Below are 72,089 nucleotides of genomic sequence, written 5' to 3' on the forward strand. Positions count from 1 at the left end.
AAACAAACTAAGTACATCGACGTGAACACATATATTGTTTTAACTACAGATTTGTTATTCTTTATAAAATACTCGCGGCTTTCGGACCTCCTACAAATAATGGAAGCATAGAAAAGAAACAGTCACGTAGAAAGCATAAATTAGGAAGTTGAAAACAAAGTTCAAGTATTTTCTCACTGAAAATTCGGGCATCTTCACTGTAGAGTCTACATTTGTGTTTGTGAGTAAAGAAACGTAATGTAAATCCAAACTACATTTACTATTAATATGACTCATGGCAGGATGGTGAAATTACACTTATACTAAATCATACATGAATCACCATATTGTGAAGTAAATCCAATTAGAAATTCGTTTACTCTGTTCCTGATATGGACCGAAGGTGCTAAATGTTAAGACTCTAAATGTGACGATACTAAATGATGAGATTCTTTTCAGTCTGTGTCCAACGAATGGCTTTTGATTTATTGTTCTTTACTATCGTTTTTTTCTTTGTTCATTTTCTTCATCTTCATCCTTCGGTTCTGGAACCAGATTTTGACTTGTCGCTCCGTTAGGTTCAGGACCCTTGCTACCTCATATCTCCTGTCCCTTGTGAGGTACATATTGAATAAAAATTCCTTTTCGAGTTCGAGTGTTTGATACTTGGTGTATGGACAACGCTTCTTTCGGGTTGAGCGCGCGTGGATCCAGTTTGCCACGGGATTGTCTGAAAAACAACATTTAAAAACATGTAATTAGGGGATGGTGTAAGCAAACATGCTATCCAAAACAGATGAATGCCCCATTTAACCGGATTATAGACAATCATTTTCTTTCTTGATTATATATTTGAATATTTATGAACTGAAGCGCCAAACCAGTTCTCATTTAGGCAACATTTTTCAACAATAGCACTTTAAGATTAATACTAATAAATATCAGGTCATTTCATAGGTAGTCCCCCTCAGCTCTATTTGAAATGGCTTTGCCAACTCTTTGAGAGAAGAGGCGCAGTGAATGTACCTATTTGCTTTATAGGCCCATAAAAAGAAGGCTTGTGACTCAAGCCTTCACAAGTCTACGCTCAAAGTTCTGCTATGCAATGTATGCACTGTGAACATTCCACGTGTTGTTTCTCGACGTAAATGTTACATGTTAAATTTATATGTTAATTAATAGAATGGTTCAAAACACCAGTTCGAAGTTTTCACATTTGTAATTTATTTGACACTTTAATAAATATGTTGGCTGTAGCCAACAACGTGTATAATTCAAAACAAGTAATATTAGTATTCGTATATAATTACATTTGTTAGACTACACATACAAAATCGCATCTTCTTCACCAATTGTAAATGTTAAGGATTACTACGCATCTTCCCGTATTAAACAGTGTGCAAATAAAATATAGAGAAAATATCGAAAATATAAAATCCTATACCAAAAAAGCATATAAATATAACGGGATAGTAATATAATAATAGTTATTATTACGATAAGTCTGTTTATTAAAATCACATGCAACAACCTTTGCCAGACTTGTCTTTGAAGGAGACCATTTTTATTGCCCACTGCCCGCTTTACAACCCAATCCTATGGCGTTTGTCATCAGTGGCTAGCCCCAAAGCCGACTAGAGTTGGCCGAGTACAGCACAGAGGATGAAAGAGTATAGAACTTGGTTTTATGACGGACAACAGCCAACCACCAAGAGAATGCAATAAACTGAGAGGCATCCCGTACCCGGTTGTAAACAAGAATGGCTTTAACTTACTTGGGTCTAATTCAGCCTTGTCGTCTTTGTGCTTCCCGGAAGAAAGGCTCTCCGTCTCCGGCGATGGTGTGTTCTGTTGTTTTTCTCTAATGTCGACAGCGGAGCAGTAAAGATAATCTGTGTAAGTGCGTCCGTTCGAGCCCAGACAGTCTCCAGCACGAGGATCCTGGAAGGTATCGGGCTTTAGCCCATAGTGCCTGCTGTTCCCTGCATATCCTGGAAAAGACACGGTACCGGGAATAGGCTCCAGCCAAGAGCGAACGTACCTTGTGTCTGTGCCTAGGTGAGGTTGATGAGTATATGGATGGTAAACCACGGACGATTGAGTATGAACAGGGGCCCAAGAGGTAGTAAAGACTGGTGGTTTCGGGGCAAAGCTGCAGGACGGGAAATCCGCGCAGTCCGGTACCAGGGGCGTCGGGCGTGAGCTGGAGGATATCGGACCAGTGGCTGAGAAACGACTCGCCAGAACATCCTCGCTCTCATGGTTGATCAAGGAATCCACATAATAATTACTTATGGGACCCGTAGCCGACATAGCGATGTCTCCCTTCCCTTTTACATGCATCCGATTATTATATGGAGTGTATGTGTACTTTTTTATCTGACCGTAGAACAATCAAGACAGGTAATTATTTCAGAAAGCTTCCCCAGCTGGGATTGGACGCCTATGGAACACGTGATAACATTTACCCCCTGAAAAACTGCACAGCAGATCAATGCGCGTTCTCTTGGAACAGCAATGCAATTCGTGCTTCGAGTAGGTTGCTTAATTCTAATGTTGTGTTTTACATAGCCTAAAATACACGAACATTAATTTGTTTTAATGTAATATGATGCAACTGATTAACGCGATGTGTTATTTGTAGCCTTAAAGAGCACGTTTTATGTTAATAGCCTTACAAAGGCACTATTTGTTGGTGTAATTCATCTCTGTCGAGTGTATGCTACTGTGCTCTAGCTCCCTTGTTCACGTCCCTGCTTGAACAATATGAATTATTAAAAGCGACTAGAAAAATACAATTATTTTGTATATTCTTTCTCAGTTTCACAATTTCTCTCTCTCTCTATATATAAAAACACTTATTCCTATACATTTGACTAATAAACTGCTCTTACGCAGTCCAGAGAGTTCCCTTTATGCATGGGAATTGTATTTTACACTAGTTTTAAATGAATGCAATTGGGATATCCCTCATAAAACGGAGTAAAAAAAATAAATAAATGGCGATGGTATAGTACGACGCATGAAAACGCACCGCAACTGCGGCTATATTTGTCAAGTGGTCGTGCATGCTTTTATGTCCTTCAGTAAATTTTTACGAGGACCATTTGATTGTTCATAAACGTGTCGTTAATAAAACTGCAGTTGAGTTCCTAGTATAGGCCTAACATAAAAGCAACACTTGTGAAAGAAGTCTAATCAAACCTCTGTCAAATACACTGAAAAGAAAGAGTGACTCTACAAATCTACAAGCTCTTAAAATAGTAACAGAGATAAAGGTTTTAAACATAATAAACATTTGTTCTTTTTCGTCTTTTATCAGCGCGATTTTTGAAAATGATGCTGCACCATAATCTGGATACATTTAGCCATTTCGTTATAATTCCCTCTCTCTTTTTGTGTCCTTTTTGTGTGTATTTCTGTATTTAATACATTTATCCAGTTCAATCAAACTTAATTGTAGTTATTGTAATGAAACAGTTTGGTTACCCGTAAAATAATATTATGGTTTTAAGGTTATTTCATTTGCTTTGACATTGCTGATATTTGACATTGCTGACATTGCATTATTCACACATTAAATATACTCTATATGTAATCTGATATAATTTATTTGTGCAATAGTTTAATGCCATACCCCATTTGACGCGTAAATAATTACACATTTCAAATACGTTACAGTGAACATGTGAATCTTTACATTTAATATTTTGTGTTTGGTTTAAGCGTATTCCTACACTTGGAAATATTTATTTTTTTGGTCTGCAGTCATGTCAGTGTTAGGCCCAGTATGAAATCAGCCACATGAGGTCAGGCTTTTTTTCCCCACCCTGTTTTGAGGGAAAGTCAGATATTTCTAAAATAAAAACCATATATCAATACGTGCTTTAATATTCAAACTGTTATTAGCTAATAGTACAAAAAAAAAAAAAAAAAAAATAGCTATTGAATCAATCAACATTTTTAATGTTATATAAATAGTTTTAATATTATGTAAATTGACCCGAACCAAAGCAGGCTAATTAGTGCCAATATGCTCCACTCTTTCAGTTTTAAAACATCTAACTAAAGCTTACAACTCTCGCTTCAGCAAAACAACGGAAAGCAAAAGAAATCTGTTGACTAAACGGTTTTTTTTACAGGAAGACGTTGCCGCTTGTTGATAATAGCGTTAATCTGATTTCCACCTCATATTTATATATATAATATTTAATATATTCTGAAAACAAAGTAAGATCTAATGCCAGATCATTAATAAAATAACACATTGTTTTAGCGTTTTGTGGGTTTCAATGCATGCAATCAAATTGTTAGAAAGATTTAATTCAACATATTGAACAAGCAACCCCGTAGGTTATGTTAAACATTTAACTACTGGAAAAAACGTTATGCTGTTCTTATAAAAACAGTGGGACTGTGCAGTGATTTAGCCTTTTTTATGAATTTCTTAATATTCTGTACTTAACATTTTCCATGATAGTAATGTTAGCACTGACATTCACATTTGATGTTTAGTAATGTAATATTGTTATCAATAAAGGATGAATAATTTAAATACATGTTTCCCCTTGTATATCTCATGAATGTCTTTAACATTTCGAACCATAATTGCAATATTTTATTTCTCATTTAAAATATATATCCCTTCAGTCAGTGAAGGTGCTGTAAAAAATGTATTTCACAGAGATGAATTCGCTTACTAACAGGGATGTTTCCCCACACTCAATTCCAACATTCAATATATTATGGATTTTCAAACCATTTTTATTTTCTGGTTTGCTCTCTCCCTATAGTCGCCTCGACTATGTGTTTTAAAAGGGGACAACTGGCTCTCAGTAGACCTTGCTCCAAGTGTACAAACTAGTGGAATATAATGTTGACTAGTGTCCTGGCACTGAAGCTGAGAAGGGTGACTTAGGATAAAACTGAACCATGCATTGCACACGGCACAAGCGGAAGCGATAGTCTGAGCTCATTGACTGTTCTATCTGTCCAAACATTTAGCTTCAAGAACATCGTACATTTTATACACATTTTCCTAAAACAAACCTGCTGATCAGCTATTGTGATTTCCAAATACTTAGCAATCACATGCACACATAAAATTATACTTTCCACAGTGTATAGATAAACACAGCAACATTTATGTTTATGTGGTAACAACCAAAGAGGAGTGACAACCACAAATGCATTTCGCAGTCTCATGTGATTATAAAAAAGAATAGCTTTATAATATACGCATACATTTCTCTTGTATTAACATAATGTAAGCCTTCAAATTGATTGTTATGTTGTTGTTATTACGACATTACGTGCAGCAGGCTATAATAGCTAATGCACTTTAATTTACGTGATATCTCAACATTAATCTCCAACTTTGTCTATAAAATGGTGAAATGAGACTGAAAATGACGCAACTACTGACTTCACTAAGATGGACTGCAATAGTTTACTGTTAGATCGCACGATAACAGCTTACACGAGTGCACTTCAAAGTCAGGAGCAGGTTAAAACGCATTTTCTTAAAGAGGCCTATATTGTCTTGTATTATCCTCAGAAAAGACATGTTTTTATCTGGATCTGAAGAATGTCACGCGTTGTCTTAATGTTGCAATATACCCATACACACATTTTCCAGCGCCAATGAGACTGAAATACCTAGTTGTGTACACTACGACGACATAGGGGTGTTATTGATATTCCCACAGAAATGTCGTGTTTTAGAGATTTTCCTCTAGATTATTCAACATTATTTCACTGTGTTATCTTTTTAACAAATAGATTTGATTTAATCCTATCCGCAAGGCAAAAATCATGTAGGGCTTCGCGACTTTATGTGCGATGAAGAACGAGCGGGATCGCTAAGGTTGTTTTTTTTAAACAGTTGGATATTCAATGCATAATGCTTTAAAGTGTTTTGCTATTTTTCTTCCAAATGAAGTGGAAAGAAAAATGTAGCAACCAAAAATGTCTTACATGGACCTTCACATTGTCTTACATTATCCCCATACACAATTGCTCCTTATTGTATATGAATAATATATGTACTATATTTGTAAATGTTGTACTTCATCTAATGGGGGGGGGGTCCGCATCTACAATACCATATTGTTGTGTGTGGCCGTAGTAAAAAATAGATAAATATGGTTGGTCTGTTAACTAAACAACTAAGATAAATTAATATATCATCAAATCAAGTCATTTTTTATTGTATAGCGTACACACATCTTTTCAGTTCTCATTGAGCAGTTAAAATGAAAAAAATTGAAAATCATACTTTAGAATTGTTTTGTCTTTAGGCACCCAGTGAGCAAGCCAAAGCAAATATAATGCAGCTTTTGTCCGTCCCAGGTAATAAGAACAGCTTATGTATCAATACATTACTTGTTAGGTTGTACATTGCATTTATATGTTTTGTTATAAACGCAGTATTGATCACCCGCCCCAGTAAATAAAAATCCTTTAGTTAGCATAGTGACTTATTTATCTGCAATCAGACTTTGATCCAGACATACTCACGTAAACTGAATGCAATGCAATGTTAGCTAAATATAATATTCTGTTTCAAAACTAAATACAAATCCACTTTTCAATATGTAATGAAACCCAAATAGAACATTCGTTCAAAATGTCATTGTGTTCCCTGGCCGGCCTTTATGTTTATTTGATGAAATAAAGGCTACTAACTTAAATCGCGTAAGATAAAAGTTGGAATCAATTGACAACGTAAAAAAACATGTCATTGCAAATTAAATAATTCTCATTCTCCCTGGATGCCCCCGATAAACTCGCTGAAAACTGACCAGCTTTAATAATTCATATTTAATTCCCGTCAAATACTAAATTGGCGTTAGTCCATTTCGAACTAGGAAAAGGCGATTGCTAATGCTACCACAGTCTGCTACAAATAATGCTTCACACGTTTGATATTAGTCCTATGCTTGTGAAATCCAAGCAATTAAATTCACTATTAAACATTTCAACATACAGTTTATATATTGAGTAGGAGTTGATGTTTTGATGTCGACCAATCCTTAGGCTATTTGAAGACATTGCAGCTATATTGCTGCTATATCCGCATGCTAGGCGGCAGTGTCCTGTGGGGCCATTACGCGTGCTGTAAACTCTTTGTTGGTGACGCATTCCAGAGGAAAACCCCATTCACTCAACTGAATGAAAATGACTTTGGATTCCAGACTGTCTCCTCCCGTCGCAGAACAGCTGAAGGCAGGGGAGGGGGTTAAGAAAACAAGCAGATATGGTGAAATCCCAACTCTCCAACAAGAAAGAGGACCATTCGTTGATGAGCAAAAAACAACTGTCCATAAAAATATGCTTGATTACAGTAGCCCATGAGACATACAATACAAACTTATTTTCTGTTTTAGAAGGCATTGCGCTTTATTACTGTATAGTGTAACCAAAGACTGAGATTTTCCCACACAGCAATCTGGTTGTAACCATTACATTATAAAAAATGTAATGTATGTTTACAGTAAATACCTGGCTACTAGTTGTATGACTTTAACAGTGTATTTTACAGTAGTATTTCTACAATTAAAAGACAAATTTATACTGTGACTTCACAGTGACCAGGACTAATAAATTACTGTAATGTGGCAGTGTTGTGCTGTAGAATCACAATGTTGATTTTTGTATGCTGAGTGTTGATATCTTGCGTACTTGACTGACAACTCGTGATAAAAGTACATGTGCGATAAAACCAACCATATTAGCTTTGCAAAAATCTCTTCCTCATTGTTAATTTAATTTGATAATTTCTTTACTTTCAAATGCATAATCAGATGTAGTTTCTACATCACGGGCCAACATAAAGTCAACCACTAAATTTACTAGATTTTTCCACATACATTACAGTATAATAAATTGTGTTTTTAAACACAATTGCACCATCTGGGCAAAAAATTTATTAGTAATAAATTAGAGAAGGTCCCATCCATAGGGAACACTAAACACCATAATGGTGACTTAAAACAAACCACATGTTTCCCATAATGCACTGCGATAGTCAAATAAAGAAATTTCGCGATAATTTGTTGTGACAGTAAAATATTTTTACAAAAATATTGTAAGAATTTACTGTTAAATCTTGTAAAATCCTGGCATTTTTTTTACAATGTATGTAACTTAGTATCCAAGCCTTTATTCAGATAGTTTTTTTTTATATTCAGTACCCGTATAGTGTAAATAAAGACTGACATTTACCACGCAGCAATGTGGAGTGGCTCACATTTTCATGTGGTTGTTATGTAATGTAGTACCCAAGCATTTATTGTGAAAATATTGTTTTAATATTTAGCACTGACTGCAGTACTTTTGTTTTTGTCCTGTGGGTCTTAAAGACATAAAGGCAAAACATTTTTTTAAACTCTTTCGAAAATATATGTATTGCGAAAAGCGCTATACCAATACAAATAATTGACTTGAATTGTTTTTGCGTATTCTAATTTTGTTCCAGACCTGTCTGTCGTTTTGCAAGCATACGTTAAACCAAATAGTTTCCTGCAACACACGGTGAAATTGTCAGGACTTTTATAAATTTTGCTAAGTCTTATAATAACTGTAGCGAGATTCGCAAAGGAAAGAATGAAAGAAAGAAAGAAAGGCATGCACTATAAATAAAATGGAACTAAATGTGGTGATAAATAGCTAATTTACACTGGTGTTATTTAAGTTGGAAAATTCAAGTTATATTTTATTCAAGTTATCCAATATTTATTTGACAAAACTTAATCAACCTGACAAGTTTGCACCAACAAAAATTTTACATTTTAATGGTCAGCTATGGTAGCAATAGCTCCTTGTGTAAGTTTCATTTTTTGCAGTTTCTGAGCATTGTTTGCCTTAGAGACAGCCGCAGCAAGTGAAGTAGGCCTAGGTATTGGCAACAATTCAAGCAAGTACAATGTCAAAACCAAACAATGACATTTGTCGTAAGATGTATACACATTTGCAAATGTGTTTAATGTTTGACTTGGCCAATTGTACGTATAGGCCTATGCACACACATGTATAATTTAATATGTGGAGAGAATAATCATTTATTCACATGAACCCAAAGCGAAACACCACCCGAAAACAGAGTATTATATATATATATAAAATAAAAGATGGCGTTGTTATTATGATTTATGTTGTTGAATAATATTTGAGGGGGCAAAAAAATAATGTTCAGTTTTGAATGACATTCGGATTTGTGTCCATTCTGATAGTTCCATCCATCAATCCATCAACTCTCTTTTGTGCTTCCTTTGTCTCTTCACTCTTTCTATGACTAAATTCTCTCTATATCAATCACTACAAACATAGTGTTGACAATGTGGGTAAAACTTTTGAGAACAGTTTGCAATTAAAGAATGAGCTATATTTGGAACAGACCAGTTTGGCCCCATGATGTTTACAGTCCTTTCTCCCTCTGAGAGTCTAAATTCTTCGCTTTTACAGCCCGACACATAAAGGCGAGCAAAGGAGAAAAAGAGCCCGCTGTGGCTATAATCGTTCAGTTCATTTACAATGCCATTTGCGAAGACTTCATTGCACAGGGTGTAATTTAACGGCAATTGTCGCCCTTGATGAAGACGAACTGACGTAATCAAGGCAGTTTCTTGTTGTCGAGCCAGGAAGCCAATCCCAACAACATGAAACTACCTAAACCACGGATCAGCTGCGCGTTACGGCGTTATCCACAGGACACGAGAAGACAAGCAACAGACTCTGCACATTTAAGTAAGAATTTGATAACATTCCTCAATGCCTGAAGGTCAATTTTTATGTAATCTTGCCTGTGATGATTCTAGCTTGCCAGACCGTCCATCGCTTTAGGTAGTTTTAATAATGAGCACAAAAGCTTTTCGTCAATCCTAGCAACCCGCATTAAAATGTCTGACACGAAAGTGTCTAAAAATCAACAGAACAAGTGAGTGACACTGACATCACTAGGATGCAAATATAAGTATATCTGCAACAAGAGGACATTGCTAAAAGAGATTCCTGTGGCTTCTGCCAAAAGAAATTATAATCTTACAAATTCCAGTAAGGAGTGAAATGGTCATTCAGAAGCATTACAGATAACCAAATATTAAAATGATAACACATTATGCTATTATAGGTCGACATCCACAACAACTTGTATTTGGAGGTGCATTACCAACAACTGTTAGACGTACCTAAAGCAAAGTGCACACCTAACGTCCTCAAATAAGCAACTTTCGTTCAAATCAAAACTGTTATCCAGTATCAGCCATTTAAACGCAGGAGGTATCAGGAATAGTCTCCGTCGAGCTAAATGGAAAAATATGGAAAATGTTTTCCTACCTTGAGTTTTCTTTACAGGGTCTGATAAACGTAGCTCATAGGATCCACTCATTCATTCAATGTTGTTGTAGTTCTTATCATTTATCCGTGTTCGGTCCATCGCATCATAGCATTCCATTACTCCATATTGAAAGTTCCGGGTTCCAAAACAGCCAGGCAGACCGCAGAGCGCGTCAGTGAGGCCAGCACATTGCAGTGTCGAGTATGTGAATTAGCCCTCCTCCACTCACCTTTTAATGCATCTTTACTGCAGCAGCACATTATATTTGCAGATCATAAAATCCACCCCCAGCGCTTTCCAGGACCGTCATGACATTACAATTTTATGACCTTGACTTACTGTGGTCACCTGGATAATATTTAAATCAACGTTATGAGTCTCCCACTCATATTGGAAGTGCTATGCACGTTCTCTATCTTTTCTGTCTTTACCAAAGTTTCTCTTTGTCAACAGAATACAGGAGAACATAGGCAAGGGGAAGGACATACCAGGACATTAGATTTTCCCATCCCCTGTTTTATTTTTCAGCCTCTTGTGTTAAACATCAAAATGGCAAGTACACTTAAAAACAAAGCATGCAAAATACAGAGCACGCATTGTGTAGGACAAGCGCACTGACGGCAAACAAGCTAATCTAAGACATCATAGTCTTTTTCTAAGTATATTCCGAGTTGAGGTATTCAGTAATACAAATATATCACTAATATTTCCATCAAGCGTCCTTTTAATCCTCTACTGGCATATTTACAATGCTATTCTTGTCTGTTCCTCAATGATAGGTTAGGTTCAAGTGCTGACTACATTTAAAATTGTTTGCAAGAGATTTCCAGTTCTTTAGCAATAAACGGGACGGGCCTGCGTTTTACCCCAAAAGTGCTTTGATGTTTTACATTTTGCGTATATGTGTCAGTCTGTGAATTAAAGAGGAGAACTATGAGGAAAAAAGGAGAAATTGGCAAAACGGTGGAGACCAGAGACAGTATGTATTTGCTTAATTTTTGTGTGTGTGTTTTAGCCATCAGTTGAAGCTATAGCCAGTAAGCTCCCGGACGCGACTTTCTCTGTTGAGCTTCTTTAGCTTCATCCTTCTGTTTTGGAACCAGATCTTGACCTGTCTGTCTGTGAGGTTGATACACTTGCTGATCTCCAGACGGCGCTCACGAGTCAAGTACATGTTGAACAAGAACTCTTTTTCCAGCTCAAGTGTCTGATGCTTTGTGTAGGGACATCTCTTCTTTCGTCCACTTTTCGCTTTTAGCCAGTCTCCAGCTTTTTCCAATTTATCGTCATCTGCAAAAAGTAAGCAAAACACAACTGATAAACCAAAGAATGAGTGCTAGTTAACAGCAATGACTGTGACGCTGCAGTTGCTTATTTTACACGCTGTGTAGCTACTAAAACAAAAAGTATTTATATTTATAGATATTATTAGATTGTTGCTTTTTGGAAGAATAAATATCATACCAGCATGTATATATGTTGAGTCTGTAATGGTTTAATGGTTTAATCTAAAATGGCCTCGTTCTGAACTTTGTAAAATGCAGAGATGCCGTTCCCTCAGTTTTCACAATTTAGGATGTCTGATATTTTCGTTTATGCATTTTTTAATCATTGTCTATATTGTCAATTGAACGTTTTCAAGTAAATTCTGTTTCAAGTGAAATGTCCAATTGTAGGGCTTCAATCACTGCACGTTGAAAATCTGCAATTATTTGTAATTTATTTTAATCATGGTCCAAGAGAAGGGAAAAAGGCAATATCCGCAATAATGCTAAAATATAAAAGTTAATATATTTTTTCCTCTAAATGCATTTTATATTATTAACAAAATAGATCAACCAAGACAAAAAGCGTACTTGTTTCAGACGGATTAACTTCAAGTGTGTCGTTGAAAAATGTTCAGACTTTAATACCAGATTTCAATACAAGGAATAAAACAAACACACAAATTTGAGCATCATTACATTTTATATATACAATTTAACAATTGGTTGGTTCAATTCAGTGCTAAGTTAGCAAAAAGAAGATGTCTTTTCTATTTATAACTGGCTTAGTTATATCTCGCTTATTTTAATATCATACATTTATTTCATATATCACTAATACCATTTGAGTTACATTTCCTTTCAATTGTAAACAAATTAAATCAACCAAGACAAAAAGAGTCCTTGTTTCAGATGGATTAACTTAACGCAGATTTCAAAATGTTTAAGATTTTAATACCATAATTAAAACAAATTATATATATTTATATATATATAATTTATTTAACAATTCGCGCGAGCCATTCAGTGCTAAGTTAGCAAAAATAAGATGTATTATTTATATATAACTTGCTTAGTTGTATCTTTCTTATTGTAATATTAATTTAATATTTCACTTACAAAGTTTGAGTGATATTTGATTGACCTTTATAATATTAAAACATGAATACAACGATTTCAATAGGCTATATTATAAATCAACTAAAATATAGCACATTTAAATTAAACGACAATTGCTGATTCGTTAAATGTCTACTAAACCGCCATAGTAATATATTAACATATAAAATTGTATAGAGTCTGTAATATTTTTCCAAAAATGCAATTCAAATTCTAACATATAGAAAATGACTTCCACTCACGTCAACATCGCAGATATTACTTGGACCCAATACATATAGTCATTTTTGGGGTCATGTTACTGTATCGGTAGATGCGCATTAGTGGGCATTTGAATATTGCATTGCAAAGGTTTGGATTACGAATAAAACCTGCATTGTAAATAAATAAATAAATAACACAACCGACATCTAAAGCAACTGTCTAAATTATATATGTCGCTGTGGTGGTAAAAAAAAAAAGGAAAGAAAATAGGCTACGGATCATGTTAGGGTAAATACATTGCTAGTAGCGACTGTAAGATACCAACTGCTGTGTAATAAAAGTCTAATTTAATGCAATTAAGATTGGTGTGTATTGTTTAATTTTGCCCTGCTGTTCTTGGATGAATGTGTGTTGGAGCGCACTAAACTCTGTGTGCTTGCGTAACCCTGCCTCTCTGTGATACTGTTTATATGCTAATAATTGACATTTTAAAATACCGTTTCCATAAAAAAAAAAAAAAAAACACTGTTTCGGTTAATTATTTATTTTAAGTGAATTTTGTTATTTTACTTGTACAAAAGATGAATAATTCATAAAACACACATTGTTAAGATGTATACACAGGGCCTAACCAGCCGTCGGTGCAAATAGCTTCCATTTTTATGTGCAACTTAGTTGACAGTTCACATGTTGTAGCAACATACAATAAGCAGACTGTGATTGTGTGTGTGTGTGAGTGTGCGTGCGTGCGTGCGTGCGTGCGTGTGTGTGTGTGTGTGTGGCAGAGAGAAGGAAATAGTTGCATTACCTTTCAATTCGCTCTCGGAATCATCGGTACAACTGTCTGTTTTTAAGACACTCGCCTCTTTTCTAGATGGTCTCTTGTCCATGTCGCCTTCCTGCGTGTTCCCTGCCATATCTTCTGGGTCCTGCCTTGCTTTGCTGGCTTTGACATAAGAATCTTCTGCTAGTGCCTCTACCGGCGTTGATATTCTGAGTATTGGGTTAAAGTCCGAGCCGAACTCATCTCCATGGTTGCCCCTTTCACTGGTGTACACCTGGCTCCGTTGGAAATAATCGGGGGTGGAGACGGTGCTTTGATTCGTGTGGCTGCTATTGTCTCCCAGACGGATGTAGGTGGATTTCTCCTTAGCGCTGTCGATATCAGTCTGGTAAAGACAAGGGATCGCTTCCTCCTTCACACTGCTGGCTGGAAATGAGCATGGGTGCAAAGCTTGGGCAACAGGTTGTGAGCCTCTGTAAGTTTTAGAGCCTGCGGTCCAAATGTCCCGCTGCGACAGGTAATGCGAGTGCTGGTAAGAGCTGAGATGCATCCCACTCGGTTGAAGCTCATCCCGTTTGGAGAGAGGGGTACCAACAATGCCAAAACTACCCATCATCATGGAACAACCATATTCTGCAGACGCTTGCATATACATTCCAGAGTTAGTAGAATAGCCCTCACCTCTGTATGGAGATGTTCCTCCCCCCAGCGAGTCCACCAGGAATGTGTTGGCTGCCACGTTGTTCGGGCATGACATTTTGCTACTTAGCTTGGTTTTCTTCTGATTTAGAACAATCTGCTTTATGTGGAAGAGGATAAGGACAGTAGGACGCTGACATCTTTTGGGGGGGCGAAAAACATCAGCAACATAATTATGGATTCAAGGCACCTTGTCATGTGATTTTCAGACCAATAGGGTTTTGAAAGTGGCCTTGATGCGCCAGACCGTCTTGACGTCACTGGGGTCAAGTTGGTGAATTTATGTAGCACAGTATGGAGCAATGGCGCCATCTAGCAGATTTTTTCGGACAAAGAAGCCAATAACAGAACAAAGACCACTCGTTGTCTCCAGATATACAGTTTACGTGTATTTTGCGGCTGCAAAACGAACAAGAAATTGAGGCAAGTAAATTAAACACTTCATGTAATGAAAGGCAAAAGTCATAAGATAAGTGAATATAACAACAAAGATGGGCAATACCACACATTTGACAAGAAATTATAGGCCATGATTGTAAAAATAATCATGGAATTATATAGAACTGGTATGTTGTTGACACGTTGTATCTACTGCCTTGGCTACCACAATGCTGTCCGACACTACTTAATCCCATTTATTTAAAAGTGTTATCAGTTGTTTTAGCTGCAAAATCAATTTGGCAGATTAGTTAGAAAAAATGTGCATTGACGTTATAAATTAATATATTTCTGTTATAGGGATGCATGTTTTATATTTTACTAGTAGTTGTTTCTGCGTAGGAAATGTAAGCCTCATATTTTGATTAAATGTATGGAGAATTGGGATAAGGTAGGGCCTATTTAGAATCTCCGGACCAATTACAAAACAATTGTATTCATTTGCCTTATCAAATAGCACAGAACATATCAAGAAGCGCATACAATTTGTTAAAATATTCTGTCTTTCGCTTGTGTTCTTTGAGAGGGCTCTGTTTTGTTGTGGTAAATAACTGTACATTATTAAATATTAAGTGCATTAGTGAACTAAAAAAAAAGAAAATAAAAAAAGAATAAGCCTTTCTTAACAGAGTGAATTACATGCAAAATGTGAATTAACAAAATGAGCATTCTCTAGTTTGCGTTAGCCGCTTAATCTTTCGTCACTACAGAATATTTATCTGACAGATTAATAGATATCCACCCTGTTTGATTTGGAACATTGACAATTTCAACATATTTTCGTGCCTCACCATACATACATTCATACATAATTTGTCCAATTTAGCACTAATTTCAAACAATTAAAAACAGTTAGTGAGTATTTCAATTCTAAAAAATGCTCAGATTGTCTACAATATGAGCAATCAGTGTTACTTGGCCGCATTGTTTGCCCCCCGCTGAACAGTCTGCATACAATTTTCACAAATTTGCAGGAAAATACACTGAATGCACAGAATGTAAAAACGCTTCTTTTTTTTACTCCATGTAGCTACTATGTCAGGATTACTTTTGTTATCGGTAAACTTGCTGTTACATATATAATACAAATAAAAAAAATATAAAAAACGAGACTTAGATTTAGATCAAAGTTCCCTTTATTAACCAAGGCCTCGTTTCTAAAAAGCATCGTAAGCCAAAGTGGATTGTAGAAACGATCGCACGAATCATTTTAGAATTACTGGCTGTTTCCGAAAAACATCGTAACTTAAGTAGTACATAAGTTTGCGATATGAGTGCTTTGGAATAATAGTAGAGAATCGCAAGGACACAGACACCTGCAGGGTGATCACGAAATTACAATTAATGTTGAGATTCGTACACTTAATGCAGTTGGATACAATGTGACCATGATCATTTATTTAATTTTAAAATGTGATTATCTATATTTAAATACAATGTAATTAGAATTAACCCATTTTTATTATCTAATGTGCAATATGCTACTTTATAATTATAGCCTATAGTTTAAAATAAATGCATAAAATTGATTAAATGAAATATTATACTACATTAAAATGTCTGTATGACAAAATAATTAAGCATAAACAGATAAATATAACACAAGGATTTGCGTGCACGATCACGTTGGTTCAAAGTGGCTGCATGATTGTATAAAAAATATAATTTAGAGGGAATGAAGTTGTTATATTGTAGGGGAAAACTGTCTATCTTGGCTCGTCTTCCCACCTTCGCCATCTTCTACATTCTCCTCATCTTCCTCTCTGACACCCAAAGGCGCGGTTGTTGTGCTACATTGTTCATGTCACCGGTATCATTTTGGGAGCAGATCTCCGCTTGATCAGTTACTGTATGTACATGTGCCCTGTGTAAGTGCTTCCATGATCCATCGTCCTATTGTGCACTTAAAAAGGCCTGCTGCAAACACCTATATATATATATATATATATATATATATATATATATATATATATATATATATATATATATATATATATATATATATATATCTTCACTGACACTGCAGCTTGCACCTCGACCCACAGATACATTTGTGTAAACAAAACATTGCAAACACACATATGATGAACAAAGCAGTTAATGTGTAAAAATAATAATAGTAGATCGTAGCCTACTACACAAAATAATTACAAAACTATATATTAAATTATGTAGTTAATTAGTGTGATTATTTAAAAGAACAATTTTAAAGGTAAATTGCAAGTATTTATAATGTTACGTTCAAAGCTATAATGAAATTTCAATTACGGTGCGATTTAAGCACTATACACATTGCGACTCTTAAGAAGCATTTACAGTGTATCGTTACGAGGTCCTGTTGAGTGCAGTTGAAAAAGGAAAACACGTTCGTAACTTTGTACGAAAAGAACGCTATTAAGAGCTATCTATCGTTATCGGAAAACAAGGCCGAGTCAGTGTTTGTTGGCCCAAGCATTTCTCCTCCCTTAACTGCAAGGGCACCAACTAAGAGGTCAGAGCATGTGACCCAGGCACCCAGTGTGAGACACGGGGGATTGTTGTGATTGGTCTATTCATTTGTCTATCACTGTGCCTTCTCACTAAGCCTTTCAGGGGATTCCTCTGAAAAAGTAATCTAAACAGCCGCTTTCACTCAGTTCCATGCCAAAATGTGAATTTATTGAACTGCAGGTTTAATATATCTTCGTTATCTTACTCAAGCTTTTGTTATTTCAACTTCAAATCAATACGTGCATCTTGCCTTTCATGTCCAAAAATATTATTATTTTTTTTTTACAAATAACTGCACTACTTTCTTTTTCTTGGTGAGTAACAATGTATCCGTGAAGTGAACAATTGAAACAGAATTAGCAAACTATTCCTGGCACATTTATATACAAATGCACATTTAACATTGATCAGATTATAATAACATGTCATGTGCTGCTTTTTAGAAAGTGTTTTTATATTTTTAAATCTTTACATAACTAAATTATCGTATTTGAAATCATTACTGCACAGTAGCGAAATTTTGCAGACGGTGAATGGGTGTACGGTCAATGGGAAATGGGAAACTGGTGTTTAAAACATAAATGCAGAAGTGTCCTAATAAGTTATGCTAACATCCTACACTTGCTCGATGACATTCTGATTCCAGATGTCAGTACAATGATAAGTTATTCCAGAAGACAAATTTGCATATTTAAATCTTCTTTAATATTTGGTCAAATGTACATTATAAATGTTCTATTGGTATTATGAAAATGTTTTATTTCTACTGCTTTTCTCAACAGCGCAAAGTGTATTATTTACATACGGGTTACTTACTGAAATATGTAGTAGGCCCCTGTGTTTTAATATAAATAAAGAGTATAAAAAAATCAATGGTTCTTCTGTTACTTATAATATTTTCATTACAGCTTTCTCATATGGAGAAAAAAATCAAACCCGTTCTATTTTATTGTTCACTCTGTGAACATTTTTATTACATTTTATGCGCGTTTATTCCGACAAGAAAACAGGGTCCAGGCTTTTGCAATTACATCTTTCTCAAACATGCTCTTAGCTTCGAATGACGTTTGTGATATATAGATGTGTTTGTTTGATATATATTAAGTTAACATCTACAGTATCTTAAGTTGCTGTTGCAGAAAATCTACAATTCTATTTCAACAAGGAAGTGTGTATAACAGTAAAAGCAATAAATACTTTCTTCAACGCTTGCGTTTTTTAAAAACATTTTTCCTATTCCATTATTAAAGCTTTAAAAGAGATTAGGATGGATTTCCGATTATGTAAGGGTCATTAAATGTGCTATGGCACAGAGAAGAATAAATAAATGTCTTTAAACCTACTTTCAACTCTTTGGAATATCTGAAGACTTTTAGAAAGTGGAACACTACACATACATTTTCACCTGGTAGGCCTTTAACTAAGTCTGTTGGCCATAAATGGAATATAAAGAGTGCCTGTTTGGGAACTGAAACCACCATAAAATATATTTTCAGTTTAAAGCAACCTTCTTTTTAGCCGTTTCCCCTCACCAAACAGGCACCCACCCGCAGAGCTCTATGGAAATTTATGGCTGATGCATGATGTAATGTATTAAAGACATTTATAAATCAGAGAGTGGAAATCGAAAAGCACATCAGCATTATATTAAATTTTAATATCACAAAAATCATTTAAAAGACGAGTGGGCACCAGTGGCGATGGTATTTACAGCTTTTCATCACATTCAGGGGAGCTGAAGTAAGTAACGCCATGCAACGAGTGTTAATAGGCTCTGTGCAAAGTCCACCACTGTTTGGAGCACTCACATCGGAAACTGCGTGTTGTCATGTGATGTCAAGAAAAGTGTCAGCATCAGATTTCTTATATCCTGCACTATAATGAATCGTGAGTTACTGAAGAATAGCCTAAAGTTTAATGACATTCAGATATGAAAAAGTATTATATTAATCAGATAAATCTGTAATTACACTTAATTGCATAAATAGCTTGAGCGTTTGTTGCATTAAAGGGGAATCCTATAAAACTGAAAATTCCCGGGGAATACAATCCAAAGTTTTATGCTGATGCTTTCGAAGCCTCCGCCATTTTTCTTGCCCGTAGCATAAAGCGCAGTCAAACGTATCCTGTCGCGCGCTTGCTTTCCGCCACACAATATAATGCATCTGAAAACAACATGCAAATTGTTTTGAAAGTCACATGCATTATTTACTTGAATCCACGGCCTAATTTTTGCATTCATGTGTTCTCATAATTCTACACACAGAATGATTTGCTGGCGACAAAGACGAACTTCATCTCTAGCGTTGGATAGGACCTTCCAAGATCCTGCTCCTCGGTGTGGCAATAGCCTACAAGAGAAAGACATTCAGCACTGTTACGTCACTGAGCCAGGGCCAAGGTTGGTGGGTGTGACAAGAGAAGTATTTTAGCCTTGATCCTTGACTATGCCACCTCATCCGCCATTTCTCTTCCACAGTTATACAACAAAAATCCGTGCCAATGAAATCAGTGCTTCACACACAGACGTAGGCACCAGACAGTCTCTATATTTGGAATTTAGATAGGAAGGAATATCTTGTGTGTGTGTTTTATTACAGTTAATACAAGTAAATGTGTTTACATCTCGGTAATACATTAGTACACTACTTCAGTTCAGGCACAAGAGACCTCCTCCCAGTATACATTTCACGTTTAAGAAGCAATGCATAATTACTCCGATCTATGTTTCAGATTTGCCAGAATGAAAGAGACGATGTTTCCCGCTCGCAAACACTCACAACCAACCAAACTTAAAGGCCAAAGAACATGCCGAAATGTCATTAAATATCTCATGCATGAAAATATTAAATTTTACAGAGACAATAAAGTGTATTTAAAGGGAGTGCTAAAGTTAGAAAAGTTACCTGCTGTACTTTAATGTGAGAGGTCAAAGTGTTACTTTTAAGACATTCCTTGGTCCTTTCCCACTTGCTCTGATTGGTTCTGTCCTGTTCACTGTGTTTCCTGACTAAATGGGCTCCCTTGATTCCTCTTTATTGCAATGGGTTAAAGGTGAAGTCCTTGACATTATTGAAGTTCAAAGACAACTTTTAATTATGTATTTTCCTTCATACACACTAGTGCCAACAAAACACTTGCAGGCCCACATGTTGTGACAAAATTGATAGAGTGATCACATATAAAAGCACGTGGAGACAACTTCCAACACACACGTTGGTGTCACAAAAACTTTCTTCTGCATTTTTACAATTTCAAAAAACATCGTTTAGTACGGTTTTTTTTTTTTTTAAAGCTATTTGAATGATGGGAACACTAGAAATGATCTCATAAACCACATTTATAGCATAATACCCTTGTAATTACCAGTTTGTAACCTAAAAAAAAATGTCCTCGTAAACCACCCAAACCCGCCCACACACACACACACACACACATACACACACACACACACACACACACACACACACACACACACACACACACACACACACACACACACACACACATACACACACACGCCCACGTATATCTTATCTAGACGAGAAGTGTGTTTTGGCAGAACTGTTAAAGTGTATCCATGTGATCAGACAGGGGTGATTTCACTGGATATGTTCCTTGCACCTATAGGCCATTAGTGTTCGTTTTTAAACGTGTCTAAGAATTTTGTTCTAGCAGCCGGACTTTCTTGTTTACTATTTACTGCGGAAGTGAACATTCCCTCTAACAGACGGTGCAATTAAGTCAGAAAAAAGGCAATTTAGGGCTCTGGTTTTATTGCAGTGTCTAGACTACAAGAGTTGCGATTTCAGGTACTAAAAGACGTTGCAGAAATTCTCCTTGATTCTTTTACTGTTCAAGAGCAATTTCATGCATCCCTTTCGTGATCACGTATTTTACTATATTGTTTATTTATTTATTAATTATTATTATTTTGCAAGCATTAATTTCTGCTAACCCGTCCATAAATGTTGTTAAATCTTTTATATTAGCCAGTTGCAACTGCAGAATAACAGCTATAGCTTAATATTGATATCCACAGAGAGAGAGAGAGAGAGAGAGCGAGAGAGCGATCATTAATTAGCAGTGATTTTGTGTATTTTCTCAGGTTCTGCATTGTCACACACATTCCCAAATTTGTATTCATGTTTTATTGAGTCATTGTGTTTGAATGCTTTGAAATCAAGTCACAGCATAAATGTAACATTTTTTCCCCCAATTATTTGTGTTTATTTTTATTGATACGTGTAGTACACAGGCCAAATCAGATCATTGAGCTTCACCTCCGCAAAACAGGAGACGTTCGGGCGTACAGCAATACAGAAAATAATTTAAAGAAAAGAACAACAAAGCTCACAAGGATGCAAAGGCAATGTAAAGAAAACTAGCAGCAGGGATAGCGTGAGAATACTCCAAATAAAATTATATTTACAGTCACGAATGCACATTGCATAATTTCATGTACAAGGTTACATTATTACAGATTGTACAAGTCACAGTTCTAAATGGTAAAAACATTATAATGTATGACACCTCCAGGTTCGAGTCAAGTGTGTGTGTGTGTGTGTGTGTGTGTGTGTGTGTGTGTGTGTGTGTGTGTGTGTGTGTGTGAGTGTGTGTGTTTAATGTACATATATACAACCAGAAAAGTATATTATAGTAAGCTATTTTGTGACCATTTTAAAGTAAGTATTTTGAACAATTTACGTAAAGGACGTGACATGCACATACAAAATGTAACTTCAGTTTGTGAATCACAAACTAGAAATGCCAGTTTATTTGGACATTTCTTTTTTTCTCTGCCTCATTTTCCTTACCCTCCATCATTTCTTTCATATTGGAAATAGTATTTCCAATAGTATTTCCAATAGTTAAAAATGCTTCGTACACTTGGGAGCTGTTGATGGCCTTTATAAAACCCTATTATAATGTTTTGATTCAATTGTTGAGAATATATTATACATATGTAATGTTTTTCTTTTCTGAAATATAAAATAAAAGGAACAATTTCAACAATTACAGCAACGGATTCCCGGAGAAATACTGCAAGCGATCTCTGCTTAATTTCTTTTCTTTCATTCTACGATTTTGAAACCATATTTTGACTTGTCTGTCAGTAAGGTTTAACATTCTGGAGAGCTGCAGCCGTTTCTCCTTGTTGATATAAACGTTAAAGAAAAATTCTCGCTCCAGTTCTCGAATCTGAAACTTGGAGTATGGACACCTCTTCTTTCTTGTGCGCGGGGTACCTTGGAATAATGAAAAAGACATCTTATATGAACATGAATATAAACATGAAAACTAAATGGAATTTTCTTAAATACATCTTCAATATACTTTTTATTCGACTGAAAGACTAGAATTTACAATGTGACCAAATGCTTTTGTCATCATTCATCAGGAGTTACTAATTTGAGGAAGCAGACCCAATACAAAACCACAGCATCGACGACCATGGATTAATTGTATTATACATGCTAAATATGACTAAAACCCAATTAAAACGTATAATGAATGCAAAATGCAATTGCAGGTGTTCTTTTCATTTATTTTGATCTTGATGTGTTTTTTGTCTGTCTGTCCATTTTTTCTTTTGTGTGAGATAAATGAAGTTGAATAAATGGGCTGAATTTTCGCTTCGGAAATTAAAGGACTCTTGACCATATACACGGGAAAGTTTGCTTTCTTTGTTAGTCTTTGTTAACAAAAATCCATCTAACTGTGGGCCTAAGGTATTGTCTTCCAACCCTGTATGACAGTGAAAAGCATATCCTTTGGAAAGTATACGTATATTTTGTAATTATAACATTTCTGGTTGGTGTATCTTTTTTGTTTTGAGGCCATACTTTACATAACAAAGAGTTTCAATTAGGATAAATGCCTTTCAGATATTTGACGGAAATGCAAACGTTGGGTTATAGATAGATAGATAGATAGATAGATAGATAGATAGATAGATAGATAGATAGATAGATAGATAGATAGATAGATAGATAGATAGATAAGTCATATTAACAGTCATAAATAGCACAGGACCACTAACATTATGGCCATTGACTATTTACATCAACCCCACGGTAACTCAAGTCACAGCAAATTTAAAAGCTAATAAGGACTTAGCTAGTTTGCACTCAAGCTGCTAAAACCAAAACACAGTGCCAAAAGTAATGTTCTGCCCAATTGGTTTTACCCCCGACAGCTAAACGAGAAAATCCCCTGAAATGCTCAACACAAGTTCATGATCAAAGTTAGCATTTGTCACAATAGCGCGCTCTTAAAATTTCACAGACTCTGGGATAGTAGCGTCTGTGTATAACATCCTTTTTTTCAAAGCGCTTTCCCATCGTTAAAATTCTTTTCGTTGGAGGAAAGTGCTTTGTAGGTTATAATAAAATCCTTTGAATGCTTATAAAACTCCACATAAAATCTGACCGACAAAACACCGGGCTAGTCCCTTAACCTTTCCCCATTTACAGCTTCGGTACCTACTCGAATGGCTGCTCTTGCTCGCGTTCCCGTCCTTTGTAGTAGCTGAATTACACGAGCCCGAATTTGTATGTTCCTCGTCATCCTCTTGGTCCTTTTCCGGCTCCTGCTCTGCCGAAACATCTGCGGGTTGGTGGGACGAAGTCTCTAATTTGTTCTCGCTCTTTTGTAAACAATGATCTGACTGATTGTCCGTGCTACAATAAGCTGTTTCAAAAAAGCGTTCAAAACCTTGAGGAAGAACGTTATTTTTCCCTACGCCGGCGTAGAAACCGGTAGAGGGGTGGTTAGAGTTCGGATGATGATGCTGGTGGTGGTGGTGGCTGTACACACTCTCGTTTTTCATGAGCATTTCTGTCATGGTGGATGGCGGAAGACAGTCTCTATGCACCAGGTCTTCTCCTGAGTAGCAAGATGCATAGTTGGTTCTGTGGTGCCACTTGCTGGACGGGTCCAGACCATAAGAAACTTCTCGCACCGGTTGAACTTGAGATATATTTGTGGAATAGGGGTACGTGATTTGTCGCGAGGGGCCCTGTGGAAGGAACGAAGAGACGGCGGAAAATTCTGGAACGTAGTAGGTGCAGCTGGGGAGGTAGATGTTGGAGGCACAGCCCGTCCTGTCCCCAAACTCGGATGTCCGGTCTTTACGCGTCTGGGAGCAGAAGTTGCCCAGATTTACCGAGTTAAACATCTTTCCCCTGTAGTCCGTACTACAGATATGATGTTTTGGATTCGAGCTGCAGAAGGATAAAATTAGGGAAGGCGAGATGACGCGCAATCTGTCTAAGTCGCCCCGTAACACGTGATCGAAAGTAGATATTGTCATATATCAATTTGGAACACATGCATGCGTAGGAGTGGTTCAGTTAGGTAAGATCTATGAGATTCAAACGATTCATTTTCAAATCTGCAAGACTATGATGTATTTTTTTTTTTAGATTAATAATAGTTTTAAGTCAGTTTTAGAAGTAAAAAGTGTTTTCTATTCGCGCGCGCGTGTGTTAGTGTGTGTGTGTGTGTGTGTATGTGTGTGTGTGTGTGTGTGTGCACGTGTGTGTGTGTGTGTGTGTGTGTGTGTGTGTGTGTGTGTGTGTGTGTGTGTGTGTGTGTGTGTGTGTGTGTGTGTGTGTGTGTGTTTAAGCCTGCATTCTGACTAATCCATGGCTTTTGCGTGTGATAAAACGCTTAACTTAAAATTATGACATTTAATTTTAAATGGTGTGATCTGTTATTATATTGCTGATTGATACGCCAGTTGTGATTAACCTCATTGCCGAGGTTCCTTTTTTTCAGTTTTGTTCAAATGCATAGATTTTTATGACGTTCCATGTCTCATTATAGGTTGTCATCAATTAAATCTTATATATTATACATGTTATTTTTTTTTTTTTTTTTTTTTTTGATGAAAACATTTGAAATGATCTTCTGAAAAAACACTATCCATCGACCCGAAAACGTCCATCGCCACAAAGTTAATGCTGATCGTTTTATATTATTTGTTTAGAAATGTTTTCGTTTTAAAATATATCAAGGGAAAACACTTGAGTTTCACTGAACAAGGAAGAACACCGAAGTTTTGTGTTTTGATATATGCATTAATTAAATCTATAAACTATGGCAATGTGCATAAAGGATGACTTAACCGAGTATGTAAAACACTGTCTTGTATCAACTAAAATGAGAAAATAAAATTGTCTGGATCATGCTATTGTGTTCGTCCTTTCTTACACTTCAAGACCCCAACACGTGGCTTTAAACTAAAACTAAATGTAAATTAAAAGATTTTTAAAGATATTTTAAATATCTGTGACCATTTTATGAGAGGCATCTATTAAAGTCAAAACACTTAATCAAATGTACATTTTTACCCTTCAGCGCCCATCAAAGCAAACCTAACATTTTAGTTTTGTCAATGATTGTTGATAAATACACAATATTTTTTATATAAATCTGATAATATTTTACTATGTTCAAATGTGTGAAATAAAGCCTTACTTTTGCAAACTAAAGACGTTTTTTATAATTTCGAATTCCTCAAATATGTGTGTAGGTCTTTAGATCCGTCATGAATGTATCTCACAGAGCAACATATATAAACGAAAACATTTGCAATTGTTAATGTCACCAATATTTTATAATAATCTATGCTCAGTTGGGGAAAAAATTGTAGCTTTCTGGGTAACCATATTCGTATACCCTAACATTAAACACTAACATGGTTTGTAAAAAAGCACTTATAGTGTACTTCGAAACCAAAATTGTTTATTTTTAAAGAAACCACTATGTTGTGTATAGTTGAGGTATATAACAATGACTTTATGAGCCCTCTTTAAGCTTACAAAAGGTTGGTGTGCAATATGCCTGCAACCAAGTACAAAGAAAGCAGACAGCTGCCCAGACCCAGCACTTGAATTTGACCACTAAAATTCTCACTGCGGCCACCATAAAAGGCCGAGCAGCGGAAAAGAATGAAATGCTTTGTTCTACAGAATGCAAATAAAAAGAAATAGTTAAAAAGCTCATGGGTTGAAACATCTAATTAATAATAATTCCGAGGCAACAACTTGCAGAATGGCTATGCAGTTTACAGTCAGATCTGAAAGTTTTGACTGGCTCAAACTTCACTTGTTCACCATGTCACTTATTTCATGAGTAGGAACGACATATAGTTATCTCAGAGTCGTATAATATATGCCTACATTTGTTGAATTTGGGAAATAACTTGTACCAGCGTGACATACTGCTACATTTGTAACACACACGTTCACTATGAACACATGAAGTCTACGCTGTGTGTAACATTAACAAGAATGAGGCACGAAATTCAAAACTAAGCGAGAGTGTGTTGTGTTGCCTACCTATTCAAGATGAAAGAGGCCAAATGCTTTAACCGTATTGTTCTACAGAGTGTGTTTGAAATGTGTGCCAACTATTTACATTAGACAGCTTTAACACAATTTATCCTACTAGCAATATGACCCTGAAATTCAACAAAGGCGCGGCCATTTCTTTCTATATACAAGCACGATCCTGACAAATACTCAGCCCCTGCTGGAGATTTCAACAATTGTGGATATTGTGATGTAGCAGCTGAATTGAAAGGGCAAGTTCAGCTGGGAAGAAAAGCTAGAAAGCCGTTGAGAGTCTAGAGGGACAGAGGTGTTGTAAATGTTTGTCATTCTCCTCCTAAAAACCATCACTAAAAAGAACAGTGGTCTTTACGACTATGTCAGCGGAATTTTAGCAATGCGTTGCAGCTAAGTCTATAATTATAGAGTTAAAATGAAAGTGCATTGAGCGTCATAAATGTTTCTCGGACTAAAACGAGGTGGTAAACAATTGCTTAAGACATATCAACGCAGTGCAAAAAGTCCTTTGAATCATTTCGCTGGACCGTCGTCAGATAATGAGACACATTCAGTAGTCGTGATTTTGCATCAATTGTAGGCAACACTCGAGGGCCCTTCTATTTACCCCTAGGGCTAAAACATCACCGGGGCTAAAAAGGGAAACTGTGTAATAACATTACTGTCCCCTCATGGCCTAGATAAATTTAATTGGATGTAAGGCGGGCTGTTAAACTCGCTCGTAGGAGCGGTGAACTGTTTCAAGCAACAGCAAAAATAGCCCTTTTTCTTTTTACTGAGGTCTCTGAGAGTACATCTAACTGTGGAGCATTAGCACAAACAACATTGCCCAATTATATCAATTACACTTTGCAACCACAGAAATCCCACTTGATTAACTTGACATAGCCTTCGTCTTGAGTTTATTAGATATTATTTTGTTGCACGAAGTGCATCTGATTTAGAAAATAACTTTACCAGTCAGAGAGAGAGCAAATTGTCTACATTTTCATGAAAAGTTTGATGGGTTGTATAGATGAAACACAGTTTTCGTGTTGAGATTGGCTGTCGGATTTAAAAGCTAACAGCTACTGCTAATAGCTAGTCATGCAAAATAAATAACTAAACAAAAACAAAAACTTGTCACATCAATTCAGTCACGCTTTCTACCTCAAAAGCTTATTTACTTTTACCTAAAGTTATTTGATCTTTTTAACATGGAGTTTCATTACAATATTGTTCTTTTATGCAGGTGCTAAGCTAGAAATAAGTGTTATTGCTGTGAGCAATTATATTTTTCATATGTTATTCCCTATGCAAAACAGTTACAAATCTAAAACTCTTTTTGCAGTAGTTAGTCTACTGACCATTGCTATTAATTCCAATTACAAATCTCTCAAAACTTAAAGAAACCGAGTGATTTTCTTTAATAAAACAAGCAGGACATTGTACTTAAATAAAAATGTTCCAAACTTTTTTAAATATTACACATTATGTATTTTAAAACTACATATATTCAAATATGCAAGAAAAAGAAACGTCAATTCTGAGTTTTCTAAGAAATAATGGATCCTTGTAACGTTCAATAAATGTCGCAGTAAACTGCACATATTGTCAAATATCAGGAATGCCATAATTAAAACTCTCACCAATATGCATCGATGTTTCATCGTGTAAACTTGATCACTTATTTTAAAATATTTCTGATGATTAGTGTTACGTTTCATAACCGTATCGGGTTGCCTAATTTGCACTCAAAGAAAGAAAACGCAAATATTCTGCGTATCAAAGATGCATGAAATGACCTCAATTATGTGAATAAAAAAATGTAATATTAAACAGAAAATAAATAAATGTACCGATATTTGCATTTGCTTTTGTTGTTTTCCTTATTATTTTCAATCGTAATTGTGCTCACTTTAACTGAGCAGAAGGCCAGTTCAATAGGAAGCTTTACATAGCTGTCATTCGTGACAAAACTTTTCCACTATCCTCGATTTGTCTTTTCTGCCAAGACGAAAAGTTAGGAAATAATTGTCGAAACTGGAATATTTAGCTTCGGGGTGTTCATACGTTCTCTCCGTGAATATAATTTCAGTCAGATGCTCACATGATCTATTGTTTACTTAATATTTGTTGCTCGACCTAAGTATTTGCAATTATTGCTGAAACCAGTTTTTGGTTGATGACAAGATAAAGGTACCATAAACAAACCTTGACTAATGCGACACTACATTGCTCGTACTTTGTTTGCAAGATGCAATAGAGCGTTTAAAAAAAAAAAAAAAAAACACACACACACACACACACACACACACACACACACACACACACACACACACACACACACACACACACACACACACACACACACTACATAGCTCATAACACCTTTTTCAGAACCCCAGCGTTAAAGTGACATGGTCGAGAAGGGTAAATGTTTTCAGTTTCTTAGTGTTTTATTTGAATGCAATGCAATGTGGAGTTCTTAAAACTAACTGGATATCAAACTGAAATGTAAAATCACGGTAAGTTCTCTCCTAGACAATACTGCAAAGCTGACTCACAAAAACCTAGTCACTGATAACTTGGAAATATATTTAGGACAATGTTTGTAAAAATGGAAATTGGAATGATTGTCAGTCCCGTCCACCAAAAGCAGAAAATACTTTGCTTTTGCGTTGCACTTTTGTTCAACACGTGTTAGGATACGGTTCATCGCAAGAGAATGTTTCTTTCCTGCCAAAATTTTTCAACAACACAATCCCTTATGAATGGTGGTTTTGTAGCCTCATTTGTGATATGAGTTCTTTAAATTAACTCGGAAAAGTATTTACATGTGTATGTGGATGGCTACATCAATAACATTGTTTATTATAATAAACTAACTTTGATTCAAGTTAAATATTTTGTGTACATCAAATTCACACTAACTGAATTGCTAATTTAATTTTGTCTACAATAATGGTATTGGACGCTTCGTACCTATATATGGGACACACTAACTTGACCTTCAATTTGTACGTTGCCCCCACCCACTTGGTGGGTGCTAACGCGATGGGTGGAATCGAAAAGTAGGCCCAAAAATGTTCAGGCAAAATAATTGTTTAAGGTTATTTTTGTATGCTTTAACAAAACAAAACAATCCTTCACGATGAAGTATTGAACGCGTGCTTGCACTGACCTAATTGTGTAATTTGGTGCAATTCATTTTTCGTGTCTTTGTTATTCAATGCGGATCAAGGTATTTATTCGCTATTTATCGCTGTTCTGCATATAACGTAAGTATGCAGTTGACCAATAGAGCAAACTATTATGACCCACAAATTTTATGCGCACACCTTTTATTCAGTTATATATTTATTTGTATTGTTTCTCTTTAATCGTGTCTTTAAATGTGCCGCATATAACATTCTCTAATGATTTTTATAGAGATTACTGTAAACTTATAGAATATAAACTACATAAAGTGCTTGCTACAATGTTTTGTTTTGTTTTGTTTTTTTACGTCATACGGAGGCTTTGTAGGGCAAAATTTGACATGGCTACGTCACTGCGAAATTACGAAAAACACAGGCCAATCAGAGATTGTGATGTTTAGGCTTAACTAACTGAAATGGCATGCAACCAACAAATAAGTAAGGTGCCAATAAGTTGAAATGTAGCCTATATATGTTGTTAGGAAGTAACTGAACACCATAATATTTATACTTGTACACGAAATTCCCGCATATATCACTAATAGCGTGCATTTCACTTCTAACAAACCCACAATTCAGTTGACATCACTGCGACTTGCAAATCAACGGCGCTGTAATAGAAATAACTTGTGTTTCTATGATGCAAAACATGATGCCAAATTTGTTGTTTTGATTATATCTTTATGTCTGTAATAAACCCCAAAATCCCTCACAGACAGGACATAAACAATGCAACTAAAATCAGAATGAACAAGACTAATTACTAGACAAAATACATAAATATAAGACAAGGCTCAAACGAAAATTAAATGAGCTGGGTTTTTTTTACGATATGTACAAAGGCTCAAGACCTCTAAATCAAAGGTCATTGTTAAAGAGCCGTAATAGAAGTATTTTAAACAAGGTTAACTAGAACTAGAACTTGAATACAACTTGCAATGAACATTTGAGGTTTGCATACTGAATTATCACATTTATTTGCACAATCAAAGACACATTTCCTGTTTAGGAAAAGATAACTTTTAAAGTTATTACTTCAGCTAGATTCATATTTTCTTAGGCCATGCGAATGCTGACATTGCTCGAAAAAGCAAAAAGTAACAAGACCATTGTGTAATAATTGTATAACAATTACAAGACACATTTTAATACGGGCTTTCATAAAGAGTGTATTTACTTGTATTTTACTGCTCGTTGTCAAGAAATGAAAACTCTTTCTCTTATAGTTTCACTCACAGGCAAATCCCCCTCCACACAGATAAACACTTATACAAACGTGTGCAATGTAGATGACGCCAGAATTACTCTTTTCCCATCTATACATGTCTGTGACAGGAGCAGGGGCAACCGAGAGTACAAGTAAACCACATGACTGCACAGGTTTTGTGTGAAGGGCACGGAGGTGCTCAGTGACCTCTGAGCCGGGGAGACAAGTCGCCATAAACAGATTTGGTCAGTCTCAAAGTCAAAAGCACCTCAAGCACATAAAATGTCATTGTTAAGATTGCACTGCATTTGCTTTGAAGGAAGCCTATTTACTTGACACGAGGCCATAGAACCATCTCTACACTGATCCACTGTAGCTCCATTCAACTGATTTAACAGTTGTTGCTACATGAGACTGGGTTGGTTGTTCTCTATTAATTAAATTATAAAAAGTAGGCACTTAAACAGAACATGTTATAACGTATTCACACTATGTTATTTCATTTGGTCTATCGATGTAACACAGGTTGAAAATGTAATATGCATGTTGCTTTTTTAACACTAAAATGTTAAGTTCTAAAATATTTTCTTGGGCAGGCTGGCAAAATAACAGCAAAGGGTATATTTGTTTCCTTTCACAGTGGACAATCCCATCAGTGATCTAGCAAAAGACTGAAAACTTCACAAAAACGCCCCAAGTCCAATGTCTGTCTTGAACATCAAACAGGTATAAGCCAAATTATTTATGGCGTCTGTTCAGTTTATCCACTAGGTGGATGTCTTAACCATTCTCAACCACTGCATACATCATATGCAACATAGTCTCATGAGAATTCGTATCAATTATACTGCACTGCAAGAAGCCATTCTGGCAAATATGCAGATTAAATCTTTAGCTGAAGTTTTCTCGTGAGTATAGGAGACTACAAAAGGTTTGATGTTATATCCAGAACTTAAACTGAATCAACTAAGAGCTAATGTTGTTAGTTGTTAATGGTTAATTGTTAAACAAAATAACAATAATGCGCATGACACTGTATGTTTGAAGGTTTGCCTTTTTTTTCGTTCGGAAAACGCTATTTTCAAGATGCAGTCGGCTTTCCCACTGTTTTTCTTATCTTTACATTGAAATTCAGCAGATGCAAACACTACAACACATTTTCATTCTGATGCAGTGCTAAGGTTTATTTAAATATAGGCTAATTAACATGCTTTCCAGCATAAAGAAGTGGACAAATATAAAAAAAATAAAATGAAGTTCAAAGACTTTATTCATCGGAAACTGTAGGTTACACATATATGGGTACATTCATAAACTCGTAATTTTATTTACAAGACGTTTTTAATCACAAGGTACAAAGGAATGCGACATTGATGCACACAGAAAAAAAAATACAACAGAGACAAATTCACTAACAATCCAAAATGGGGAAATAATGATCGATCATTGTTATGTATTTGCTGATAATGTCATTCATTTAATTTAACCCAGTGGTTAAAACGGATTTCAGTCGCCAAGATCAAAATCATTCACAAAACAACAAACAATAATGTAGCACCGACTTTACTAATTGTATAGCTTTCATAATAATAACAATAATAGCCTAATAATAATAATACCGACTTTTAACCAGTTTTCATATACTTAAAACATCCTTTTTAGATAAGGTGTCTTAAAATAATACATGCGCCATTTGACAGTAATAATAAACTAAGAAAAATCTGTAAACGCATTTCTTTTTTTCACCTTCTAACTAGAGTCAATACAATCATGCAGCACATATTATGAAGTTCACTGGCATGATGAATTCGATGATCTGACTAAATAACGTTTCTAATGACATGATCCATCCCGCTATTTAGAAAAACACGTTTTTGAATATTTTAATTTGAATATCTTCGGTTTCATTGCTACTTCCATTATTCTTTATACACGACTTCATCTTTGTTTTAATTTATGTTTGCTCTTCTTTATTATATTGAGTGATGATGCATTTCTCTCCCAAAAGCATTGTTGTGGTGGATGAATGAAGCCAACCTAAGAGAATATGCCCAGATAACGCAGGTCAGGGGACGAGCAAATGTTGACGGGACATTTAGGCAGTTAATAATACAAATATAATGAAGCCACGTTTAACATTCTTGTTATATGAATATAAAATATTTTATTAGCAGTAGCAGCAGTCGTATCTGTACGGCATAGCTGCGGGCCAAACAATTTACACCTTGGCCAATGCGATGTCAATGCCATTTCAAATCCAATATCAAAGTCTATTCATAAAAACTGCCCTGTAATCGCAGTTTAGTTGTCAAGGGCCAAGATACAAGGTGGGAACTAACTTTTGTGCCCGTGACCGTGAACGTGCCAGAGAGCACGTGGTGATGACTGCGGGACGGATATAAGACTGTGAAGATCCACGCTTCTTTTTTGGCGTACTCGGTTTGAAATACTCATACATGGCAATAACTGGCAAAAAAAAAAAAACAAAACAAAACCAAAAGAAAACATGTTTTTTATTTATTTTATTTTATTTATTTTTTTTATTGTGAACAGTTAAGAATAATCATAGTGACCATATATGGCTTTTCAGTCTATAGTTGGAACTTATGGGTAAGACCATTTGTAAAATCACAAAACAGAACACTGACTTTGACTCGAAATGATTTTACTATGCTGTTTTGATAATCGTTTTAACACTCTTGTAATAAATAGTTTCATGTCAGTATCATTAAGACAGATAATAAAACGTTTTTATTTATCCGAAATGCTATCTCACAGCTTATATTTGGCTGAATTTCTAACTAGCAGTTCATTGCAATAATGAATAAAGTGAGAGTTGACGGCTTGTTTATTTCAAAACTTGGAATAAGACATTGCCACAAATACCCAAAATTGTTGGGCACAGTCACGTTTAAATGAACACTAGACCACAAATAGAGTAATAGCAGAGTTTTAGAGCCATCGTTTGGTCGCGTGCCCCTAAAATGTTTCTGAATGTTTCATATTCGCATAGTTTTCTTAATAAAGGACAAGACCTTGAAAGTAAAATAGGCTATGCCAGATTACCATTAAGTAAATACTGACACTGGACTACCATTAAGCAGTGGATACTAAGTATCTCCTTAAAAGAATGACAAAGCTTGCTCTCTCAACAACAGTCTTTTTTTCTTCATCCGCCGATTTTGGAACCAAATTTTAACCTGTTGGTCGCTGAGACTGAGCCTGTCAGACAGTTCCCTACGTCGCTGCCGGGTGATGAACTCGTTAAGCATGAACTCCCCCTCAAGTTCGGCCAGCTGAAGTTTGGAGTAGGGCTTTCGCTTCTTGCGGGTCCGGGTGTGCATCGGGTACCACGGGGCACCTAGAGGGGGCATAACACGGGTCATGAGAGAGCTTGTACACATCTGCAAGGCCACCACTGCCCATCAAAATCTCTGCACATCCTGCTTCCATGCAAATTACAAATTTCTAGAGCACACATATTGTGTTGCATATTGTAGCTGTTAATATGGCAAGTGGTCATGATTCAATGGAAACCTTAGGTGTAACGTAAGCTGTCGATGTAATGAATTTATATGTTTACCGAGAAGGAATGCTTCAGAATGTTTTACTGTTCTAGTTAAATATAGCCTACATTTACGTGATAATTGTCACTACCTATTTAGCGGTTGCAAGGCATATTAAATGACTTCTTGCTGCACGGCAACATATATTAATTCAGTTTACGAGTCATTAAAACAAACGCTATCTTCTCTGTCAACAGAGCAAATTTCATTTTACAAATCTGTTCTACTAGCTAAAATAAAATTACAAAATGTACATTTTTAACAACAATACTACTTTCTGCTTTTTATGTAAGCAGCGTCAAACATTGTCAACGGGTCTGTTGAATTTTATGATGTTGTGTTTACTGGTTGTATAAATGACTGAGCGCTTAAACTGGTGAACGTGGAGCATTTTAGTGCAACCCCTAGTGGCCTTGAACCACCACGCAAGATCCATGCAGGGATATCAAAACAGTTGTCAGTGAATCCACAAATAAATAGCTGTGCAATAATGTAACGAGAGCAAGAGCTTACTGAGTTAATGTTCGTGTTACAAAGACTGTGTGCTTCTGTTGTATTTCAGCTGTGAATGAGAGGGACAAACCTCCTCCACTGGCGATATTGCTTGCGTGGATTCCCTGCGATCCAAGGGTTTGTGGGTCGCTTGCTGAAGACTTCCCTCCTTCGTTGAGCACTGAAGAACTGGAGTCAGACTCCAAAGATTGACAGGATGGCGGGTCTTGGGTCAGATGCTCAGTACCATAATCATACTTTGAGAAGGTGCCACTGTTGCCCATCCCATTGTGCATCCCGTGATCAGACGATACTGATGTATCTCTTGCTTGTTCCTCTCGCTTGAGACTGTTGCTGTCTGAGCAAGTCTCTCTGGTGCTGCTGGAATTGCCATAATAACATTTGCTTTCCTCCAGTCGGGTTATTTCGCAAGATCGATTAAAAGAGGGGTTAATGGATACGGGACTGCTAAAGTAAGACTGAGGATATCCATTGCACGACTCCGATGGATTCCACGGGAGAGAGCAAACATTGTCCCTTCTAGGGTACGAGAGAGACGGTAACCCCGCCAGCTGTCCCCCTGAGGCTCTAAAATTCGGGAAGTAAAATCTGTCTCCAGTGTGGATGTTTACCAAAGGTCCCACAAACCCAGGATTAAGAAGATTATGCTCGCCCATTTCCGCGGGCCAGACCAACAGCTTCTAGTTTATTGCAATCTGACATTTAACGTAGTTAAACCTGGAGGTGCACCTGATTGGTCATCTCCACGTCACGTGGCTGAGCTTACCCGAACACTGGAAGGTACCACCCACTTGGTCCATTTCAAACAAAACAAAACATTAACTTCTGTATTACTGGTTTTATATGCTTTTTTTAAAAATACTATAAATATCTTATTAAAATGTAAAAATCTTTATTTTATTCTCCTCTAGACCACAAGTTCTTAACTGATTTTCTTAACTCTTTTCTGTTTAGAAGTATATAGAAGTGTCCCTAGCTTCATTTAATATCTATTACCTGGCAAATAAATAAATACAACGAAATATATTCTCTCTCTCTCTCTCTCTCTCTCTCTCTCTCTCTCTCTCTCTCTCTCTCTCTCTCTGGAGACATTTTGCTTTTTTTCTTGAAGAAGAGAGTGCTTTTGACAATGTTTTCAAACAAATTACGGTTGAATTCAGTGTCATATAAAGATGTGATGTTCATTTTTTACAGGCTTGTTTTAAAAGAAATGCTGATGCTCAGTGGTGAACTTCACTCATATTTACTGTAGTGGGGTCAGCAGGTTGAAACCATTGGCTCCGTAAAAGAAGATTATATTCTATAAGGTTATTTTAAGACCATAGCTTATATATTTCAGATAATATGCTCTCGTACACCTCACATGAACAACTTTAACAGATACATCCTATAAATACTCGCAGCCAAACTGTAGGACTGTTGCGCATCTCGCAATTCTTTTATATGAATTTTACAAGCTTGCAGAGGGCATTTAAATGATTCAGCCTCTCTAAATACACCAAGCAAGAGCACGTTAATTGCATTTTTATTGTAAATATAAGAAATACACCCACATCTTCTTCATATCAACAGTAGCGCCGCAGCATAATGACGTGTGTATTATTTGAAGACCACAATGAAGTGAAAATAAAAATCAAGTTAACAAAGAGAGAATGATAACAGTCCGTATTAACATCCGTGTCTCAAAAGAGTGTAAGCACTTTGCAGAGTTGTACCAGTGGCAATGCAAGTGTTAGTTTAATATGTTTATTTATTTATGTTTTAATGTATGTGTTATTAATGTTATTTTTATTTATTTTTTGCCTCGCATTTTATTTTTACACAAGTTATTTTTATTTTATATGAATATATTTAATATATATTTAATTAATAGAGAATGCCAGTCTAATAAAGATTACATTGCAAGTATTAATGCCACAGGATGTTGCTCTGTGTTAAATATTTTGTCTCTAATTTGGAAGTGGAGGGCAAATAAATATTGCATGTTGAAAGTATTTAGATGTAGTATTTAGAAATAATATATTTAATGTATGCAACTATATAAACATTTTCCTAACTGTTTTGTGTGTGTGGGCGCGTATCTGTGTGAGCGTATTGAATACGCATAAGTGTTGTCATAATTGGTAATTGATATTTGCATTATTAAATCATTGCTTTCGAATAAAAATGTTTTATTATTCTCCTTGTTTATTGTATATTAACACCAGTAAATTTGCCTATGCTACTAATCTAAATCTTTGTGAGAGTGTGTGTGTGTGTGTGTGTGTGTGTGTGTGTGTGTGTGTGTGTGTGTGTGTGTGTGTGTGTGTGTGTGTGTGTGTGTGTGAACTAAAGGAACTAAAGTAATAACGATGGGTATCTAAGCTATAAATAATACATTCATAATCCGTAAGAGTGGTTAGCTCATTCAAAATATTGACGTATACCAGAGGCCCAAAAACAACCAAAAGACTACAATTGTTCTTGGCAAATTCGAGACACACATGTGCATGCTTTACGGCTTGTCCTAGAGTTAAACACAGTTCTCCTTTAAGATACATGTAAGCAATTAACATGCAACGCAACATTCCTTGCATACAGTTTTAAAAGCTATGGGATAGGCTATTTTACAGAAATTTCGGCAGTGGTCCAGAATGTCCTAAGTACAATATTTCCAACGATGAAGCTACAGACATCTGACATTTAATTACTACTTAAAGATAACACTCATATGCACTAGTCAACACTGTTAAGGAAGTGTTTGTTATTGATTTGTTATAGCATAGGTGATTATTTAAATACCCTCAAGAACAAAACAGCGTAACACAAGTTGTTCAGAGAGTTACTTGTTCCTTCTGAATGGCGTTTTAACAACTTAATTTCATAAAAAAGTATTTGCCTCAAACAATCAAATTGTAATAAAAAATATCGCTTACAAATAGCAGAATAATTAGGATATTCTCGTACCGCAATGAATGCCAAAGTTGAAATCTCCAAAAACTAAAATAGTTGTTAGTTCAAGGTCAGTGTCTAGTGCACTGTCTGCGTCGCACTTAGATTGCTGTCTTGGAATCCCTTTCCGCCCAGACAGGCCCATAGCGTAAACAAAGGCCTTTTTATTGTCTTTTATTTTTGGAAGACTGGTTGGCTATCTGACAGCCTTGCAGTGAATGTCCTCCATAGCTAATATCGCGAGAAAACAAAAACTAAAAGAGTTAAATGTAAAATTAAATTTCTCGGATATGTAAACCCGATTTGGAGAAAAAGGTTTGGTCAGGTATACAGAGATATAAAAAACAACAACAAAAATAATTAAGCTAATTATAACATACAGTTGTGACTAGAGAAACCTAAAGCGATAAATACCTTCACCTACGTTGCAGTCAACATCAATTTATCGATAAACCGCATTACGGGTTTCACATGACCACACAAATGCAAGAAATTTGTTTTAATTGCAGTCGAAGCACTATTGCATGTTTATCGATTTCACTGTGGCGAAACAAAATTAAGCAAAACATTTAGTAATTAAGGAAATATAATCTGAGTTAAAAGAAAAAGGTAAGACAATCGTAACTTTATTAAACAAATCTACAGGATGTACAGTTGTACAAACACCTTTGCATACGGCGTTTGAAAATAGCTTGAGTCACAAAAACTTGAATTAAATTGCTCGTGTGTTTGTTTATTTTGTGGGTATTTTATTTTATTGTATTTATTTATTTTTGTGTGTGTGGAAATATTCGAAGTACCAAAATGCTGATGTAAGAATAAAATAAAAAATAAACTATCTTTATAACCTTGGGTCATATTTTAAGAGATGTAGTTTAATGGATGTGTAACAGTATCTATCACATAAAGCCTATATCAGAATTAGATCACCCGCATCAAATATATTAATAAACATCCAATCCGGTAATTACCATTCAGTATGTGTGTTGTATCTTCGTACAATGTCATTCCTAGCACCTTAACAAATTCTGCAAATATGTACAAATGAAGCTACGTTGTAGTAGTTTAGCATTAGCCACCCTCAGTTTAAATTAAACCTTTATATAACTTTGCTAAGAGGACGCACGCCAGTCACAATTTGTCTATGTAAACATTCCAAGTCAGTGTAAAGCATGTGTCTTCGTGTTGAATCTGCAATGCTCACTTCCTGATATTTCCACCAAACCGCCACCAGAGGTTATCAGCCCCCTTTCTCCCTAACACACTGAGCTCTCACATTCCAGCCGCGCTGTATAGAACCAGGGAATAATAATAACAATAACAATAAAATAAATAATAAAAAAACAACAAAGTGTACCCCTATGTTCAACTGAACAGGCCTGTTGCATTAAACATATCATCTGAGTAATATATGCACCTTAACGTTGTGATTGTGAAAAAGCAGTTTCCCCCCTCAAATTCTGTTTGAATAGTGCCCGTATTTGTGTAACCAAATAACTTGCCTGCTTTAAAAAGGCGTATACTTTGAGAAAAGTTGCCGAGTCATGTGTTTATTTTTATTAATAATAATAATAATAATATACTGGTATTATTAAGAACAATACTATTCTTCTTCTTCTTATTATTATTAGTAGTAGTAGTATTCAAACAATCCAGATAATACATTTTAGATTAATTTTTAGTGCAACTTCGATTCCTGCTGACTTAATAAAACAATGTTAATAGTAGTAGTTGCAGCAGTAGTGAAGTGTCTTACAAAAGTGTACATGACATTTAAAACTCAGCTTACAATATGAACAGCTCATATGCAACACCAGCAAGCAGTGCAACAGTGTCAGTTAAAACAATAAGACTATCTATGATTGTATTAATGGTAATAAATACCAATGTTTATTTACACTAACATTTAAATCTATGTTTGGTACACAAAAAACAAAGCAAAACAATAATTTGCATTCCGACTTCCAGCAATTATTCAACAATAAAAAAGTTTGCATACTTAAATATACGCTATTTTTGTCTTTTTTGCAGAGAGCATGAAGTGAATAATTTACATCACGCAATAAAACAAGGAAGACAAATCCATCTGAGAAACCCTAGAGCCTGATCTGAAGATTATGCAATATAATAAATATTCCGAAAAAGTTCCTCACCCCGCATTGCTAATAATCGATCTATAGGCTACGTACATTGCATAGGACATCTGCCTAGCCACAGATAAAATGTGTTGACAGAACCAGTCCACAAATAAGACACCATATAATAAAGTCATTCGGTTTAATATTCATTAATTATCTAATCAGATACTCATTTAAAATGTCAAGGTCGGCTACATTGTGCGTCTTCATAGAAGAAGAAAAAAACTAGCCGTACCTTTTAACGTGACTCTGAAGAGCATGTATCTCTTGATATTTGTGAAGTACCCCTCATTCCTCGCCGCGCGCCTATGGAAATAACACGAGATGACATGTCTGTTTGAAGTGTCTATTGGAGACATAAATGGACTACGTGTCTTCGTGGTCAATACAATCACGATAAGATAATACAACTATGTGTAATACAGGCTTAGGGCGCGAGAAAGAGAAAAATCACGACGTTCGGTGATGTGTGAGGAACGGAATATGTACGCTGTGAACATTTTCACAATGAAAAGGACATTGGATATATGTACTTTTTACCCTTTTTTCTTTTACCTTTTTATCTATTTATGGCATGTCATTAACATTCGCCGTCTAGACAGGGAAATAACACCTTGTTTGCCCGAAAAACAAAGCACAGGCAGTGGTGTCCAGGCCCTCTGTTTATTATTCACAAGCCTCTGTGATGTCAAGGTCAAAGCGACTGCATAGTCACGGTCAAGGGTAACGATCACGTGACGTCAAAACCGAACGCCTAACTATCATGCAATTAAACCACATAACTTCAATGAGACCAATTTCAACACAATACACGCGACGCGTGCTTCGGAACAAACCGTTTTACAAATAACGTTGTCTCACATGTGTTGCTGACGAGACTAAACTGTCACGTATATGTATGTATGTATGTATGTATGTATGTATGTATCTATATATCTATCTATCTATCTATCTATCTATCTATCTATCTATCTATCTATCTATCTATCTATCTATCTATCTGTCTGTCTGTCTGTCTGTCTGTCTGTCTGTCTGTCTGTCTGTCGTAAACACACACACACACACACACACACACACACACACACACACACACACACACACAAATTCTAATTAAATTAAAGTATTGTCAAAATTTTACAGCATTAATACATTTAGACAGTCGTGTGGGTTGCGATTTATATCTTGTCTCCCTGATTGAAAAAGTTATTGTATTTTATATTTTAAAAGCAAACGACAATTATTAACGGACAGATTTGACACAGAAAAATCACAAAAACCATAGGTGAAATCCAGTTTAATATTTAACTATGTCTACTCCAAATATCCATTAAATCCTGAATCTTCTCAAATCTATTCAAAACCAATTTTTGGTTTAATAATGTAAATTTACATTTATTCATTTAGCAGACGCTTTTTATTAGATTTCTTAATGTCCGATTAATTTGGTCATTCATTATATAAAAACTATCAAGACTGTTCTTTGACTGTGTATTTTGACTTTGATTTTACAAACTTAAAGACAGTTAACAGTATATAAGCAATGTGTTAAATGTACTCTGCTAAATTACAATTTCTAGTATTTCAGTCAGAAATTATTGTTCATTAAAAAATAACTAACTTCTAAAGTTAATGGGAAATAGCTTTGCAAAGTATTTAATATATGTTGTACCTACAAAATCCAGGTTAAAAACTTAATATATTACTAAATATAAAACTAAATATATTAATTAAATATAATAGTTAGTAACGCCGTACGATATTCCTACAATACCTTCAGTGCCTTGTGTGATGCTGCAAATAACGGCTATTCATTATGATCCAAACTCCTATTGTGATGATGATATTTAATCAAAACGATGTCGTCGTAGATTCGAATTGGACTTTTTTCTATTCTTTAAAAACATTATTTTATTTTTTTTTACAGACGCGAGTATTTTACATTGTGGACTTGCACAACCTCTTGGTGAAATTGTATTACTTAACAAAACAAAATAACATTAATTATATTAAATAATTATATTAAAGAATAATATAGGCCTAAATTATAGAGAATAATTATATTATTAGCAGCTCTAGTATTAGGCAAATAAAAACCGCATGTCTAACACAGTGCGTTGCTGACCGTATTGAAGTTATTACGGCCTTTCGGAAGCCCGTAGCATTTGCATGCTGATTCAAATGATATTAGGCAATCAACTTTGTTGCCATTGTACTGTACTGCATACCGAGTATTATTAATAAGAAATAGATAATTAAAAAGTTTTTTTATTATTATTATTCTGCCGGACTCTTTCCAAATGTCATTACCATGTAGTTCCAATGATATCTTGTTCCTATATATTTTATGCAAACCTAACCGCTACTATTGAAGCACAAAGTTAATATCCAGAAGGTGGTGGTGGCGTAGGTGGCTAAAGCACATAACTGTTACTCAGAAGGTCGCTGGTTCCATCCCCACGGCCACCACCATTGTGTCCTTGACCAAGGCACTTAACTCCAGGTTGCTCTGGGGGGATTGTCCCTGTAATAAGTGCACTGTAAATCGCTTTGGATAAAAGTGTCTGCCAAATGCATAAATGTAAATGTCAACGTGAGCATTGCGCCCACTGAAAACTCTTCCCTCACTTAATACATATTAGATAGATAGGTGGACATAGACAGAGCAGCTTTTTCATTGATCAATTGAATGCATTGACTCAACCAGCACGTACTCAACAATTTCCATCGTCATTTATTTATGACATATGTCTCAGTTCAGTACTTAAGCAATTGAACACCACAATACAGTTCACATACAGCACGAAAAGAGATACAGACAAGCTGTGAGAACAGCTTCAATGCTTTACGATATATTTATATATAAAACAAAAAGAGTGTGCATTAACGTATAATAATACTACATGATATTTAAATGCTTACAATCATTCCAGTTGCATGGCGGAGTCATATCCTGCTAATATGGACACATACAGATGATCTTGAAACATTCCTTTTTACAGACCTGTCATATGAAATCTAAATTAAATAATAGAAGCATTAAACTGTACAGTTAACATCAGCAGCCTGGTTTACCCCGGCATTAAAACGCAATGTATCCCACAGTGAACCATTAATAGCTTTTGAAATCTCACAGGCTCATTCTAGCAAAATCATTGTCATGTCCACTAAAAGCAAATGACGGTTATTGTTCGTGTCTCAGTTCAATATTTGCTTTAGCCTTTCGAGTTTATGCAAGTCCCGATTCATCCAAAGTGTCCAATATAGAATGTGAAATGTTCTCTTCTTCTGCGTGCTGCACAACTTGAGTGTTTTCTGCTGGTTTACTGGCTTTGACAAATAAATGAGGAGATTCAGAAGGGTCGCGTCTCTTTATTCTCAGATGCACGTAAAACATGTGTCTCTTTCATATTTATGTTACTTTAAATATTTATTTATATATGTACATTCATAAAAAAGGACGTAGTTGAAATGTTTTTTTTTTTTCCTGTATTTTCACAGTTTTATAGCATATGTCCAAAAAGCCAAAGAGTGAGCAGTTATGGTACTGTGAGCATATTTTAAATTAAATAAAGTGAAAGAAGACAGGTTAGGTGGGAAGCCGCCTGTATGTTCTTCATTCATGATTTATGAACAGAGGTAAATATCAGACTTTCTGGATGGAAGGATATAACCATATAAGCTGACGGGATTTTTTATTTTTTAATTTTTTTTTACAAAACATAGTTCAGGTATGCATATGGTTATTTGTCTTGGATTTACTGACAAACTTCTTCTCCTTCACTCTGCGGTTCTGGAACCAAATAGTAACTTGTCGTTCTGAGAGGTTGGTTGTAGCAGAGATGCGCCGTCTCTTGTCTTTGGTGATAAACTTGCTTGCTGCATATTCCTTTTCCAGTTCTTTCAGTTGCAACTTGGTGTAGGGAACACGTTTTTTGCGCCCTCGTCGGTAACTGCTGACTTCGGGCTGCAGTGGAACAACATCTGGAAAAAAAGAAAAATACGTGAAACATTGTTTCAGTGAGCCACTGTCCAAAGTGGAATACAGTTCTGTATTCATTCCTTACCACGGGACAAGACAATGGGTTTTATTAAATAAAATAAAGTATTCAAATGTTGCGCCAACAAAAATCCTCACGCCATCAATCATGAACATCTCTGGAACAAAAATCACTATAAATTGTGAACATAAATAAATTGTTGAAATACCTTGAAAGGAAATTTCGCCACTAAAAATAAGTGAATCTGGTGTAATAGAAGATGTGTGAGTAAAGATTCGGTACGTATTAATACAGTTTAAACGTAATGAGTAAAGAGGCAGCTATGTTAAATTGTATTTCTTGTGTCTCAAAATACATTTTAAATATACTTAATCAGTGGGTGTCGGTTATTCACTCACTGGTATTATTTGGCCCAGAATAGGAATAGCCTTGCAACAAACAAGGATATTTACCATAATACATATTGAGAGTCCTCATAATGAGAGCTGCACTAACATAAGATGAGCATCAATTTAGTTGCTATTCAGATTTTAGTCATTTGAAAATATGCAAGGTACCTGTGTGTGTGTGTGTGTGTGTGCTCGCGCGTGCACGTACTCTTTTAGGGGGGAGGGTTGCTAAACAGGTCAGGGGCGCGTGGTGGTGGTGACAAGTACTCAGTATAGCCCCTCTAATGCGACAGTATCTTAAATTCAACAAAGACATTACAGTGTATATTAATATTATATTAACTGAGCTATCAGCACAGTGTTAACCATTTTGATAACATGTTTGTTTTAGTTGAGTCCACAAATCTGACTAACGATATAGAACGTGTTATTTGCATGTCATTTGCTCATATAGAATATCGTTTTTCCACTTGAGCAAAGCTAAAAGCTAAAACTTGAATAAAGAATGACGGCTAAGAAAATAAACTACTCCCGGCATTTGCTAAATGTCCCTAACAGATTGCGGGGCACCAATCTCGGTCATTGCTGACAAAGATTATAAGATTTATAGGCACCGTACAAATAGGACGGACCTTCTGTATTATATAGTACGGGAGGAGCAAATTGTACGGGAGGAGATATTGTCATATCCCTGTTACAAACTGCGTGACTGTGGCTTAAGAATTCCTGTAACTTTATCATAATAGAGTTAATATATGACTAAGCTCAGTACAATGTTTGAGTGACATGAGTACAGTTTTATGTGCGAGACTGTAAATAAATGCTTTATTATATGAGACCTTAACTCTTATTCAAGCTTGTTGAGATTGGGATTTGCTCAAACTCATATTCTGGAATGTCTATTGAAGTAACCAAGTAACCATGCCGTCACAGATCAAAAGTAACTGGAATAAAATTAAACACTTTTGACATGTTCAGGCAAACCACATATAGCATTATCATAATCATGAAGATTCTGGCAATTCAATTACGTTGTTTAATACCACCTGCTCAACTTTAATAAAGAATATATATATATATATATATATATATATATATATATATATATATATATATATATATACATATATATATATATTTCAATAAAAGGAAAACTTTCAATTGACAGTTAAATTTACAGTACGTGAAATGCATACATTATTCTAAGAGGATGTAAGTTGTTATCAGATGCATGTCCTTATATATATATATATATATATATATATATATATATATATATGTGTGTGTGTGTGTGTGTGTGTGTGTGTGTGTGTGTGTGTGTGTGTGTGTGTGTGTGGTTCCACAGCTAAGTTGAGACATACCTGGAAATGGAGATTTCCAAAGATGAGAAGACTGTGTTTGTTCCTTTGAACAGTACACCTGCCCATCCCAGCCATTCGACAAAGCCCAGTGTTGATAGCCCTCCATGGGGATCAATGCATCGTGACGTGGTTCGGGATGTGCACTAATACTGGGGACCACCGACATGTCTAGATATCCTGGAACTGCCTGATACGAGCTGGCAAAACTCGGGTAGAAAGCAAACTCCTTTGCCCTGTTGGAGAGCTCTTCCGTGGGCAGAGCGGTGCTCGGCTCGGCGAATTTTTCTGCAGGATGGTAGGAGCATGGCTTTTGCTGTAAATTCACGTTGTGCGAGTGAGATAATCTGCAACCATAATAAGGGTTTCCAAAGGGGTAGCCGTAACTCAGAGAGGCGCTAGATGAAGTCTGAGGAGCGGGGCACTGTCGCCCAGTGTCAGGGGAAGATATATCCGAGTACACTGATCCCTGGTGAGTCGCTATGCCGGAATGCCGCCCCAGCGCGGGGTGTGAAATCAGGTCCCTGCAATGAGTCGCAGGGCAATTCCCACTTAATCCCTCCATAATTTGGTTTTTATTCTGATTATTTTCATTCGGTCTTTTTTCATACACGTACATCAAGGTGTCCGCCCAGCGTGGATGCAGGACCAGCGAAGTCGTCATATCACGGGCTGCCGATGCTTTTTAAAAGTCGCCTACTCCAAGACGGATACCTCATTTCCAACTACATTTTACGCACGCGCATGCGCACGAATAATTACATGTGTCCAGTTCATTAAAGCGCAGGCACGTGATATGCTAACTAGTCCGAAGAGAATGGTGTTGTGGGTTGGAAGAATAATCCCTTTAAACCACTACTGGCTCAAGTTTCACGCCTGGCTTCTAAGGTTTCCAGCGCCCAGGCATTGGCTAAGAGACTTCGTGATAACCATTCTTAAAGGGAAGGCTCCAAGCGATGTGGGACAAAAAATAAACATTTCAGCCGACAAAAATCTGGACACTTATCAGGACGCACTGCTCGTTGACTTGAATCTCTAGCATCAACAATTTTAGACGTGGAAAAGCATCTGCAACCTCATATGTACAAACAGTCCACGTTCAATCCAAAAATTAACACCCAATGAGATTTACACAATAAGAGTGGCAGAGCCAATTGACCAAGAGTCACATGAACTCATGTATTATTCTAAAATGTATCAATCTATTTGCAATGAAATACAAAGATGCGAAAATATACATAATTGTTTATTGTGTTGCAGCAAACGCCACTGATCTAACCTGTAAGAATATTCACATTTCCAATCGCATTTCGGCTACAACTGCAGGTTGGAAAATACAAGGTTGGAAAATACTTTTGTTAGTCAATTCTCGAGGTCTGAACAATGTTGTAAAATACTTTTAGGAATGGTTTAAAAAGAAATACAATCTTCCAAAACAGTGCAAAACAGACATTACTTTTATTTGTAATACAGCACTTTTTGCTTGAATTGTCTCGTGACTTCAAAATAGATGGTGTCAGTTTGTTCTATCACGATCATAATAAAATCAACTAGCATGCGAGTATATATCTATTGTAAGTTTTGTTTTAAGATCAACATAGACCTTTAATAACTATTTTCCACGAGTTGTCTGACGCTTTAGACCGGGTATGCGCAGGTTAGATTGACTTCTAACGACAAATGAATGACAGTCAGTATAATGGGTAAAAACAGAGAATACGTTTGAATTGAAATGTGGATACATTAGTAATGTCTTTAATAATATTTTTCCTTCTCAGAGACTGAAAATGAAAAGTACACAGTTCAATTATACAGTACACATGAAAAAAATATATGCCGTTTTCCATGTATAGTAGGGATTTATTCTGTCATGCTACATATTCATTTTGATTCGACAAAGTAGAATACTGCATAGTAATTCATTATGCCCACTTAGTTTAATGAGAAGAAAGAATGCATCCGACACTGCGTCAGAAGAGTTTCGTCCGGTCTGGTGTTTTTGCAGTACAATGTTTCTAGAGAAATTACTTTGAGAGTCCCATATTGTTTGTAACGACGAGACAGCAAAAGACGGTCATTGGGTATAAGATAGCTCAAACGCTTTTTTGAATGTTGTTTACACGCTGGCTATAATGTTGAAGAGTTCATTGATTACTCTTATTCCCAGAGACACGTCAAGCGTTGTCCTCACAGGTTGGAGAATGAACGTATCTTACAAACGGCAGCTGCACGGAAGTCCAAGGTCAAGGTAAAAAACGCAGACAAACAGGGTCGTAATCAGAGTCTAGACAGAGAAGAATGAACTTCACACTCATATGCATGCAAACTCACTGTAGTTTTAGAGACTTTGAGAAACAACTTTGGAGAGCAGGGAAGATACTGGCAAACTATCAATTGGTCCCTAAAGTAATTTCTACATTTTAAAGAGCACCAGAAACAGTTAAACGAGTAGGAAGACAAATACGGCTAACAATTCAGAAATACCCTTCTGGTGAATCTCCTTTTCATCCACTAGTATTTATGTGAAGCGTTCCTGTCTGAACATGTTAATTATGGAAGCTTTTAGCGTACTCAATACTCAGACTTAGCTAAATTTGTTGACATGGAATTTTGCTACAAGGACCATGTTTCATACAGAGTAGAATATTTAGAAATGCAAAGCCTTTATAATATAGGCCTATATGTTGCCATTTTCTGACTCGTAATTTGTTGGTTTGAGGGAGAAAATGTTAAAACGGTGGCAAGCGAGAGGGTGTTGGAAGGTTGTCAGAATATTTCCTAAGCTTGTTTTATTTTTATTTTTGTCAGCTTATTTTTCTATCCTATGTAGGTTTAAGCTTGCAGAACACAAGTCTTTTGACCTTGGATGATTCTTTTGAAAAGTTCACACTAATTAATTTGTCAAAAATTGTGGTAAATAGTGGAGTTGCAACTAAAAGAGCAGTACATTTAACACAAAAACAAGTGAACGCTTTTAGGCATTTGTTTTGAACTCTGTTGTCCTTAACTTACCCTTACATAGCCCTGTCTGTTATCTTTATTAAGCCTAAGAAAGTTCGTAATATAACATATAGCAAATCACACCTTTTTTATAATAATATTTATTTTTTAAATCGCAAAGGAAATGCTAAGTAATTGCTTATAACACTTCTCAATAATACTTCAAAAGACATTTCCACCATTTATTTATTTACAGCACATGTTCGGTGGTGATATTTACACTTTCGACGTATCTGATTTAAAATACAAGCTACAGTTTAAAAGCTCAACACATCAACGTTTATGGTTCCTGTTAAATTTGAATAAACTGCATTCAAAATAAATTAAAGAAATGTTATCTATTTCAAAAACACAATTGGGAGGACCGCATTTTATATCCATTTATATTAATGTGTGTTTAAAACAGCCTTACGGAATAAAAACGGCTCCGTTAACAGAAACTGTTTGTACTATCCTTGTCTGTGGATATGCCGAAAATTGGCCACGTGTTTGGAAAACTAGAAGTGTGACATTTCTAAGCTAAAATATTTTACAGTTGTGTGGTTTACAATCATGCATAAGACTGTCTCTTTTCTATAAACATCGAATTCAAATATTAATTGTAATAATAATTATAACAACAACAACAGGCTACGCTTCAAAGATGTTCTATACTTGCCATCTTTCTTTAGATTACTTTGCATATTCGTTCATATTATTAGGCTGCATATCACCCTCTCAAAACAATCTTATGTACATTTGGACCATTGTTCATGACCAAATATATATAAGATATTTACAATTCACTATTTAACAAGTTTACTATCATATTATCGAGCACTGTTTGAAGACAGTTAAAATTGCACAAGTTCCATCGAGACTTAACACACGGCGCCTTTAAAATTGTGACCACAGTGTCAAACTGGAAGAGGGTTTGGTATGTCCGCGCGCGCGTATGTGTGTGTGTGTGTGTGTGTGTGTGTGTGTGTGTGTGTGTGTAGAGAGAGAGAGAGAGAGAGAGAGAGAGAGAGAGAGAGAGAGAGAACATGGTTGTGCCTTTGTGCACGCGCATCTGTGATTGGGGACGTGCGCAAGCCTTTCCCTGACATTTTTGTTAAAATTACAAAATAATTGTTTCTTATTCATCCGTGCTATCCTTTTAACAGAAACATCCATTTGCAGAATTTGAAACGATACTGCAAATGGAAGTTTATATGCCCATTATCAAAATGATTTGTTTTTTCATGGATGAAAAACAAGAATAAATAAGAGATCGAAAAAAAGAGTTGTCTGAGGTGAAAACAGGACAAGGATTTGGGAGGTGGACTGTTTGTACGTGTAATGTTTCACGAGGAGGGAGAAGAGACTAAAGTGTCCATTCAAAAGCTTCGATATAATTTAGGCTTATTTCGCTCTACATTTTTAACTGAGAATGAATTTCCCTATACAATACTCGATGGTTTTGCCCAAGACGATATATTATGCAATACGTTTTTTTTTTATATGCCTTAACAAGCACCACATGAAAAAGGGCTCCAGGCTTTTAAAAACCACACCTTCGCCTGCATGCACATTCCTCTGTAGAGAGAGAGGGATACTGCAGGCCTTGGTCAGGAATTGATTCTTTTCAGTAAAAAAATAAATAAATACATCTGCAGAGTACCCTGCCAATATTCATGAATATGTATCAATATGTCACTGCAGTGCCACAGTGCACCAATAGCAATTCATTAAAGGTTCATGTCTAAGAAAAGAGAGGCCTATAGCTAAGTTAATAACTAATCTTTCCCAAACAGAACATGTAAAACAGACACTTTTAAATTATCGCCATTTTCTGGGATGAACACATCCTTAGTAAATCCCTCAAGCATGGACGTCATGAGAAGGCTATAGGTCGATTGGGTCTCGGTGCAATGCGGTAAATAAATGTGGCTGATATGAAGCATGTAAGCAAGTAAGTAGATCATTTGAATCTCTTTTCAGAAAGAAAACAACAAGAAATGGTAAGCGTTGTTGCGTTGTCTTAAACACTCGAGGTCCTTCCTATCAGTAAATCATACAGGCCTATGCAACCGGGTTTACATTTACAATTAGTTATCTCTTATAGGCTATATATAGGTTAAAACTGAAGTGAAAATGCACAATTTCATCAATTGCCAAAAACATGCAACAGAAATACTGATTATATAGGCTATGTATGTGGATTACAGCCACGTTTTCTGTTTTGCTGGAGCATATATGACTTTAAAGTCGATCTTGTATTAAAATCCGAATGCATTCTTGCATGTTTTAACATTTCGTCCTCGTGTAGCTACGAATTTTCATGTTCGGCCAACACTTATTTCACCACGTTAAACCCTTCAAATCCAGGGGCTGTATTACAATGACAATTAAAAGTCTGTTTGTCAGGGCGTACAGACAAAATGTCTCCCCCACATTCAGACACGTCTAGTCGGAAGTCCAAGTTCAAGTTAAAGGAGGCGGTCGGGCAGTTCCTCTACATATATGTTAATTGCGACAGCATGGCCATAAGTGCAACTTTTTTTGTTTCAATACCTCTTGCATTGAAGGTTAACTGATAAGAAATGTTCCGTGTAAATGGATTCCCTTCGTATCTTGAGAAATATGCCGGTAAGAGCTTATAATGCATGTGCCAGAAGTGGGAAGTGAAAATAAATCATAATGTGTGTATACGGGCTCGAATATTTTAGACTAATTTCAGTTTATGAAGATCTGTAATGAGACACATTTTTGATCTTAGTTGTATTTTTCTATCAATTTGAGTCCAATTCTCAATATTTCCATCTTCTGATCAAAACAGGAACAAAACGAAATGAAGCAAAACACTAAACTACAGTAACCAACAGACACAATTTTATTTCACATCAAGTTATGCATGAGTGTAGCCGGTTTTATTAAAATATCCTAACTTGCCCAGCTTTAGAAAAGTATATTGTAGAAAATAAGTCAATATTACGCATTGCGTACACACAGTTTATATCAGAAATTAGTTTAGGCTACGAAAAACTGCAACGTATATCTATATCCTTATTTTAGCAAATGAACAGAAAGGAACGTCAATTAGGAATTTCATACAGAAAAAAATAATAATTCCTAAACAGAAATGACCATCCAGATATGACCCTCTGGATGCTGCATGCGTCTTTCAGCAAAATGCTAGTTACTTTCCCGCTCGACTTTGACTTTTTATTTTATCTTTTTTAATAATATATAATTATGTTGTTGTTGTTATATTATTTGATTTTGTAATACCAGCTCCATCACAGCCAAACTAGAACATTTACTTCCACAATCATTTTGTGCACATTATCAGTTATTTATTATATATCACAAGGCATTCAGCCACTATTGTAAGAATATCCAGAAACGTCATTTTGAAGAGTTCCAGAAATCTACAAAACTGTATCAAATTATAACTTTTTTTTATAAGCCAGAAAGATAGCAATAATAATCTTTATTTTTTGTATTTTCCAACTATCTTTATCGTTCATTTAGTATAGGCCTACGTTAACTGCGATGCAATGTTTCTTAAACTGTATGTTAAATAAACCAGAAACATACTTTATATGCACAAAATAGCGGCAAGAAAACAGACGGTAATATTAAAGGCGGTGCAATCTAATGTCGAGTACACACAAATACACAGGGTTATGGGCAGACCCCTAAGTGCATAGCTCAAATCATTTTTATTATAAAAGTGAGAGTACTTACTGCTTTAAACAGTATTTGAAAGACACAGAAAGTTATGGTTAAACACTGAGTAGGCAGCATGATCCTGGGAATGTACCGGTTTATTCAGACAGTCTGTTGGAAATTTTAGGAACAAACATGATAAAACCACAGTCTGCCCAGATGAATATCAGATGAAGATGAATATCAGAAATATCCATAAGACAGACCGAGAAACCGAAGTATTCATTTGGATCCATAATGAAAGATGGTAGCCATTCAGGCCTCTGTTACCCTCATATTCATCAAACCGCAGGAAATAAATTTCGCCATCAGAGTACAGAGAATTCACAAAGTTGCTGGTGTATCATTTGAGCTATCGTGTGGTACCACGACGACCTATCTAACGCAATACACGTACCTGTAAATAAGTAAAATTTTGTCCTATTAATTTATTTCAACTTTATGATTCATTCTAACCTCCAAGATCAAAGATTGTTGAATTCAAAATCGATGTTAAAATAACGTTTTTATGACCGGAAATTCTGGGCTACACTGTGTTTACAGAACATTTTAGAGGTAAATATATCACAAACACGTCCAGAATGCAGACAGTTATAAAATATAAAAGAACATTTTCCATGTTACACATTTATGCGCACCATGCGAGAAAAAAATATCTAGATTTTTTTGTCCTATTGTTATTTAACGCTGTAATTATAGAGGATGTAATGTTCATTTAAGAAATATACCTTAACTTTAATAGATTTTTAATGCGTGCCTCACGAAAGGAACACGCATATATACAATTAAAATACAAATTACATCTGAAATAACAAATAATAATAATAATAATAATAATAATAATAATAATGTGTTGTTATAATAATTCTCTTAAATGTAACCAAAACGACAATTCTTCCTCCCTCTGCTTTGAACATCCTTCAAAAAACATGATATGGTGAAGGTCAAGGTTTCACACATACCCACACACACACACACACACACACACACACACACACACACACACACACACACACAATAATTAATTAAATTGAGGAAAACTTTTCCACGCAATTGAAATACAATTTTCCAACAAAAAAGAATTGGTTTGAACTGACTTACTCTAGTTCAAGTTGTACAAACTTAAATTAATTTAGTCAGAACAATTAGATAACATCTAATTAATTGTCTTAAGTTGGTCCAACGAAATTTATTTATTAACCATTAGTATATGACAGGTGAGCAAGTGTAACGACATGAAGCTGTTGCATTGTCAGTTTGATAGCAACTGCTTATAGAGTTAAGCAGCATTCACATCAAACTTCATCCTCAACATCAGAACAAGCGCCAATCTTCAAAACAATGCAAACTTCAAAAACTCCTATACAACACAAACATGCACACATTTCCTCCAATTCTTATTTTACTCTAAAATGCATAAAGTAACACTTTGTTGTCAACATTTGTTCACCCCACCATTCCCCTGAAAAGAATGCAGGGAAACGGAAATCCCTTGCCTAGTTTCATCAATGCTACAAAAAGTATTCATGTAGTCCTAACTCAAAATGATTAAGTACATTTCAATTTTACAAAGTTAATTGTATGTAATGAAATCAAGTTATGATAAAATGTTATAGAATTGTGTTGCTTTAGTTTATTTTAATTAAGAAATCTGAACAATCTGCAAAATATTTTTTGGAGTGCACAGCAATTGCCTTTCAAGTATTGCAAAGCATCAGTTTGCCTTTGCAGACTTCAATCACCATACAGCATGAAAAGATTTCGTTAACATTTGTCTTTATTTTTACTGAAAGTAGGCTATATTTTAAATTAAATGATCTTCGGCAACCAAACAACAAAACAGATAGAACAAAAACAACAATAACAGCAAGTTACCAAAACATAATGCCTGCAGGCATTGTGTGTTCTCTCTGCAAAAACGTAAGGAATCATACAACTTTTCTAAATTTGGCTAATTCGTATGATATCCTAGGACTGCAATTGTATGAATTCGTACGATTTTCACAACAGCCAATGTCACTGGACATTGTTTACAACTAATATGCCACAATTACATGCTTCTGTCACACACAACAGCTTCCTGTCATGTTTACACACTCTACAGATCAGTTAGCTTTAGATAAGGGTTTTAGGTAAGGGCATAATATTAATAAACATGCCCTTAAGGCCTTGTGTGCGAAACTTCCGCAATACACATCCGGGCATTACATGCGATGAAATCATAAAAATGTATACCATTGAACTCCTACGAAATCATATGAAATAGCCAACTCGTAAAATATGTACGAATTTTCATGAGATCGTTGGTGCGTTGTGATATTATGATGACTAAGTTTCTGACCAAACTGTGTCAACATAATACCGGTTTAACATTTGTCCTCAGGAAAGGTGGGTCACGATCAAATGCATCCGCTTGAAACAACTTTTCAGCCCTGCCTGTGCGCACTTAATGCCATCTGGGCACATATCCAAATTAACGTAACAAATTAAACCAATCGCAATGTTGACTGCAACAAATACTGGAACTATAGCACAATTTAAACGATATCACACTGCAATATCAGATCAGAGAATCACTCTAAAGGACACACGAATCCTATCGGCATGCACAACACTTGTTTTTATACACGCGTTTCAATGAGATATTATGATTTTAAAGCGTTTTGAATAACCACTTGTTTCATATTTGGCTGGACAGAGACAACAAGTAAAGTTCAAGTTCAAAGTCCCTCACAGCAGACAGCCAGGGAAAACGCGCAAGACCCCTTCACCTCTTACAAAATAAATCACACTATGATTGCACAACGTTCGACTAGAAATTTTAAAACACGTTTCTATTATTTTTATTACACTTAAATAGTTCATTCAATAAATAAGTTTAATTTCTTTAAATATAAAAATATAACCTATATATATTTATATTTTAAGTAATATTTCAACTGTCTACATATATACAGTAAATATACAGTATTTAATAAGTGAATGTAAAAATCGGTTGTTGTTAATCAAAACAACCACTCTGGGCTGTGTTTGAACCATTTCTGTATTTGTGATTTTGTACGCCTCGATGTATGTATTATTTTTGGCCCATGCTAACGGCGATTGCAGCTACACAGATGTAAAATAGCAGGCTACGCGTAAACTTAAAACAGTAAGCGATACTCATCATCTTACTCGCAACATTTTATCATTCACAACTGAGTGTTTAAATGTTCCCCGTTTTCTCATTTACAACCAGTATATTCAAACATTATAGACTTGTAAAATATATTTCTCAATAAAAAAAGTGTACTTCTTGTTCTTTTGTTTCCTCGCATTAGATTATATTTCAGGATAAAGAAGCCAGAACAAGATGGCAAATACAGTTCAAAACTTGTATACTTTAGTAATAATCTGGGGAGCCACGAATTCAAAAGCTCTAGGATCAATTCGACTGATTCCTCATAAAATGACATGTTTTTGAAGTAAAGAAATACAGCAATTAGAAACGAATTATGTCTAATACTACATTTGTGCATCTATCTATCTATCTATCTATCTATCTATCTATCTATCTATCTATCTATCTATCTATCTATCTATCTATCTATCTATCTATCTATCTATCTATCTATCTATCTATCTATCTATCTATCTATCTATCTGTCTGTCTGTCTGTCTGTCTGTCTGTCTGTCTGTCTGTCTATCTATCTATCTATCTATCTATCGTGTACTTTACTCCATAAATCTTAAAATTTGCCGACATTAGTTTGCTGAACATAGAAAAGACGTCCTTAAATAAATCCTTAAAAATCTTAGCCTATTGAGACCAGTTTAACCATGTGTTTATATATATATAATCCAGTACATATATATATATGTATGTATGTATCCACCACATAAGAGTCCAGAATTCGCATTCGCAGCTGAGAATTTTATCAAAATCCTTGAAACAATGGAACATTCGTATGGATGGGATGGGTAAACCTATCGTGACATTACTCAGTTTGGAACTATAGCCTACAGAGGCGTGGCGCGGTCATCAGATAAAGCCATTTCACCCTGGGTACCAAATAAACATTTTAACTATGCTAAATGTGTGCCTCCAGTCCTCCAATTGGTTTCATTTATTTAATTGGTAAGTTTAAAGACCTATTCTTGTTTGGATAAAAGTTGTTTTTCTCAGTCAATCTCTCTATAAATGCAAAGCAAATACAAACCAAATGTAATTTGAAATTAAAGCTTTTTTATTAAGATATCCAAAGCGGTTATGGGGTATTGAAAAACCACATTTTGCAACATTTCATCCTGCATGGGATTTTATGTAGAGCCCTGCAGAAGTAAAGAGCCGTGATTTTAAATTCGGCTATGTCAACAGAGAGCGCACTCAGGGTCCTTAATTAATCCTGTGCTTAATTAGACAATTAACGCATCCTGTGGTTGTAAAATGACGTGCATGAGTGAGATATTAAATGCTTGAAAAGACTTAACATGAATGTCTAATGCAATAATGTACAGTCATTCAAAGCTGGATAATATGTAGGCCTATGTGTCTATTGTCAATGTAAGAGCTTGGACGCTAGTAAGTGCACTGTAAAAAAATTCCTGTAGAAATTACAGTAACTTACTGGCAGCTGTTTGCCAGTAACTTACTGTAAATTAAACTTACAGTAAAAATACTGTATTCATATTTACAGTACCATTTAACTTGCTGTAAATTTATTTACAGTATAGTGTATTTTTACTGTAAAACACAATGTTATGGTCTTTTCTCCAGTAATATATTTAATACAATACAAATATATTACTTTACACTTTGAAATTTACTGTTTTTGTTGTCCACTTTTACTATTTATTGTAAAACTGTACAAATTATTGTATTTCAACAGGTCTCAGTAGTAAAAACTAGTAAATAACTATAAAAAGAAACAACGAAAACTGTTTAATTTTTTATTTATTATTTATTTAATTGTTCAATTGTTATACATTAAATAACATTTTAATATTCTTGCAGATTGTAGTTTTCCAAAAACCTGCAGTAACATTTATACATAAAAGTTATATATTAAGAGCATTTTAAAACAATTCATTAACAGATCCAGTCATAAGAACAATCTTAAAAATTTACAAATTCAGAAAACTCCTTTGTAGAGTGTATTTGCTCTTAGTAGCTTAATAGTTTTGCCAGCTGAAATCCAGAAACTCCTTAATGAAGGAGGATACATGAGGGTTCAGGCCAGAGTTCTTCCTTTGCACCATCTTCCCACTTCTTTTACTGACCTGGAACTTTGAGGAGCACTTGCTGTTGTCAGGGTTAATCCTCACAATGAACCTTTACATAACAGAAAAAAAATGTTAGATCATTTGATGTGTAAAAATGTTTTAAACATTGGTTAAGACAAAAATTGAACACACGTGTGCACCAAATACTCACAACACAACCAAATACAGAAACGCACTGCAAAAGTTCACAACACAATCAAATACAGAGACGCGCTGCAAATGGCACAGAACACAACGGAAATGTTTCCAGGAGACCCCAATAAGTGACGAACCCGGACAAACTTTTTTTTTTACAAAACATACAGAGATGACATGTTTATGACATACAACTTTGTATACAATATACAAAATGTAAAAAGAACATGAGGGTAAGATATTACTCTATACATCAGTAACATTGTAAAAAATTTTGTAATGTTAAGTTTAAATAAGTTTCATAGGTAAGAAATGTTAGGTAATGTAGGGTCCAAAGATGAGACAGCAATTTTTAAAGTTGAGACACAGATAAATAAAGCATATTATAAAAACTTTTTTGTATAAAATGTATTTATTTGCAACAGTTATTTTAACAGCAATAATAATACATGTCTGTCCTAAGAACAGGATACCATGCTGCGTTGTCATGGGAACATCCCAGGTGAAAATAATGAGGAAATTACGTTGGCTACATCCGAAATCGCCCCCTAAACCCTCATTCACTAATCTCTTTGTTAGTCCACTAATACAGTTCACTTGAAGGTGTGAATGAAAATGAGTAAGTGAATTTGGACAGCCGTTAATCGTACATCGGCTGTACACAGCCGGGTTCGTCACTTATTGGGGTCCCCTGAAAACATTTCCGTTGTGTTCTGTGCCATTTGCAGCGCGTTTCTGTATTTGGTTGTGTTGTAAACTTTTGCAGTTCTGTATTTGGTTGTGTTGTGAGTATTTGGAGCACACGTGTGTTGTAAAACTGATGAAGATGTTTACTTAATTTGCGGTTGTTTTTTCTATTTGCATGTTTTCTTAAAGGGTTAGTTCACCCAAAAATGAAAATTCTGTCAGTAATTACTGACTCATGTTGTTCCAACCCCGTAAGCCTTTCGTTCATCTTCGGAACACAAATTAAGATATTTTTGATGAAATCTGAGAGCTGGATCACTCCTTCATATGCTGCTAGGTAATCGATATCTGCCATCCCAGAAAAGTTAGTAAAGACATTGTTAAAATAGTCCAAGTGACTACAGTGCCTCAACCTTAAAATTATCAAGCGACGAGAATACTTTTTGTGCGCAAAACCCCCCCAAAAATGTACAAATGTAATTCCGTGTGGGTCTCTGAGTAAGTTCACGAGAGCAACACGACGCATGCGTGAGAACAGAAGATGACGCAGATGGGTCTCAATGTAGTGTTTAAAATGGTTCTAAAGTGTGCATTTCCGGGATGTGTGAATCGTGAGAAACCAACGAGAAAATATAAAAGTGCCTTACCAATGCCACAAAATGAATGTTTTACCTTTCACACTTTCCCATCAAATGATCGTGAGTGTCATCTACTCAGTTCTCGTACATGCGTCGTGGCTCTAGTGAACTCATGTCAGAGGCCCACACAGAAGAAAATGAATAGTATTGTCGCTTGATAAACTTAAGGTTGAGCCACTGTAGTCACTTGGACTATTTTAAACATTGTCTTTAATAACTTTTCTGGGCCAGCAGAATGAAATTACATAGAAGCCTATGAAGGAGTGGGACAGATTTCTCAGATTTCATCAAAAATATCTTAATTTGTGATCTGAAGATGAATGAAAGTCTTACAGGGTTGGAACAACTTGAGGGCTGAGTAATTATTGACAGAAGTTTCATATTTAGGTGAACTAACCCTTTAAGATGCAGCACGTTGAGCTCTCTTGGTCACCGTACTTAGCCACCTTCATGTCTTTCCAAACCTGTATGTTCTTCTTTCTTCAGTGGAACACAAAGAATGTTGGTGACCCAACACTTTCTGTTCCTGTTGACTTCCATTATATGGACACAAAAAAACAATGGAAGTCAACAGGAAACGAAAGTGTTGGGTCACCAACATTCTTCAAAATATCTTATTTTGTGTTCTGCTGAATATATAAGTGATGACAGAACTTGGGTGGATGATCCCTTTAATGTGTACCTAATATTATGTCATATTGCAAGATGTACTTACCTCTGAATGAACTCCAAAGTAGTGGCTGCTTCCACTTGGTACTCGATGTTAAGCACATAATAGCAACCGAAGAGAACAGCAAACGCAGAGGACAAATCTGGTAGGTCAGTGTCAGGAAAGAGAAATTTGCCTTCAATTGACAGCATCCATTTTTTGCTGTGTAGAACTGAATCCCCTAAAAAAAAATTAAAAATAGTAATTCATTAATTTATAATGTTTAACTTTGCAAAAACATTTAACATTTGGTTTTGGTGTCATTGACAATATGTAGATGGAGCTTTTCTCATTAGTCACCCTTGTTATTCAAAACTTATTTGAAGTGATGTTAAAGGGTTAGTTCACCCAAAAATGAAAATTCTGTCAGTAATTACACAACCTCACGTCGTTCCAAACCCGTAAGATCTTCGTTCATCTTCGGAACACAAATTAAGATATTTTTGATGAAATCCGAGAGCTTTCTGACCCCTCCATAGACAGCAACGTCATTGCAACTTTCAAGGCTCAGAAAGGTAGGAAAGACATTGTTAAAATGAGTGGTGGTGGCGTAGTGGCTAAAGCGCAGGGCTGTTAATCAGAAGGTCGCTGGTTCGAACCCCACGGCCACCACCATTGTGCCCTTGAGCAAGGCACTTAACTCCAGGTTGCTCTGGGGGGGTTGTCCCTGTAATAATTGCAATGTAAGTTGCTTTGGATAAAAGCGTCTGCCAAATGCATAAATGTAAATGTAAAATAGTCCATGTGAATCCAGAATTTATTCAACAATTTCTTCTTGTCTGTGTCAGTCTCCTACACTGTTTACGTTGTAAATACAGCACTTCCGGGTTCTACATCAGAACGCCGGCTCACCATTGGCTTGCTTCTGCGTCAGCATCACACGCATGTGTTGTGGTGCCCAAATGAACAGCGTCGACCAATAGTGAGGCGGTGTTCTAACGTAGAACCCGAAGTGCTGTATTTACAACGTAACAGCGTGTGTTCGAAGATGAACGAAGATCTTACGGGTTTGGTACGACATGAGGGTGAGTAATTACTGACAGAATTTTCATTTTTGGGTGAACTATCCCTTTAAATGACGACTTCACTCGAAAATATTTTTTACAGCCAGTAATCGGACATTAAATTTTTTTGCCATCTCGAATATGCCATTTTAGATGTTCACAAAGACTGGCGAATTTGGTCGACACGAATGTACAGCCTTCAACGCTGCATCTAGAATGCAGATCATGTGGTTCAGATCTGTTCGGTTTTTTGCGGCCTTTCTGCGTTTGCGGTAAATGTGAGACTGAAGTGCGGAGAGCCTTTGGAAAGTGCATGGGCATTCGGGAACTGCACACGAAAACCTGAAGTTCGTCGTGTTTTTATGCCCTCTGGCATGATTAATAAAGGCGTATAATGTCTCCACAGAGACGCCACAGTGTTTGCACACGAACATTGCGGGTGCATTTATATGTCAGTTAACGCCAAGCGATTATATAGCGGGAAAAAACGACTGACTTTAAAGTTAAACTAATACACAAAAGCGTTATTTTTCGGCGAACAGTTCACATGAACACTCACCTGCTCCTGACGTGGTCAAACCCAAGGCAGAGACCCGTTAATGTCCATATATGACGGTAAAACGTTCAGAAAAGGGAAAGAAAAGGAAGAAATATGAATGTTTGCACAGAGTGTTGGTAACTCTCTAGTAAGCTCTCTCCACAGCATAAAGTGTGAGGTGACTGAGGTGGCAGCGTTTTTTCTTTTATTGTTTTTTTATTTAAATAGTTTTAGTTAAACCAAAAATATAAAATATGTTAAATAAAAGCAGGAATATTTGTACACACCTTTGCTTGCATCTGTGTCTTCGTTTTCTTCTTTCTCCAGGCGGGAAATAAAAGCTTTTCTGTGAATGGTCAGGTTTCACGCTCGTTTTTTCCCCACTGTATTTCGATTTACAGTAAATGAAAAATACTGTATTTTAGTGGCGCCAAGGGATATTTCCCACAATGCAACTTTAAAATACAGTAACATGCTGTATAACTGTCCTACAGTAAAATACAGTTCATTTTACAGTTAAATACTGTGTAATTTACAGAAATTTCTAACAGTGTGTACAAGCATGTGGTTGTTTGCAGTATCTGCAAAGAGAGCCAACTGGAGGATGAAGATAAAACATACTTGTACTTTCGAATGTCCCTGTTTCCTGACAAAAAATAAACTGTGTACATCTCAGTACAGCCACTTTATAATAATATACCAAGGCTTGCAGATTAGATGTTGGATTATACTGACTATCAGATTTTCATGCAGAATGTTTTGGTAGAGTCCCTGGCATCCTTTCGTAAAAAGTTAACCATTTTCCAAACAATTTTCTCCATTTGGGAGATTTTTCTTCACCATTAAATACTGAGATGACAGTGAATATAAGCAGGCATTTTATACATGGCTACAGGTCCGTTATGGTGAGAAGTAAAATCAGAGAATCAGCTTGTGGGGTTTAGTGTAATGTTGGAGGGAGCCCCACTGGAACTACTTGCTGCGATTTTAGGTCACTAAATTTGGGTGCTCAAAATCACTGTTGAGTCTGACAGAAATCAACAAGTAAATAAAGAACAAGGATGATGTACCTTGATGGAAAAAACATAGTTTACATGATGGTCATAGCTTGTTTAACATTAAAATGATATACACAGAGGGCAAAAATTATTGGGACAACATGCACTAATATTAATTTCCAATAATAATACATCCACTCTAAAATTGCTATCATGGACCATAACACTAATATCGATCTGTTGAAGACTTGAAGAAAGTGTTTGGTTAATGAATCTGAAAGTGAGGTTTATGAAATGCTGAGTATACATATACATTTGTTAAAAGTTGTGTTATTCCCACAGTCAGGCATGGAGAATCCAGTGTGTTCTGGGGATGTTTTGGATGGCTGAGCATGGGGGTTTTATCCAAATTAATGGAATCATGGAGGAAGAGAACTTGAAAAAGTTCTCTAAATGGAGCTCTGTACCAACCAGAGCAGAAAGCTTTCACCAAAATGTGAAAGTGAATGGTTTGGCCACCATATAGTGTCCTGATTGTTACCAGTTGAGCTACTCTGGATTATGTTCAAAAGGAGAGTGTAAAAGATGCAGATAAGCAACAACAGCTCATAAGTTGAGCAAGGAGAAATGGAACTGTTTTCCAGACTCCATTTTGTAGAAGATAGAACATGGCCAGAGAGAATGACCAGAATATGCCAGATAATTGCTGTCAAAGGAGGATATTTTGATGAAGCTCAAGTTTAATTTAACATAATGTCATGACACATTAAAGTACAATCAAAAAGTTCTAAAAGTAATTGCTTGTGATCATTTGCTAAACTGCTGTTTTATGTGCACATAAATGGTCAGAAATGCAAATAATACATGTCCAAATAATTTGTGAGAAGGATGGATTTGATGTTTCATGTTTGTTTGTTTTTTTCCGAGGCTTATAGAATCACTCTTGGAAAACAGCCACAAACATAATGTCAGGGTTTGGAAGGATACTTTTGAAATGTATTCCACTACAGATTTCAGAATACATGCTGTAAAATGTAATTTGTATCATATTCCATTAGATTACTAAAGGTCAGTAATGTAATCTAAATACTTTGGATTACTTCTTTAGCACTGGTAGATTTTTTCACTTTTTTTACTATAAAAACTCTGCCAGTACAGTAAGACAAAATACACATGTTAAAAATACATTCTCTGAAAAACCTAAATATCATATGCAGTGTTGTTTCTAAAACAAAATCAATCAAATTTATCTTGTTTTATTTTTACAGGAAAACAATACAAAAATTATTATCTAGAATATGATATTTGCCCTAATATCAAAGGTCTAAGTAGAAAAAAAATGTATGAAGTGAGTAATCTTGATAAAAAATATGATCGTGTCTGGTCACATGTGCATGTAAAATGGCTAGAAATAGCATTTTAGCTTAGCATAAAGCTGACAATGTACACAAGGTTTATTTCAATTTCTTGTGCTCCAAACTTACTTCAAACGTACTTCTCTGTCTGCTCGTATGAATGTAACACATCATAAGAAAGTGTTTCAGCACTGTTCAAATGCACTTTGGATCACATCATTTATATGTATAAATGTTTTCCATCTGAAAATATTAAATATTAAATGAAACAAATGACAATAAAATGCAATGTAATCTCTTAAGAAATCAAAATACTTTTTGAATCCATATGAATACCAATGATTTAAATTGTAACTGTAGTGGAATACAGTTACTTATATTTTGTATTTTAAATACATATTCACAATATATGTATTTCGTTACTCCCCAAACCTGCATACTGTTTAGAGAAAAAGAGAATAATCGGGTCACTGTGACTGCTGGTTCGCAGTGTGTGATAACCTGGGCTGTGTTTCCCTGAAGCTTATACTTGAATGTCATTGTAGTTCTAGGAGTTATAAGGTGCATCCTTGGTGAAGTCACCGGCAGGACAAACGCAAAATTACCCAAGCTTAATAATGTTGCGATGCGCACTTCATACAATATGACATTAATATCAGATACTTTACTTTATTTGTATTTACTATTATATTATACTTTATTTATTACACTATTTAAACCATTAAAAATAAAATAAATTCAATACACAGAATTTGTGCACTCACTGAGCACTTTAATAGAAACACCAGTGCACCATATTCATGCGATTATCTAATCAGCCAATCGTTTGGCAGCAGTGTAATATATATAAAATAATGCAGATATGGTTCAGAAGCTTCAGTTAATGTTCACATAAACCATCAGAATGGGGAAAAAAATTTGATCTCAGTGATTTCGATGGTGGCATGATTGTTGGTGCCAGATGGGCTGGTTTGAGTATTTCTGGAACTGCTGATCTCCTGAGGTTTTTATGCACAACATGGTCTAGAGTTTACTCAGAATGGGCCAAAAACAAACAAAAAAAAACATCCAGTGAGCAGATATTCTGCAGACAGAAATGGCCTGTTGATTAGAGAGTTCAGCGGAGAATGGCCAGACTGGTTCAAGCTGACAGAAAGGCTATGGTAACTAAGATAACCACTCTGTATAATTGTAGTATGCAGAACAACATCTCAGAATGCACAACACGTCGGACCTTGAGGAAGATGGGCTACAACAGCAGAAGACCATGTCGGGCAATTTATTAGGACCATAGTGTTCCTAATAAAGTGCTCAGCGAGTGTGTATATGCATTATACAGTATATTACATGTATTGCCATCTGATAAGGGAGAAAATCTATCAGTGACCTTCTACCCTGCAAGGTGGCCTCCTCATACTCAATTTCCTTGTCGTTGCCTAAACCATTTAGTCCTAAATGCTGTCTCCATTCCTGCATCAGAATATTCATACTTCCTTACTATATAGTATGTCAATGGAGTAGTACATATGCAACCTTAGTATTCATAAAACAGTAAGCGAGAAATATCCGAATGAAGTGCCGATCGACTGGACACTTTACCATCCCATAATCGCCCAGGAGCTGAGGCGACATCATGTTTAAAACGCTGATTTAAAAAGAATAGCGGTGAACCGCTGGTCGGACGGCTCTTTTCAACTGAAAGTGCTATAAGAAAGTTGTTCCTTGTGCTTAATGGTGCTTGTTTAACAAATCCAGAGTAGATTATTTTCGCAGTTGTTATTATTATGTCTTATATTCGTGTCACGTGTCAATACTCACGTCTCCGGACGGAGGAAGTATGTCCGGAATCAATTAATCTACTCGTATGCATAAAGAATGTACTGGTTTACTGACCGAGAAGTGCGCACTTCATCAGAAACAGTACATTATCTGACTTCTTACGCAGGGCATGTCTCCGCTGACCCTGGAAGCGTGTAAATTTTACACTCAGATGAATTTGTAATTACTAAACATTGCAAATGTACTTACAAAGATAAATTACAAGTATTTATACACAAAAATCGTTTTCTATGTGCAAGGTTACGAAAGTCCATTCCTTTTCTTCACTACAATAATAATAATAATTAATAATAATAATTAAGATTTGCGCATTTCAATTTAAGAACAAAATTCTATCAAATTGAACTGAGTAGCTAATCAGTTTGATTTTGTTAATACATTGAAATGCGTAAATCCTAAAAATAGGGTAAAAAAAAAAACAAATTCCCCGAATGAATGTGTATTTACCAAGAATGCTCTTAAATTAATGTGCTCTAATATTTAAGAGCTGTCATCTGTATGCGAGGTGCTGACATTCATTATAGTTTTGTGCATAACTTTATAAATATTTATTATTACATGCCTGGGAAATTTTATATTTATTTTCAAAAATATGAAACCAGACAATTAACCAGATAATTAAATACAGTTTTGTAATATTTGAATACTTAATAGGCCTACTTGTAATATTTAGCAGAGGCGCTGTGAATGATCCTGCCAATGAATGACAGTATTGCGGAGTAAACAGAGATGGAAGCTGCAATTGAACATTCACCAATCAATCCTTGGTCTACTGTTTGCGAAGTGATAACGGTGGATGATGTTGTAGCAGAGGAAGAAGAGGATGATCCAAAACACATGCAATTTGGTCGGTTGTCATGTTCTTAAACAAGACATTGATCTGCCCGCCCCTTTTTTAATCAGTCTGCAAAGCACATCAGATCATTTCTTCCACTCCATCACCCTCCCCTCCCTATTTCCACTCCATCTGAATTTCAGTTATATACAGTTCTTCAACTATCATAGCACAGCCACCACATTGTTGCTATACCAACTACACGGCTGTCCACACTGGTCAGTGTACATTATGCATTTACTCAGTAGGTTAATCTATTAATTAATTCATCAATATACTTACAATAGAAATAGATTAAATATAACATATAGTGTTGAGGGCTGTCAACTCAAGGTGTTTAGTTATTGCCATTAATTATAAAATGTATGCAGTTTTTCATGCCCATTTACCTGTACATAAATCCCATTATAAGAATTGTTCTACCATCAGAGCAATTCAAGACTGAAGTACAACATTCATGTTTTAGTTCATGTTTTTGCAAGCAGCAGGGGGCGGTCGGTGCAACCTCAGCAACAGGTAAATTTTTGCCTAACCACATTTATTACTGAGAGCAGGCAACACAAAATTAGTTGAGCTTTTCACACATGACATGTTCTTGTTCAAAGAAGTCAGGACTGAGCACAAGAAAAGGTGTCAAGACTCTTTTTTTAAATTATTATCTTCAAACTACGTTTAACTTTACACATGTTCATAAAACACATGTGACGCTGAGACATTGAAGTGAGATGCTCCAAAACTTATGCACCTGTACATAGACCAGCAATTAAAAATAGCACAGATAGAAGACAAAAACACATCCTATGAGAACAGCCCTTAGGTCTACCTCAAACAGATGGACAAACTTGCAAAATAGATTGTTTAGGGCTGCATTTCCCAATAACAATGGATAAATGCACTTAACACGAACATGCGAGAATGTGCTTTAAGAGTTACTGAAATGCTGCTGTCTGTTTGTGAAGTGCTGAATTGTCACAAAGTTTCTCCTCATATTAACTTAACTACATATTTTTGCATAACTTTTTAAATACTTGGATTTGACCTTGCTATTGAAATAGTTACAGCTATATTCTTAAATATTCATCCTTATTATCTACTGTACATTAACATTATTTTGTGTAGCGATATCTTTAACTTTTAGGCAATCACTTTTTACACAATCACCTTCATTCATCTGATCCAAGCATCCAGGGTTATTAATAAAAATAACCATAATAAGGAATATTGCTTACATATGATCAATTTAAGCAAGGAGTACAATCTGTTTTCTCCAGGGGGCAGTAAGTGAAACTCTGTACAGGCAATGCACAGCTCAAACAGACAGAGAACAACAAATCTTACTTACAGAGAGCAGACAACACAAGATGAGAACACGTCCTTGGGTACTTGTAGGTTGACCGATATATCGGCAAGGATAACAGATTTCTGGAAGTATCGTCACTATTTAAATGTCACTATTGTTACCATCTATTACCATCTATTTGTATATGTTTATATTCAGCTTTTCACATTTATTCATTCATTAGCCAGCTAAGTTGCATATTTAAAGCTATAGTGACCTGAGAAACAAATTAATATCTGCAGCCAAGAGAAAAGTATATACAAATCAGAAATGCATCTGATTTCAATTAAAAAAAATTTATCCTTACTGGAATATGATGATTTCAGATCGATCACATTCTTGCACTAAACAAGGCTAGACACAGCGCAACAAATACAGTTTAACAGAAAGCTGGTGTCTCAATGCTTTTGAAGTTATTTTTAATTAGGCACATCATCTAAAACAGTGCTCCTGCCTGAGATCTCAAATAAACAACAAAAAAAGGGAAAAAAAGATGTTAGTCTAGTGTTTACATAGAAAAACAAATGTATGGTTGCAAAAGCGTTCGGTGTGAACAGCCCCTTACAGTTGGTAGAGGTCTTTGGCCATTCCGTCTTGCTCTCTTATAAGCATTTCTCAGATTAAGCAATGATTTGTATAAATAAGATCATTGTGTTCGGTTCCAGCCTGTTGTGTTCTGTCTGTTCGAACAGCCTCTGGCCTGGGCTCTTAGTCAGAGCCACTTCACCACTGAGTTCAGCCGAATACCACCGCTATCTGTGAATAATTCTACCCTACATACAACTGTAATAAATAAAAAAAACCTATGTGCTATTTCGCTGTTATAGCTCGAGTCGGGGGTAGTATACTGTGGCATCAGTGCAAGTGTAACTCCATGTGAACTGCCTATTGAAGCTGTTACGCTTGAGTAATGAGGCTGACGAGGAGATGCGGATCCAAACGCAGTTGAACTTTATTTAACTGAATAACAGGGCAAAACACAAAGCAACAACCCACGATGGGGAAATGAAACAAACTGAATGAGCTGACCAAGGTTGACACGAACAGGGAACTCGGGAAGGAAAGAAACATCAGGTTAAACATCAAACGACGATTGACAAAGACTGAACACGGGGTACAAATACACAGACAGGGAAAAAAGGGACCAATGAAAGAACAGAACTCAAACAAGATAACAATGTGATTAACAGAAACCAAAGGCAAATTAACAAGGGCAGGTGAAAACAATGAACAGAGGAAAACACGAACGCTAACAAAGAGACTATGGAATTACATAAGGGACTAAAGTGAAAACTGAGAAATGCAAAAGTGACAACAAATGGTAAACAAAAGGGCAACAGAGAAACAAGACAGGGTAATCGTTACATAGCCCCCCTTTAAAGATCGGATTCCAGACGATCCTAAAAAACACACAACAAAAGACAAAAGTCCATAAGAACAACATGAGGGCACCAGGGGCAAACAGACAGTACAAGTGGGCACATAGGTAGACAGGCAGACCAGGGGGGAACACTGGGCAGGCAGGAAATCCGGGGGCAGACAGGCAGACCAGGGGGGGCACAAGAACAAGGAGGCAGTCCAAGGGGCACAGAGGGCAGGCAGGAAGTCCGGGGGGGGGCCACGAGGGGAAATGAGACAGTCCACGGGGGGCGCAAAGAGAGATGCGACAGTCCACGGGGGGCGCAAAGAGAGATGAGACAGTCCACGGGGGCACAAGGGACAACCAGACAGTCCATGGGGGCACAAAGGGACAGGTTTGGGAGGCCGGGGTGGTATCGACCGGGTGGGGACAGGTTTCAGTGGTCTGGGAGCTGGCCAAAGGGCAAGGACAGGTTTGGGGGACCAGGGAGGAGGCCAATGGACAGGGACTGGGTCAGGAGGCCTGGGGGAAGGCCTCAGGACGGGAACAGGGTCAGGAGGCCTGGGTGGAGGCCACCGGACAGGGACTGGGTCAGGGGGCCTGGGAAGAGGCCACGGGACTGAGGCTGGCAGAGCCGTGTGAGGCGGAGCCAAGGAGGGCTTCGGAGGCAGAGCCATAGAAGACTTAGGAGGCGGAGCCAAAGGAGGCTTAGGCAGGGCCATGGCAGACACAGGTGGTAAGGCCTTGGGCAGGTCAGGAGGTGGAACAGTGTTGGGCAGAGCCAAGGGAGGCGATGGTGTAGAAGGCTCAAAAGGCGGGGCCACTGGAGGTGGAGCCGAAGGTGGCGAGGGCGAAGAAGGCTCTGAAGAAGGAGCCAATGGAGGCTTCGGAGGCGGGGCCGGGAGAGGCTCGGGAGGCTCCGGAGGAGGAATTGAAGGAGGTTCAGGAGGCGGAGCCGAAGGAGGCGAGGGCGATGAAGGCTCTGAAGAAGGAGCCAATGGAGGCTTCGGAGGCGGAGCCGGGAGAGGCTCGGGAGGCGGAGCCGAGGTAGGCGGCAACGTGGGAGGCTCTTGGAGCGGAGACCAGGAAGACTCTGGAGTCTCTGGGGGTAGAGACGTAGGAGGCTCTGAGGGTGGAGCCGCCATAGGCTTGGGAGGCGGTGCCGGAGGAGGCTCGGGAGGCGGAGCCATAGGAGGCTCTGAGGGCGGAGCCGTCGAAGGCTTTAGCGGCTCGAGAGGCGGAGCCGTAGGAGGCTCAAGAGGCTCTGGGGCGGAGCCGTCAAAGGCTTGAGTGGCTCGAGAGGCGGAGCCGTAGGAGGCTCAAGAGGCGGAGCCGTAGGAGGCCCCGTAGGCGGAGCTGCAGGAGGCTCGAGAGGCTCTGGGGGCGGAGCCGTAGGAGGCTCAAGAAGTTCTGGGGGCGGAGCCGTAGGAGGCTCGGGGGGGCGGAGCCCTGGCAGGCTCGAGAGGCTTGAGGGGCGGAGCCCTGGCAGGCTCGAGAGGCTTGAGGGGCGGAGCCCTGGCAGGCTCGAGAGGCGGAGTTCTGGAAAGCTTGGGAGGCTTGAGAGACGGAGTCCTGGAGGACTCGAGAGACTTGAGGGGCAGAGCCCTGGTAGGCTCAAGAGGGTTGAGAGGCGGGGCTCTGGGAAGCCCGGAGGGCGGAGCTCTGGAAAGCTCAGGAGGCTTGAGAGACGGAGCCCTGGAAGACTCGAGAGACTTGAGAGAGGCGGAGCCCTAGGAGGCTCGAGAGGCTTGAGGGGCGGACCCCTGGTAGGCGCGAGAGGCTTGAGAGGCGGAGCCCTGGAAGGCTCGAGAGGCTTGAGAGGCGGAGCTCTGGAAAGCTCGGGAGGCAGAGCTCTGGAAGCTCGGAGGCAGAGCTCTGGAAAGCTCGGGAGGCAGAGCTCTGGAAGCTCGAGGCGGAGCTCTGGAAAGCTCGGGAGGCAGAGCTCTGGAAAGCTCGGGAGGCAGAGCTCTGGAAAGCTCGGGAGGCTTGAGAGACGGAGCCCTAGGAGGCTCGAGAGGCGGACCCCTGGTAGGCTCGAGAGGCTTGAGAGGCGGAGCCCTGGAAAGCTCGGGAGGCGGAGCTCTGGAAAGCTCGGGAGGCGGAGCTCTGGAAAGCTCGGAGGCGGAGCTCTGGAAAGCTTCGGGAGGCGGAGCTCTGGAAAGCTCGGAAACTCGGATGGCTGAGCTCTGGAAAGCTCGGATGGCTGAGCTCTGGAAAGCTCGGAAACTCGGATGGCTGAGCTCTGGAAAGCTCGGAAACTCGGATGGCTGAGCTCTGGAAAGCTCGGAGAAGCTTCGGATGGCTGAGCTCTGGAAAGCTCGGAACTCGGATGGCTGAGCTCTGGAAAGCTCGGGAAACTCGGATGGCTGAGCTCTGGAAAGCTCGGGAAACTCGGATGGCTGAGCTCTGGAAAGCTCGGGAAACTCGGATGGCTGAGCTCTGGAAAGCTCGGGAGGAGGAGCCCTAGAAGGCTCGAGAGGTGCTGGCTCTAGGATGGGCACGACCACTGGCGTTGGCTCTTGGACGGTCATGGCTACTGGCGCTGGCTCTTGGACGGTCATGGCTACTGGCGCTGGCTCAGGGACGGTCGAGGCTACAGGCGCTGGCTCAGGGACGGTCGAGGCTACAGGCGCTGGCTCAGGGACGGTCGAGGCTACAGGCGCTGGCTCAGGGACGGTCGAGGCTACAGGCGCTGGCTCAGGGACGGTCGAGGCTACAGGCGCTGGCTCAGGGACGGTCGAGGCTACA

The 72,089-nt window shown here is 36.8% G+C and overlaps 5 protein-coding genes and 1 long non-coding RNA gene across 6 annotated transcripts in view; 1 reads left to right on the forward strand and 5 right to left on the reverse strand.

Moving 5' to 3' along the window:
• LOC127619367 (homeobox protein Hox-C9a) overlaps positions 1-2,793 on the reverse strand; it is a 2,879-nt gene extending 86 nt beyond the window's left edge. The window contains exons 1-2 of the mRNA XM_052092266.1: positions 1,755-2,793; positions 1-709 (exon numbers count right to left, since the gene is read on the reverse strand). The exon at positions 1-709 is cut by the window's left edge and continues 86 nt beyond it. Coding sequence (XP_051948226.1) covers positions 465-709; positions 1,755-2,322 — 813 coding nt within the window. The 5' untranslated portion in view covers positions 2,323-2,793 and the 3' untranslated portion in view covers positions 1-464. The remainder of the gene's footprint in view (positions 710-1,754) is intronic.
• A 6,824-nt stretch (positions 2,794-9,617) lies between these two features.
• LOC127619373 (uncharacterized) lies at positions 9,618-35,318 on the forward strand. The gene is made up of 3 exons (XR_007967551.1): positions 9,618-9,726; positions 19,581-19,715; positions 35,185-35,318. It is a non-coding gene; the product is annotated as an uncharacterized LOC127619373 (long non-coding RNA).
• Positions 10,831-14,459, reverse strand: LOC127619371 (homeobox protein Hox-C10a-like). The gene is made up of 2 exons (XM_052092270.1): positions 13,712-14,459; positions 10,831-11,605 (listed from the first exon to the last, which is right to left on the reverse strand). The coding sequence occupies exons 1-2, from the start codon at positions 14,442-14,444 to the stop codon at positions 11,334-11,336; spliced, it is 1,005 nt and encodes a 334-aa protein (XP_051948230.1). The 5' UTR covers positions 14,445-14,459; the 3' UTR covers positions 10,831-11,333.
• Positions 21,301-24,629, reverse strand: LOC127619363 (homeobox protein Hox-C11a-like). The gene is given in 4 exon segments (XM_052092260.1): positions 21,301-22,563; positions 23,804-24,521; positions 24,523-24,602; positions 24,605-24,629. Coding segments are annotated over 4 exon segments (1,056 nt in total). The 3' UTR covers positions 21,301-22,330.
• On the reverse strand, positions 33,660-36,125 carry LOC127619366 (homeobox protein Hox-C12a-like). Its single transcript, XM_052092265.1, has 2 exons — positions 35,206-36,125; positions 33,660-34,417 (listed from the first exon to the last, which is right to left on the reverse strand). Exons 1-2 carry the CDS (start codon positions 35,789-35,791, stop codon positions 34,179-34,181), a joined length of 825 nt encoding a protein of 274 aa, XP_051948225.1. The 5' UTR covers positions 35,792-36,125; the 3' UTR covers positions 33,660-34,178.
• A 7,803-nt stretch (positions 36,126-43,928) lies between these two features.
• Positions 43,929-46,613, reverse strand: LOC127619364 (homeobox protein Hox-C13a-like). The gene is made up of 2 exons (XM_052092261.1): positions 45,953-46,613; positions 43,929-44,185 (listed from the first exon to the last, which is right to left on the reverse strand). The coding sequence occupies exons 1-2, from the start codon at positions 46,611-46,613 to the stop codon at positions 43,929-43,931; spliced, it is 918 nt and encodes a 305-aa protein (XP_051948221.1).
• Between the last annotated feature and the right edge of the window lie 25,476 nt (positions 46,614-72,089).

Source organism: Xyrauchen texanus, chromosome 25, assembly GCF_025860055.1.
Source record: "Xyrauchen texanus isolate HMW12.3.18 chromosome 25, RBS_HiC_50CHRs, whole genome shotgun sequence".
Lineage (NCBI taxonomy): Eukaryota > Metazoa > Chordata > Actinopteri > Cypriniformes > Catostomidae > Xyrauchen > Xyrauchen texanus.

What these genes read in the sequence shown, in the direction of transcription:
- LOC127619366 (XM_052092265.1), bottom strand. Translation starts at nt 35,791, where the DNA reads ATGGGCGAGCATAATCTTCTTAATCCTGGGTTTGTGGGACCTTTGGTA. An exon ending in CAATATCGCCAGTGGAGGAG is followed by an intron (nt 34,418 to 35,205) that starts GTTTGTCCCTCT and finishes TGCCCCCTCTAG; the next exon opens with GTGCCCCGTGGTACCCGATG.
- LOC127619364 (XM_052092261.1), bottom strand. Translation starts at nt 46,613, where the DNA reads ATGACGACTTCGCTGGTCCTGCATCCACGCTGGGCGGACACCTTGATG. An exon ending in TTGGAAATCTCCATTTCCAG is followed by an intron (nt 44,186 to 45,952) that starts GTATGTCTCAAC and finishes CTTTTTTTCCAG; the next exon opens with ATGTTGTTCCACTGCAGCCC.
- LOC127619371 (XM_052092270.1), bottom strand. Translation starts at nt 14,444, where the DNA reads ATGTCATGCCCGAACAACGTGGCAGCCAACACATTCCTGGTGGACTCG. An exon ending in TTCCGAGAGCGAATTGAAAG is followed by an intron (nt 11,606 to 13,711) that starts GTAATGCAACTA and finishes TACTTTTTGCAG; the next exon opens with ATGACGATAAATTGGAAAAA.